Here is a 72,089-nt window from a genome sequence, read left to right on the forward strand (position 1 = left end):
AGGCAGTGGACAGGGCAGGTTCAGAGGGTCCTAAAAGAGCTTCCAGACAGCAGTCTCTGCTTTTCTGGACATGGCCTTGTCCTTGGGTTCTGAGCTCAGGAACTTGCCATCTGTTCTGTAAGCTCGTTTAACTAGGCACCTGATCCCATTTCTCCTGGATTTCCCATCAGGACTAGATCTGATCAACTGAGCGTCCATCCACAGCTCCAGTGGCCTTGAATAGCTGCCTGCTGCTGGGCACCCTCTGCCCCTAGATAAGTAAGTTAAGGTGTGATCCTTCCTTAGTCCTGACAGAACTTAAGCCACTACACCCTCTCACCTGACTATAAGTATCAGTTGTCAGGAGCTCATGGCATTGGCTTCACCCTGGGTTGGGTGAACAGTGTGTGTGTGTGTGTGTGTGTGTGTGTGTGTGTGTGTGTGTGTGTGTGTGTGTTGGGGTTGTGGGTGAGGAGGAGTTAAGGAGTGAACTTTTCTCCTGCACACGATTGCTTGTCTCTGCTTACTACCCTGCCATCAGGGAAACACATGATTGACAAAGATCTTTCCATTCTCCCAATTTCAGCCTACCCTCTGGCTAGGCTTGGGTATTTCACTCTATCGGGCTTTGTGACTGGCCTCCAGTGGGTTTAAACAACACTTTTCTTTGCCTGAGTCAAGCTATACAGTGAAAGGGTGGGTAAGAGAGAAGATAGAGATTCGGGGGGTGGGAGGCAACATGGCTCTCCATTTAAAACCAGGCTCAGGAGATAATGTCACCAGACTGAACCCCTAAACAATTGATGACCAGCTGTCTTGCCAGTGCACAGCTTTCAAAGATTAAACCCTGAACACTGAAAATCACAGCCTTTGGGTGCCAACTATTACATTAGTTCATTTCCTCAACTCTCCAGCTAAGGGAGGGCTGGGTGGTAATGTTCTAGACAAGTTCTATCTGGTCTAGATGCCATGCTGACAATTATAATGACCCACACTCCTTATGATTTCAATATAGCAATAAAAACACACCTGTCGGGGCCGAGAGAGACCTGAACATGTCCAAATTAGGGAGGGAAAGAGGAAGCACCCAGGTTCTCGGAAATCTGCCCTACTCCTATGATAAACTCGGATGCCACCGTGTGTGTCACACCCCTTATAACAGTCTGAGTAGCCATCCAGAGTGTACACCTGCTCTGGGACAGGGCAAGACTGCTGTGGTGTGTAAGCTGATCTGCGTTAGTCATTGGGCATCTTCTGAAATTTCCTGCTGGCTTCCAGACCAGGTTAGCCATTTGTAAGCTGTACCTGCGGATTCGGCTACGGATGGGGAAACTGCTGAGCTTTTGACAAAATTGCATAAAGCGAGGGCACGACTGCTCCAACCTACAGCCGGAGGGGAGGTTTCTATTGTAGATACGAGGGGCAGTATGGCCAGAGGTGTCTGGGAGAGCCTGGAGCAGGGAGAGAAAGCAGTAGACTACACACCAGTAAGCTGAACTGGGCCATGAGAGGAGCGAGGGGGAGAGGGAAGGGCGAGCAGGAGAGGAAGAGAGGGAGAAAGAGGAAGACAGGAGAGAGCAAAAGGAGAGGCTAAGAGGGGTTATGGCCGGAAATGCCAGGGTTATATGGGAATGAGAAGCTGGGGGAAGGGAATCCTATGAGAAGTTTAGGGTAGCAGCTCCCGTTGGAAGTTTAGGGTAACCACAGATACTGAGTGATCTTGGAGGCCAACTGGTGCTTTGGTATTGCTCATAGGCATCCCAGATAGACATTTGTTTGTTTTGAGCCTGACAAAAATAACATTTGGCTTAAAAACCAAGATCAAGAGTTTAGAAACATCAACCAGACTTTTTAAAAAATTACTTTTATCTATTTATTCATTTATTATTTATTTACAATCCAATCATTACCCACTCCCAGCAGTCCACCCTCCCGCAGTTCTACCTCTCATTCCTCCTCCCCCCGGGTGTCCCCCCATCTCCCCCTCCCAGGCCTCCCCACTCCCTGGGGCCTCAAGTCTCTCCATGGTTAGGCACATCTTCTCTCACTGAGGCCAGATTAGCCAGTCCTTTGCTGGATATGCGTCAGGGAGCAGGGGGGCTTTTAGTAGCTGCCTGGTTGGTGGCTCAGCCTCTGAGAGATGTCAGGGTCTGGGTTAGTCGAGACTGCTGGTCTTCCTATTGGGTCGCCCCCTTCCTCAGCTTCTTCTAGTCTTTCCCTAATTCAACCACAGGGGTCCCTGACTTGAGTTCATTGGTTGGGTGTAAGTATCCGCGTCTGTCTCGGATATCTGATTTTTGAACACTATCCTACCTCCTCAATAGGGGCTGGAAGTCATTTCGGATGAAACCATTAAGAATGTACTGGATCACTTATTCTCTATTTCCTCACAGAGAGACCTAGGAGCTTGGGAAGATCACTTCAACCCTGCACCTTGCTTCTCTCTACTGACGCCACAGACCAGTGGTTCTCCACTGTCCTAACACCGATACCCTTTAACACAGTTCCTCATGTGGTGGTGATCCCCAAGTGTAACATCGTTTTCATTGCTACATTTTGCTACTGTTATGAATCACAGCGTCAACATTCGATATGCAGGATATCTGATACTCGACCCCTGTGAAAGGGTCAGTCAACCCCCAAAGAGATCAAGGCCCACAGGTTAAGAGCTGCTGCTATAGATGCTGATAATACTACTTCTCTGAGAGCATGTGAGGCCTAGATTGTCCCATCTGTCCCTGGGCTTCCGGTGACAGTGACTATTGAAGTCATCATTTACCTACCGTTCTCTAAGCTCTCTGCTGAATCTTGCTTGAGTACTGAAAGAATAAGAAAGCTTCTCAAATTATAAAGTAATTGATTTTTAAGGGTCATTGCCAGCTGGTATGACACATATTTTGGGGCATGGTAGAATGACTAAAACAGAGGACAGACTTTGGGACTCAGTGGTGATGAGCTGGCTTGGGTTTGGATTCTCTACTATTGTAGCTTTTGATTCTCTGTGTCCAAACTCCCTTTCCAGGGTCACTGTCCAAGGCTGTCTGTAGTCTTTCTTGCAAGGCCCCATTTCTTTGTTCCCTGAGGCTGTTTTAATTGCCACGTGTTAGCTCTGCAAGTCCTCTTTTAATCTCCTGGGTCTCTCGTCATTTCCTACGTTCATTGTGTTTTGCCAGCTGAGTCCTCGATGTCTCTGGGGTGCAGTACATTTATGGGGCTCACCTTTGATTCATTTCCGTGAGTTCATTCTTCCAGATTTTCTGTGCTGCCGTTCTTGTTAAACAAGGACAGGTTACCTGGTTGGCTGTCTCTGTAGGTAAAATTTACGTTGACTTTTTGTTATTGCCTTCCAATTATGTGGGTCTTATCTGAATTCTTCTCGGAGTTTTAGTCGAGTCCTGAGTATCATAATCTGCTTCTTGTCCCGGGCTAGGAAAAAAGGGGACGAGGGAGGCATCAGGCTGTATGAATAACAATCAGGACTGGCAGGTTGCTTTTTCTGGAATTTTGCTAAAACTCGTTTTCAAGGCCACTCAGGCCAGGGAGGAATCAAATATATTTTTCTTAAAATGGTAAGAATTTTTTTTTTTTGGTTCTTTTTTTTGGAGCTGGGGACTGAACCCAGGGCCTTGCTCTTCCTAGGTAAGCGCTCTACCACTGAGCTAAATCCCCAGCCCCAAGAATTTTAATAAATATTTCAGGCATGTTGAAAAGCCTGACAAGAGAGTAGCAGACAAGCTCTGTGTGTGTGCGCTTGTGTGTGAGCATGCCTGTGTGTGAGCATGCCCGTGTGTGACAAAGTGTCACTTTGGTAGTGCCTGTTTGTCACTTATGAGGCGAGAATGTGACCAGGTGAGCTGGTCATATGGCATTACCCTTTAGGTCTCTTCGCACCTCTTGTGTTTTCTCACTGGATTCTTCCCCATCCTGCGTGTGGGTGTTCATAACCCTACATCTCTCACTTGCTGCCATTACGCTTTTGATGGTCACTGGGCTTGAGGCACAGTGATAACTTTGTGCATTCTCTTTGCTATTTCTGGATCTTTAGTTGTTTTACATTTTCATATAAAATGCCGTGGTAGGCATTCCTGGTCAGTCGTCTCTTGCACACCTGTGTAATTTTCTGTAGATTAAGGACCCATCTATATTAGCATAACTGACTTTGGGGACAAGTGCGTCTCCATTGGTCCTAGATCTCGAAGGATGCTACTTAGGATTGGTGGTGCTCTAAATCTCACTCTCAACAACCACATGGTTCAGTAACTCAGTGCCTGTTCCCCCTCAGCTTCAGCAACACGTAGGACGGTTAGACCTTTGCATCTGTACTAACAGAAAGATTAGGAACTCAGTCTCCTTGCGTTCAGAGCATTTAGCTGATTCTAGCACAGCTGGTCATGTTTTTCCACTTACATACAAGTGTCTTGTTTGTCTGTCAACCTCCTCTGTCGACTGATCTATCCATCTTCCATCTGTCCCTGTGTTTATCATCTATATTTTCTTGTATATCATCTACCCATCTACCGTCTATGATTGATCACTGGTCTGTCATCCATTCATCTATCATCTATGGATCTATCATCTATGATTGATCACCTGTCTATTTTCTATTCATAATATAGATCATGAATCTATCATTTACTGTCTATCTAGTATATCAATTATTTATCAATCAGTTTGGATAGCTATCACTTATTCATCTATCACCTATCATGCATCTGTCATCTATATATGTCATTATTCTATTATCTACTATTTACAATCTATATAACTTAACCTATCTTTTATTGTATATCTTTTTGTTATAGCTATTAATAATCTGTCATCATAATCATGATATAATTTCTCCATTACCTACCATTTACCTATTGATAATCTATCATCTATTATTTCTCATCTCTTGTCTATCTGTGTCTATCATCTATCAATCATCTATTTCTTATCTATTACTGTATCTATCATCTATTATCTATTTGTCACCTACATATCATCTATCACTCTCACCCACCTATCATTTATCTATCATCTATGTATCTATTTCCTATCACCTATCATCTGTTTATATATCTATCATCTACTTATCTAATATCTATCTACATCACCATCATCATTATCATTATCATCTATCTATCATCATTGATCTATCTATTAATCGATCATCTACCTACCTATGCTTCTTTTTTCATTATGACCAAATACCTAATAAGACAGAAGCAACTTGAGAGGAAGGATTGATCTGAGGTCACAGTCTAGAAGGTAGAATCCATCACAGCAGGGTAGGCATGGAGTCAGAACCAACTGATTTCTGTGGCAACAGGAACATGAGGTGAATAGTTAAATCACACCAGCCAGGAAGTGCAGAGCTTAGGCAAGAAGGAGGCCAGGCTACCATTCTTAAAGGCCTGCCCAACCTTCTCCAGCCGTGCGTGCACACCCAAGGGTCCATCGTCTCCCCCAAACAGGGTTAGAAGTTGATGAGTAAGCATTTATCCTCAAAATCCCACGGGGACGTATTTCATGTTGAAATTATGGAAGTCTGTCTGTCTGCCTACCGCTTGGGATTCCTCTGTGAGTGACCTGTTTGTATCTTTTGTTTATTTTTCTTTTTGAATGTCTTTTGTTATTGGTGGCAGAAGCTCATTAGAGCCTTCATTCATGCTGGGAGCATTTCTTTCTGGTCTGGGGCTTGTATGATCACATTTTATCTAACCACAGCTTTTATTTTTTAATAATTTGATCAAATTTGTCAAGTCTGTGTCCATGGTTTGTGTTCTGGCTTAAGAGCATCTTTCCACGCTATTTTTTTTTTTTGAAGACAATCACATTATTTTTCCTATAAAAGTTGTAAGGTTGTAAAAGTTTTGAAGTTTGGGTAACTTTCCCTACATGAGAAAACCATTTGGGTTTTAACGTGCCTGGAGTTTGGTTTGGATCGTTTGTGAGCTCAGAACTCAGGTGTGGCTATTGATGTGAATAGCCAGCACCCTCAGGTGTGACTGTTTTCCTAGTGATGGGCACCACTTCCTTATAAATGTGCAAATCTGTTTCTAACTTGTTTATTCTCTTTTTATTGATTACCTTGGTTATGTAAGCAGTAGAAACTTGTGGAGGCCAAGTAAGTCTTAGGTCAAAGTCCCAGGATAGCTGGCTTCTTGTGAAGTATCTCTCTCTTTCAGACTTCCACTTTCTATAACTGTAAGGGGTCTGATATTTCTTCTTCTAATAACTTAATTGAATTAGGGCCCCGTGCTGGGGTCTCGTCATCTAATCTCCAAAGGTTCTGCCATCTTGGGGTCAGAACTCCAATATGAATTTTGGGGAGGCACCACTTAGCTCTTAGTATTAGCCTCTTTGCCTGTACCTCAGCTATGTGCTGAGTTAATGAGTGGCTGAGAAGATTCGCAGGCACCAAGCTTCCCTCTGGTTTTCTTTGTAATGTGCTGACCTATTTTCGTCCACATGCATTTCAAGTAAACTTGTAAAGTTTGAGTTAAACAATTTTGTCGATTTTCAGGATTGTTGTTCTGTCATAATGTAATTTGTTGATTTCAGCAAATACAACGTTGATGGTGATGACGACGGTGATGATGTTGTTGTTGTCTTGCTACATAGTTGGGGCTGGCCTCAAACTTTAGATTCTTCTCTCCTAGTTTCCTTAGTGTTGGGATTATAGTCATGCACCACAACACTGGTTCAACATTAATATTCAGACCATTTACATTTTGCAGTGTTCTTGCTAATAACATTCTGACCTGGAATCACAGCCAGAACCCCATGTTGTTCTTGGTTAGCATGTCCCTTCCCATATTTGCTCTGTAAGTGTCTTAGTCTTTGTCCCTCTTGGGTTTAACATATTGGGAAAGGTGCTCAGTGGTTAAGAGCACTGACTGCTCTTCCAGAGGTCCCGAGTTCAATTCCCAGCAACCACATGGTGGCTCACAACCATCTGCAGTGGGATCTGATGCCCTCGTCTGGTGGTGTCTGAAGACAGCTGTAGTGTTCTCATATATATAAAATAAATAGATAAAATCTTTAAAAACAATATTGGGAAAGGCCAGGACAACGGTTTCCTAGAGTATCTTTCAATTGGAGTTTGCCTGGCATTTCTTATCATTAGGGTAAAGTTTTGAATGCTTATTAATAATACTGTAAAGGCTTAATAACCTAGCTGTATTCATGTTGGTATTAACGCTCATATGTAGCATGTCTTTAAATGTAAAAAAAAAATACATGTTTACTATTTTTTATTTCTCTGTGTGTCTTTGTGTGTGCGGTGTGTATACACAACTGTGGGGGCCAGAAGAGGGCATCAGATCCCTCAGAGAAGGAGTTAAAGGCAGTAGTGAGCTACTTGACATGGGAAGAAATGGGATCCAAACTTGAGTCCTCTGAAAGAGTAGAAAGTGTTCTCAACCACTGGGCCTCTCTCCAGCTCCTATCTTGACTGTTTGAATGCAGCCAGTTAAATATTAGCTGTTTTGGTTATAAATAAAAAGAGGAGGATACAGCATGGGGTTAGCATGGACACATGACTTTCCTGACCGATGAAAAGGGAAGTGAATTGATCTGTGCTAAGATATTTCACGTGGGCGTTTGATTTTCCCAGCTGTCCTTGTTCTGTTGGCATAATCACATGCAGATAGGAATATGCTGTAAAGTCACAATAGTACAAAGTGATAAACCAGCATATGAAAGTCAGTTGCTCTCAAGGGCAGCCTGGTCACCTCAGGGATAGGTCTCAAAGATTTGAGAATTGCTTCTGAGACAAGCTAGCCTAGTCAGTCTGAGGTCATAACCACATTGACTGAAAACAAACGCAGGCTCTCCTCTTTCACTTCTTTTATTCCTTATTCTTTTTTTTCTGTTCTTATTGCATTGGCTGTGGCCAGCCAGTAAGGTGTGTTTAATGGAGGCGGCCATGATGGGCATTCTTGTCTTGGTCCTGACCTTGACGGCAATGATTTTAAGTTTCACTCTGAAGTGTAGTGTCCACATTAAGTATCTTATGGTTACTTTTTGTCAAATGAAGAAGTTTCCTTTTTAAAATGATGGATTAGTGCTTAATCTTGACTCATTTCTGATGTATCCTTTCCAACAATATTGTGCTCCCCGGCCCCCAATATTGTGACATGGTGTACATGCTTCTTTTTCTGTGTCTGTTAATAACATACTTGGACAAAGCAGCTTAAGGGAGAAAGGGCCTAGTCTTGTTCACAGTTCATGGATGCAGCCCATCACCGTGGGGGAATCAGAGTAGTTGGTTACATTGTGTCTGTTGTCAAAAGAAGAAAGCAGTAAAAGCACTCTTGCTAATTCTCCATCTTTTTCTGTCCAGGGAATAGGGCCACCCATGGTAAGTGGGTCTTCCCACTTCAGTTAACATAACCAAGATAATCCCATCCCTAGGCCCATCTCTGGGTGACCCCAGATTCTGTCAGGCTAACCCACACTCACACATGGTGGTGTTTAGGGATGTTGCTTTTGTGGTTACAGTTTGCTTTTCTTTCCTTATCCTTGGCTGCAGTTGAGTTCTTGTTTAGTTTCCTTTTGTTTGTTTTTTAAAGACAGGGTTTCATGTAGCCCAGGCTGGCCCCCAAATAGAAAGGTTGATTTTGAACCTCTAATTGTCTTTCCTCTACCTCCTGAATATGGGATTATTGGTGTGTGCCACCATACCTAGCTATTCTGTTTCTTTGAATATATAACACTAATTATTATACAATATTTTATATTTATTATATATCAGAATATATTTCAATGCATGGTACATGATATAATAAATATAACATATATTATACATCAAACATTATATATGATATACTACACATTATATTGTATCATATGTATTTACTATATAAGTAATATATAATATTAATAAAATCAATAATGTATATTGTATATAATATATATCAGACAATATATTCTAAGGGATATTTTATATATATATGTATATATATATATAAAATGAAGGCAGGTTGACTTTTTATTACAGACTTATTGTCTAATTGCTTTTTGTTTATCCATGTTCTGTTTCTTGTAAAGCAAACTTTGCAGGTTTATGATTTGCTATAAATAATTTCAGATTCAGAATTTATTGACAGAATTAATAATAGTATTCTCATGGAAGCAATTTAAAAAATTTTCTCTACAGTTATAGATATTTTCCATAGACACTTTCCTGACCTTCCTTTATACCTCCCTTCTGAAGATATTACTTAAACTTATATATTGTTCATTTTCCCAAGTCTGATCATTTTATTTTAAATAGTCCTTTTAATTATATTTTTTAATAGTTATATATTTTTAATAGTCTTAAAATTTTTGACTTCATAGGGCTTTGCTGTTGTTGTTGTTATTTTTACTTTATGTGCACTGGTGTTTTGTCTCCATGTGTGTCTGTCTGAGGGTGTGGGATCTCCTGGAACTGGAGTTAAAGACAGTTTGAGTTGCCATGTGGGTGCTGGGAATTAAACCTGGGTCCTCTGGAAGAACATCCAGTGCTCTTAACCTCTGAGTCATTCCTTCATTCCCTTAAATAAATTATCTTAATTCATTTAATATACATTCTCTGAGGAATTGGAGAGAACAGATTATCATGCATTTCCTCTTTGTCACATTTTCTTTAGCTTCATTTTCCACTTTTTTTGTCTCCTGCTGGATATTTTCCACACTCTCTGCTTTTTCCTGCCTCTTCTGTTGTCTGATGGAGAAACAGTGTTTCCATCTGTTTGATGTTCGTCCTGGATTCCAAGCCTCTGTTTTAGCTACATATAACACAAGATTTGGTGTTCACTTTAATCCTTAAGAGACCCCCTTGCCTTATCTTTAATTGCCAAGCGTTTGGTAAATGTGAAAACGTAGTCATTTCAGTGGATATAAACTGAACGTAATCACATATTTGATCAAGTGCTATGCTTTTCTTTGGCATTTTAAGTGGAGGTTAGTTCTACTTGCTTAGTGTTAATTTGATGCTATCCTTCTGTCAGAGGACTAAGATTCTGCATCTGTGACTTCCGTCAGACACAATCAGCTGTTACATACACTGAGCAGAAGAAGTTATGGGATGGAGAGGTAGCATGACTGGTGGGAGAGAGGAATCAAAGAGTTGACTATGTGCCGCCTTTTGGTGGAAGCTTCAAGGCTGTTCTGCTTCCCAGGAAGGGCAGAGGTGTCTGAGATGAGGTGGAGCTGATCCCCAAACAGTGACCACCCGGAACTCTAGGTACAAAAGAGGCTGAGATACATTTTATAGCCAGCTCATTATGACAGACTCACCCCAAACAACCTTTAGCCATCTTTAGCCATTATCCAATTAAATGTAGACGTTAGTATAAAGTTCAATATAAGCCTCTAGGAAAAGGGAAAACAATAGCTGGTGAGCCCCTGTAGTGTGCTGGGAAGCTTTCTTAGAGGCATTGTTGTTTTTGATGTAATTTATGTTTTCTTTTCTTTCTTTTTTTTTTTTTTTCAGAGCTGGGGACCAAACCCAGGGCCTTGTGCTTGCTAGGCAAGCGCTCTACCACTGAGCTAAATCCCCAAACCCCTGGTTTTTTTTTTTTTTTTAATTGGTGACCTTGACAATCTGGCAAGGTCACAAAGGCCAGAAAAGCTCAAGGGTGTCTCGTCTGTGTTCTTTGCTGCTGCTGTTTTGCTTTTTTTTAAAGTCAGGGTCTCACTCTGTAGTCCAGACTGGCTTGGAAGTCATTACTGTGAATTCTCTGCTGGTCTCAGATCTGTGCTACCCGTTGTGCCTCAACCTCCTGAATGCTGCGCTTGCAGGTGGGAACCACCAGACCCTAGCTCCTGCCAGCGTCTTAAAGAGTCTGAAAGCTGGGCTAGTGAACTGGCTTGAAGAATTGAATGCACTTGCCAAAATACAAGCTCAGTGACCTGATTTCGATCTCTGGAATCCGAGTAAAGGTCATAGGGAAGTCCGCAAAAACGATCCTCCCACGTACGTCCACATCACACACATACACTAGTAATAATGGTAACTCGACATCCTTTTCTAGCCTCTGCAGGCCCCAGTCATGCTTGTGGTGCACAGATACACACACACACACACACACACACACACACACACACACACACACACAAGAGTAAAATGAAATTCAACAAACTAACAGCAGCAGAAACATCAAGAGGGGAGACCTCAAACACCTGAATTCTGAACCCAAATGTGGAAACTGTGGTTTCTGTCTCTTAGTGATACCAGGGACTTTCCAGAGTCAGTCAGGGAGGGGTATAGGGTTAGAGTTAAGAGGCTTTCAGTGTTTGCTTTAACCTTCCACAGCCCAGGGGGCATCTCTACCTTCTCTATCCATCCATGTCTGGAACCCACGGTGCTGAGGACCTTGACTACTGATTTGTAAAATGTGTGGTAGCCACATTCGTCTCTCGGTGCATCTAGTGAGTGTCAGACATTGCTTTGCCCAGCCTTCTGGCACAATTAGGGGACCCTAGAATTTCATAGCTGAGCACTATGCTGTGCAGAGCCAGACTTGAGCAGACTGTGTGTGTGTGTGGATAGGGGTTCTGATGTGGTGGTGTTACTATAGCCACTCTGTGGGCCCCTGAGCTGTTCTGTAGCCCCTTTCTGGTCATCTGTGGCAAATCTGTTAGATACTCATCATTGCTTTTGCTCTTTCTCTAGATCTTTCGCTCTCCCTCTCATTCTTTCTCTCACTTCTGCTATCGCTCTGGCTCTGGTTCTCCCTTTCACTCTCCCTCTTGTTCCTTTCCCTTCCTTCCTTCCTTCCTCCCTCTTCTTTCTTCCTCCCTCCCTTCTCCCTTCCTCCCTTTCTCCCCTCCCTCCCTCTTCTTCCCCTCTCTTCTTTCTTCCCTCCTTCCCTCCTCCCTCCCACTCTCCCTCCTTCTCCCTCCCTCTTCCCTCCCTCTTCTTCCTGCCTCCCCTTCCTCCTCCTTCCCTCCTCTTCCTCCTCCCTCCCCACTTTCCTCCCTCCCTCCTTCTACTGTCTAGTGATGCTGATTTCAAACTCAAGTTCTTCTTTTCCTGGTCTCCTAGTGCTGGGATTGTACTCCATTCCTAGGATCAATTTTATTTCTTTCTAAGTAGTTAGAAGTTTTGATCTTTATGAGGTTTTCTGTTAATTGCTACCTTGTGGGCAGGATGACAGTCTACCTCTTAAATTTGATGTGGTTTTGCTGACGTGTGGAGATATACACAAAAACAATGATGTTGGTTTAAGCTGAAGGCAGCTAGAATCTGGAAGTAGTGCTCAAAACGCACTAATTTTAGCATAAAATTAAGATTTTTATTTCCTCAATTGTTTTTTGCATGTGTGTGTTGTGTGTTTGTGTATATGTGTTGTGTTTTTGCATGTGTATGTGTGTCATGTGTGTGTTGTGTTTTTGCATGTGTATGTGTGTCATGTGTGTGTTGTGTTTTTGCATGTGTATGTGTGTTGTGTGTGTTACGCTTTTACATCCATATGTGTTGTGTGTGTTGTGTGTTCACATGTGGGTGGGTGCGTATGGAGAACAGAGGTTGATATTGGCTGTTTGCCTCAATTACTCTCTATTTTATTTTACTGGGGTGGGGTCTCTTGTTGATCTTGGAGCTCAAGAATTTGACCACTCTTTCAGAGGACCCAGGTTTAATTCCTTGATTCACAATCATTTATAACTTCAGTTCTAGGGGATCCACTGCCCTCTAGGTAGTTAAGGATCCCCAGTCTCCGCCTCTCTGGTGTTGGGATGACAGGTGAGCCACCATGCCCACCCAGCTTTTGTGAAGGTACTAGAGATCTGAATTCTGGTCATTAAACTTCTTCAGCAAGGTCTTCATCCATTGAACCACCCCCCCTACTTCCTCAATCAACTGGTTTGTAAACAAGTAGAATATATATTATCAGTAAAATCAGTAGACAAAATTACAACTTTGTATTTTCATGGGGGAAACAGTCTCAATTTGTTCTGTATCAGCCAGAACAGCAAGCCAGACACCTGTGGAGACACATGAGGCCTCTTTCTACCAAACGGGAGGAATTTCTAACAAACCTATCAATGTTTAACAATTTTAACAAGGTTGTAAAATGAGTTGCATGTTAGCTGTGAATCATTTCACAGTAAAATCTGTAGATTTCCTGGCAAAGTCATCTCCAGAGCAAGATGTGTGTTTGCAGCCAGACTTGGAGTGAGGTGGATGTGAGAAGCTAAAATCAGATTCAATAGAAATCCAGAAGCTGGAGGGGGCAGCCTCAGAGTCAGAGTTCTGTGTTAACCCTCTTTGACAAGTGTTCTGTGCCATCCAACTCTGAGGGCTAAGATAGACACCAACACAGCAGTGATCTTCCTGTGGGTAGAACTCCATCTCAGGCTGCTGTGGCTCATGTCACTAAGAAAGCATGAGAGAGTGTGCCCACAGAAACTCAGACTACAATGTATAAGCTGTGCTATCTTTCCCAAGCACAAAGATGGCCTCTGGAAAATGGCTACCATGCCTTTTTTTTTTTTTTGTGAAAAGGCCCAGGGATGGATTGCTAGGCTCAGGGGAATTGTTGTCTTGGTTTATCAGAGGGCGGATGTAGTAGAATGCTGTCCCATCCACTGGACTCCACAAGGATTTGCTTTGACCATGGTTCTTGTGCTTTGGTCCCATGGTAATGAGGACCTTGAAAGCAGAGATGATTCAACAGTGTTTGCCAACACTGTGATTAGGGAGTCCCAGGTTGAAGGGAAAGGTTGGTTTAAAAGGGTGACTGTGTTATGCCATGCCACTGATTTCCATGGCTTCTGTTGAAACCGGTTCATGCTAGTTAATAGGCTATTGCTATGGGGTACCTTGGTAAGTCTTGGACTGTGATTGTGACATGAATATTTGTGATCAACACAGAATCCATGTACAGCTATAATTTCAAAATATGTTTCTAGAATGGTCTATTATAGTTTACCTTCTTAAATGGCCTACAGAGACATGGCTAAGGCTTCCATTTTAACTTTTCAGCAATCCCCATCTTTTTATTCAATGCCTTGTGCATACTAGATAAATGCTTTACCACCAAGCCGTACCTGGTCATTGCATTCTCGTACATGAATTAGGAACCTTGTGGGGACCCTGTTCTGTTTTTGTTTTTCATGTTATGACACTAGACATGCTGTTTGCAGAGAATAAAGTGTATAATTCTGAAATTAAGCTTCAAAGCGTGCAGCGTCTTTGTTTTAAGGCAGTAGCTACTCATGTGTGCAAAGTTCATCTTAGTTTTAAAATCCCTTCCAATATGTTTGCTTTATTCAGTAAATGCATTCTTATAATCTGATATATAATCTTTCTTACTTTAATCTTGAAGACACACAGGCTCAAGGTTTTAAGAAACCTGATTAAAGTCACAGTAAGGACACTGTGGCTGGAGGAGCCTCAGATAAACTCTCTCCTAACATGATTAATAAGACAAAGGGCTGTCTTTGTTACTTTTCTATTGCCATGAAGAGGTACCATGACCAGAGCATTTAATTGAGGGCTTGCTTATAGTTTCAAAGGTGAGTTCATGACCATTATGGTGAGGGAGCATGAAAGTAGGCAGGCAGGCATGGTGCAGTAGCTGTGAGATTATATCTTATTCTCAAGTTGGAGGTAGAGAGAGATAGAAATAGAGATGGATGGATGGATGGATAGAAAGAGAGGGGGGGAGGGAGGGAGGAAGAGAGAGAGAGAGAGAGAGAGAGAGAGAGGGAGAGAGGGAGGAGAGAGAGAGAGAGAGAGAGAGAGAGAGAGAGAGAGAGAGAGAGATTGTTATGGGCTTTTGGAACCTCAAGGCCCACCTCATGTGACACAGTTCCTAATCCTTACTGAAACAGTTTCAACAGCTAGGGACCAAGCATTCGAACAATGAATGAATGATTGTATAGTGACCACAACTAACAACTCAGGCACAGCAATGTTGACAGAGCATATGGTGCCCCAGAGAGGTGGGAGAAGGCTTTGAACCTAACACCAAGTGGGAAATGCAGCTGTGCCGAGGGGCCATCTGATGGAGGAGCACCTCAGAGAGTAACCCTTTGGTCAGATGAAGCCGATAGGGACCTGGGGTCTGGTATCCTGACTCCTGGCCCTTGTATTTCTGCTGTTGCTCACCACTGGCCAGAACCAAAGGACATTGGCCAATCGAAAGCCTCCACAAGCCCAGCAAGCAGGGAGGGCCATCAGTGAACATGCAGGCAAATCTTGCATGTTATAAAACTCTGGTGTGTAATCTTGTCATAACCTTGCTGCCCTTTCTGAGTCCCCATTCTGAGAAGGAAGCCACCCTTTGATGCAGGTCTGGCTTTGCCTCTTTGTTCCCAGACTGATTTGTTGCTGTCCTCTGACCCATCTCCCGGGGGACTCACTGACTGCAGCTTTTCCTTCTTCCTGCAGTTTGTTAAGGCAAAGCCACACTTGGCAGGGGAACCCTTGTCAAAAGACTCAACAAGCTTCAGACTGAATTACCACAGGCAACTCCTTTTACATGATCTTTCCTCCAAGGAAATCATCACATGATGTTCTTTTCTTCCTAAAGGATTGGAAAATGCTAGCTGAATAATTTTTGTTTTTGAGTGAAAAGTGGGGACATGCCAGGCAGTGGGGGCCCATGCCTTTAAGCCCAGCACTTGTGAGGCAGAGGCAGGCAGATCTCTGAGTTTGAGGCCAGCCTGGTCTACAGAGCCAGTTTCAGGACAGCCAGGACTCCACAGAGAAACCCTGTCTTGAAAAAAAAGTGAGGACCTGAAGTTGTATGTAAGAGCGTGAGCTAGGTCTTCAGGGATGTATCACAGGAGGTTTAGACACTGGGCTATTGCAGAAAGAACACCCCTAGCCATTCTCAACAAAGCAGGCTTCAGAGGCTGACTTTTTGGTGTTCAATTGACATTTTTGGGCACAAAGTGTTATGGAAGGCTGTGAACTTTTTTCTGCTGTAAGCAGGGTGGCCAGTGTGCTAAGGAAATAGTCTTGTAGGTGAAGGAGAGGCAGTGAGGAATTGTGGGTGAATGATAGGAACTGAATTGAGAGACTGCCAGGGGTGCTGTCCAAATACCCTCACTCTTAGTGAGAAAGGAACAGAAACCCCAGATGAATCCTGACATCACAGAAGACATCCAGGACCAGAAATCAAACTGACTCTAACTTTAACCTGAACCATGTCCCTAGTTCTAGCCCTAACCTAAGAGGCAACCCTAACCATATCCAAATCTGAGACTAGGCCTAAGCCTAACCCCAACCCTAATCTTAAGTGTAACACTCACCTTATCCCAAATCCATCCTTAATTAAATCCCATTCAGAACCCCAAACCTAAACCTAATTCCATCCCTAATAGATCTCTATCCTTAAGCTCATCTCTCATCCTGACACTAGCCTAAGGGTAACCCAGCTAGGGTCCTGGCTCTAAGCTTAGTGCTGGAGAAGGGAGAGAGAAGGGAGAGGAGGGAAGAAAACTATAACTGAAAGTCTAATCTCAACTATAATTTTCATCCTAACTCTAACTTGACCTTAGTCCTAATACTAACCCTAAGCCTAGTTCTAGCCACTAGTCTTAGCCCTAGTAGGAGCTAGCCCAGGGTTATCCTACTGTCTTCCTTTAGGTCAACTGAGTACTAGAGTTATTAGAACAAGAGGGCCATGTTCCAGTTCTTGCAAGCAGCAGAATTTGTCAGCTTCAGTCTCTGGCATTAGAGTCCAGAATAGAAGGGACGACTGGGAAAATTGATGCTGGTTAGCTGGAGCTAAGAAATTAGTGGTGATTAAGAAGAAAGAGACCAACATCACTGAGGTGAAATCTTCTGGGAAGTGTTTTCTGAGAGTAAAAAGAAGCTGTGTTCCAGAAATAGCCAAGGTTGTACCTTGTGCTGCAGCTGTATGTGGTAGTGTTTAAGAGTCACCCAGGTGTCACTGACTTTGAAGGCATGAAGGGGTCATAGAGAGCAGCTGAGGGTTGGCACTGTAAGAGACCAGGGAAAGCCATTGGTGAAGGTGCAGTCTCAGTTGCAGTTGATGGCATAGGACTGAAGGGGTCATGCAAAGGAGTTGAGGCTTGGCAACATAAAAAGAGCCTGTGAATGAGAGGCTATTGGTGAAGTCTAGCTGCAGTGGAAGATCCCAGCATATTGGAGATGCCAGTACCATGGGATGACTACCAAGAATAGCAGCAGTAATGGAGTGGTTCAACCCGAACTTAGAGTGCTACAGAGGGTAGAGCTGGGAAGTGACAACAGTGCTTTGGAGGAGCCCAGAAGATCATGAGTGAAACAAGAAGCTGTAACATTGAAGGTGCCTTGGAGACCCCAAGATGTTGGAGATGCCAGAGCAGTGTGGTGTCTGCTGAGGAAAGCTGCTAACAGGGAGTGGAACAATTCCAGGAGAAAGAAGTTTGTTGCAGTCAACAAAGATGAAAAAAGAGTTGCAGATCTGAAGAGGAATTTGACATCAGACATGGAGATGCAGAGTTAGGAATGTGTCCAGCTTGTTTCCTGTCTTGCTTTGGGGATTGTAGTTGAGTGAATGAATCTCTAAAAAGACCTTGAACTTTGGACTTTTAACATTGTTGAGACTGCTATAGACTATGGGGATTTTGGAAGTTGGACCTAATGTACTTTTTTTTTTTTTTTGGTTCTTTTTTTCGGAGCTGGGGACGGAACCCAGGGTCTTGCGCTTCCTAGGTAAGCGCTCTACCACTGAGCTAAATCCCCACCCCCGTACTTTTTTTTTAATGCTATGACTAGGGTATGTCCCTCATAGACTCATATGTTTGAAAAAGCCTATCGGTGCCAGGGAGTGGAATGTGATGGTTTGCACATGCTTGGCCCAGGGAGTGGTACTATTTGGAGGTGTGGCCTTGTTTGGCACTGTGGGTGTGGGCTTTAATACCCTTGTCCTAGCTGCCTAGAAACAAGTTTTCTCTTAGAGGCCTGCAGATGAAGATGTAGAACTCTCAGCTTCTCCTGCACCATGCCTGCCAGGATGCCGCCATGTTCCCACCTTGACGATAAGGGACTGAATCTCTGCACCTGCAAGCCAGCCTCAGTTAAATGTTGACTTTGTAAGACTTGCTTTGGTCATGGTGCCTGCTCACACCAGTAAAATCCAAACCGAGACACTCTATCTTACATTTTTAAAAACTTATTTTATGGTACATGTATGAGTGCCTGCATGTGGCTATGGGCACCACATTTATGCAGAAGAGGATGGCATCTAGAAGACAATGTTGGATCTCCTGGAACAGGACAGTTGTGAGTCGCTATGTCTATTTGGAGAACCAAATCAAGATTCTCTGCAAACATAGCAAGTCTTTGCAATCACTGAACCATCTCTCCAGTCTCTCAGTCTCTCGTTTTTAAAAGATCTAATCTAAAGGCTGGTGAGGTAATTAAACAAGAAAATGCTCATGAAATAGAGTATGAGGTTAATAAACGCTAGCCCTCACTCATCTGTAGGAGCATGGCAGGAACACAAGGATTCCCCCATACTCTCTGGGAATGAAGCTCTCATTTTGTCTTGAAGGCGGCAGGACAATTCTGAGCCACAGAGACATTTCTGTATCACTTTAAATATCAAATTAGGCATTCCTACGAAGGTGGTTGTGCCTCAGAAGCATTCTCCACAAGGACAGCTTTAAGGAGAACAGTTCATGGCTCCCTTCTTTGTCGGATAATTGGCCCAAAGTATAGCTAGTCAGAAGATTCAGTGGCATCAAAGAGATCTAGGCTTGAGGTGACTGATGAGCATTGTACTCTGTAAGTGGTGGAGGAAGGCTCCTTTGAGATGGTCAAGCCTAACCTCTATCTGAGGAATCTATGCTGCACAGAGTGCAAGGTAATGCTCCTATTGTGTCTGGTGCTGTCTCTCAGGCTCCAGGGCACCCTTGCTCCTGTCAGATGCTGCTGCTCAGGCCCATTACAGTCAGTCGTCTTGACTGATATAGTTTGTTTTCTTTCCACACTTGGTAATCAGATCTTTGGTTCTTACACCGTGTATTTTATTGTGGAGCTTTCTGTAGACTTGCCTGAGGTATAAATAAGATAAGGAGACTTCTAATAAGTTTAAGGCTTAGGCCTTTTACTTGGGCAGTCTTCCGGCTAGCATTTAAATTTAATCCAACTATTCTAGCCTGCGACCCACCATGTGGCTAGCTTTATATCTCCTCCCAGCTTTGCTCCTGTCCCCGTGTGTTCCCTTCTGGGTCTGCTTCCGAATCTTCCAAATCTACTCTCCTTCCCTGTATCACTCTCCCTGCCTGGAAGTCCCGCCCTCATACTTCCTGCCCCAGCTATTGGCCATCCGGTCTTTATTACAACCCATCAGCAGTGAGACAACACCTGACGTATTAGGTTGCCTTTAGGCAGGTGAGGAAGGATGGACATTAACAAACTGGAAAAATGCAATGATGGGCCATAGAAATGACAATACCGAAATCCCGCCAGCACTTAGTTCAGGTACAGAATTAACAACTGAAGATACAGAGACATACCTCAAAACAATATAAGGAAGATCACCCCAACAGTACGCGGCCCTGTATTCATCCTGAGGCAGATCCTTCTTTGCTTCATGCTTTTCCTTCTAGATGCTTTCTCGGCAGCATGCCAGAGTACTTGAGTGTTGGGTTGCTTCCTTGACACACGCCAGGTGACTATCTCAGCCTTGCTTTGGTTTGTGTCTGATCTATATTGGGCGCTTGTAGAATCTTTGTATTTTCACACTGCACGGGGTGACCTCGTCGTGGCTGGAGGGGCTGTGAACAGTGATACGGAGACAAGGTCCTGTTCAGTGTCTCTATTGGCCAGGGGCCAGCTGGGGACTTTTGACTTCTGGATAAAGATAACTAGTGACTGATCCCAGCTGATCTAGCCAAATTTCTTCCTAGGCCACAGCCTTGGAGAAATGCCAGGAGCCAGGACCAGGCAATGGTTAAAGCGGGAGAAAAAAATAAGCATTCCCTGTTAGACCATAGGACTCGCACCTGGCATTGTTCAGTAAAGTCATCAAAAGGAAACACTCCCCTGAGGAGTTCAGGATTCAGTGCTGATCTGGCAGCCACATGAATGCCTTTACTCTCAATTCCTTCACTGCCAAGCACTTATGAAAAAAATCAGTCATTAGTGGTATGTGCTTTTTATCTTATGTTTTTAGATTTATTTATTTATTATATATGAGTACACTGTAGCTGTCTTCAGATACACGAGAAGAGGGCATCAGATCTCATTATGGGTGGTTGTGAGCCACCATGTAGTTGCTGGGATTTGAACTCAGGACCTCTGGAAGAGCAGTCAGTGCTATTAACTGCTGAGCCACCTCTCCAGCCCTTATTGTTTTTTTAAGTGATGCATTTTTTTATTTTTTTGTGCATTGACGTTTGCTTGCCTGTGTGTCTGTGAGACTGGAGGATCCCTTGGAACCGGAATTACAGACAGTTGTGAGCTGCCATGTGGGTGCTGGGAATTGAACCTGGGATCTCTGGGGGAGCAGCCAGTGCTCTCGACCACTGAGCTGCCCTTTCAGCCCTGGTTGGCACTTTTTAAAAAGTCCTGTTTCAACAGAAAGAAGAGGAAACGGGTAGCGTGGTAATCACTCTCTATTGCTTAGGGAAGCTAGAAGCTCTACAGAGACACTGGAGCGCCTGGGTGTCGAACCTGCCTCAGGAACACACTGGGCTTCTAATCACCCAGCAGCTCACCCTGCTGGCATCTCAGAAGCAGCAGGGAGTCAAACAGGACCACATCTCTGAAGTAAACCAGGCTCACCTCTCCGAAATCATTAAAGTCTCGTATGAAAGAAGGGTTTATAAAGCAAGTGTAGCCAAGTCAGTGAACATTTTGCCCAACAGTGAGAACCCACATAAACCTTGCATATGTTTTCAAGTGAGAAAAACGTATTTGAGCCAAGAAGTGTAATCCGGCATTTGGAGACAGAAATCTCTTCCCTTCTCATGGACTGGTTCCAAACTTTCCTTTGGGCTGCTGTGTGCTGAAATCATCTGTCCTGACAGAGTCTGCCACGGTGAAAGACACAGATAAATGATATCCTTAGCCTGTGGAGTTAGCAGTAATAGGAAGGTGGGTTGTACAAAGCATTAATGATATGCAATCCTGTAATTAGATCCATGCTGCGACACACTAGTGACATGAATAGCCTATGAAGGAAAAGCCTCGCTTAGGCGCTGGCAGTGAAAAACAGGCGCGTCAGTGGAGGCAGGGGTGAGCGAGCATGGGGGATGTAAGACCCACACAGTGTGGGAGTGACCAGGTCTCAAAAAATGGTGTGAAGGCTTGGAGTCAGGGAGAGTCACGGGGAGTAGATGAGCCAGCTTGAAGACTGTGGGAGCCACATCTTTAAGAATACTCACACCAGGAGAGCTAAGGTGGCTGCATGGCCAAGGCTCAGACAAGACAGGGCTCAGTCAACAAAGTGCTTGCCAGTTACTTTCATATTGCCACAGTAAGATTCAGGATCAGCATAACTCACATTGGAGGTGACTCGTAACTCTTGGAGGCGATTCCGGCTGTAGACCAGGCTACCGTCTAGTTCATAGGGAGAGCCCAAGCCTCCAGAGCACCGGCACAGGGAGTTGAGCATGTCTATCTGAGCTCAGCAGGGTGAAGTCCTGCTGAAGGAAACACTGTCCCCATAGGGGTAGGGAAGGTCAGCTTGGTGTGGTGGCACATGCCTTTAATCCCAGTGCTCGGGAGGCAGAGAGAGAGGCAAGTGGATCTCTGAGGCCAGCCTGGTCTACATAGTGAGTTCCAGGACAGCCAGGACTATGTAGAAAGAACCTGTCTCAAAACAAACAAAACAAAACAAAACAAAAAAGCATTAGAATTCTTCTCTGCTGTGTGAAAACAGGGTAAGGAGAAGGTCCTCCCCTAGCAGCTGATACCCTGCTTGGCAACTTCACCTTCAGAACTGTGGTGTGGTACAGCTACGATTTTAGCCACTTTGTGTTTCCCCACCACAGCTGAGCAATTGGAGAAACCTCCTACTCGACCTCCTTTGGTGTGTGGGTTCTGAGACTGGTCTTTACAAGGCCATGTGGAACTGCCTCTCTAGGTTCCCCCTCAGCTGCAGCTTTTCCCTCCACACACTGTACTGTTACCCACCAGGCCAGCATGGACGCCCCATCTCTACTGATTGGCTCCCTAGAGTAGCTTCCACTAAATATCCCCATGTGTCACTTCCCTGGCCTGGGCCCTGCCCGCTGGCTTTGGATGAAACTCCTTGCTCCAGCCATGGGAGGCCAGATGTGTGCTCACACTGCCTTTTAAGAGAGGGCCACAGCCCTCTGAGGGGCAGGTGTCCTCAGCTGTGTTCTTAGACCTCGAGATGAGGCTTCGAAATGTAACCAAGGAGTTTGGAGCAGGGATCTTGACTTCTGCACTTTCCAGTTAACCTATGGAGACCTCCACTTACAGACAGGAAGGCTAGTGCCCAGGCTGCCTATGAGAAGGTGAGACACAAGGAGCAAAACCAGGCTGGCATCTCTGGGCACCACATGTGGGTGCTACCGTAGTGTAGTGAGAAGAGTCACAGTGACCCTGTCCTCTGTGATGAGGGATTCAGGACCCAGGTGTGGAGGACTATACACCATTCTGGGATTGAGCTGCGATGGGAACAGCCTTCTTTTGTGTATGTGTGAGGGCCTATGTGTATGTGCGTGTATGTGGAGGTCAGAGGTCAAACCTGGGTCTCATTTCTCATGCCTGGAACTCACCAAATGGGTTAGATTGGTTAGCCAGAGAGCCCCAGGGACCTGCTGTCTGCACCTCCCCAGTGCTGGAATCAGAAGTGTCTGCCACTGTGACCAGATTTCTTCTGAAGAACTCTGAAGATTTCTCTTTCAGGAGAGTTCTTCTGAAAGAACTCGTGCCCTTGTGCTTACGCCAACTGAACCAGCCTGGTAAAGTGCCTTCTAATTCCACATTCCTGATTTATTCCATTCTGTTTGTGCCCTGGGACTCCCGTATCTCCATCTGCTGCCTCACAGCCCATTCATAATGGAAATTGGAATAGGCTTTGGCATGTAATCGACTGACTCATTAACTGATGAGATATTACGAGAGTCATTGTACAAACTCACCGTGATCAAGGGTTCTGCCAGCCTCCAGCCCTTTCCCTGCCGCTGATATGTGGTTTGGATGTTAACATCAAAGAACAAACCCCATCTTCTTTCTCAGGCCTGTTTTGTGACATGTGGGAACACGAACTGTGTTGTGTGTGTGTGTGGTGGTGGTGATGGGGGATTAAATCTGTGACCAACTGAACTCAGACAGTTCTGTAGAAGGTACCATGTTTTCAGAGAGTTCTAATTGTGATAAAAGTATCAGCATTCTGTGTTAGCTGCTTTTTGTGGCTACGATAAAATACAAGGCTAAAAGTGGAAGAAGGAGTTTATTTCAGCTTACCGTTCTAAACGGATAAGACTCGATCATGGGAGGAAGGGCAGCAAGGAGGAAAGCAGGGCAGGAAGCTTAGAAATCTCATCTTCAGACATGAAGCAGAGGGAGGGATGCAGGGAGGGAGATAGGGAGAGAGGGGAGAGGGAGGTAGGGGTTGAGGGAGGGAGGGAGAGAGGGGAGAGGGAGGTAGGGAGAGAGGGTGGGGGAGACAGACAGAGAGAGACAGAGAGAACAGGCTAGGAAATAAAGCCTGTCCCCAGTGATGTACTTTCTCCAGTAAGACTCCACCTCCCAAAGGTTTCATAACTTTCCCAAACAGCACCACTAACTGATGGCCAAGTGTAGTGTTCAAAACCAGGGGCCTATGGGGGGCATTTCTGGATCAAGCCACCATGCATGGTGTACTCTTATAACAAAAGGCACAGGTCTTAGCTGTCTGGTCCAATAAATCTTAACATAATTATATCCTTGTAGCCAGGATTCTGAGCAAGAATAGAATGTATTCAGCCCTCCAGAAGGTTCCTTGTGTCCCTCCCTGTCAACAATCCCTCACCAAAGATAATCACTGTTCTGACTTCCTCTACCATAAAAAGAGTTTTCCTTGTTCTGCTTTGGATAAATGGGTCCATTCATGCATGGGTGTTCTCTCTCTCTCTCTCTCTCTCTCTCTCTCCCTCTCCCTCTCCCTCTCCCTCTCTCTCTCTCTCTCCCTCTCCCTCTCCCTCTCCCTCTCTCCAGCACAGTGTCTGTTGTGTTACCATGTGGTGTTGTTTGTATTTTGTGGCTGTGTGGCATTTCACGTGTCTGTCTTTCTGTTGATGGATATTTCCTCACAGCAGTTGTGTTGGGTATTAATGTATTCCTGCTGGTCCCCAAATCCGCCCTTTCTCACAGACTGTGAGATCAGATATGGATCTTTCCAATATGGCTGCTCAGAGACCAGCTCTTTAAAGCTTGTCAGTGCCAGAGAAGCCTTAGAGGGGACAGAGCTTCCCTTGGAGGTCGGCACTGTTGGCATGACAGACTCCCAACAGTTATGGTGCCATCAGCACCCATTAGAAAGCAGCTTCCAAGGCCACCCCACCCCAGAGCAGCTGTGAAGGCACTTGCAAACAGCTTTCTCCTGTCAGCCCAGGCGCTCCAGCCCTCCCTCCCTCCGTGCTTCCCTCCCTCCTTCTGTGTGTGTGTGTGTGTATCTGTGTTTGTATGTTTTATGTGTGTAGACATATATTTATGTATGTGTCTATGTGCATATATGCGTGTATATATGTATGTGTGTGTATATGTGTCTATGTGTGAATGTGTGTACGTGTATGTATGTCTATGTATATGTGTGTGCCTGTATGTGTATATGTATGTATGTGTGTGTGTATATGTGTCTGCCTATGTGTGTGTGTATGTGTATGTATGTATGCATGTGTTTGTATATGTATATGTGTCTGTGTGTATATGTATGTATGCGTGTATGTATATGTATGTATATATGTGTCTATGTGTGTGTATGTATATATAAGTATGTGTGTGTGTGTGTTCAATCATGTTCTTATGATGTAGAACTACATGGCTCTGCCTTTACCCCAAGGTCCAGATCTGGGGCTGTGAGGCTTTTCCTTGGCTGTGCATCTACATCTGCCCCAAGGTAGCAAATTCTTTGTTCTAGGCTCTTTTTTTTTTTTTTTTAAAATTAAACTTTCTAGTGGTTTCCCTCTCATTTGGAATGCAGAGGTATTTCTGGCAGCTATGAGCCATGCTGCTATGAATGCTCCGGGGCCATGTCTCTCGGTGTCCGTAAGCACCGATTTCTGTTGACTAGGATCAGGAGATGCTTGCTGCGTCATGACATGTGTGTGCCCCTTGGGTGGACGCTGCCAAAGTAGGTGGGACTCTCTTAATGAAGCATTTCTTGCAATTTATACCCACTGGAGGGTTTGAGCATGCGATTCTTCTCATTCCTGGTCAGTGTGGATGCCACTGCACGTCCCAATCACGATTAGCGAGCGTTTCATTTTTCTCATGACTCATTGTCTTAGTCAATGTTCTTTTGCTGGGAAGAGACACTGTGACCATAGCAACTCTTACAAAAGAAAGCATTTGTTTTGGGGCTGACTTGTAGTTTCAGAGTTTTGGTCCATGATCCTCATGGCTGGTCATGATGGCACACAGGCAGATGTGGTAGCTAAGAGGTCTATATGCTATTCACAGGTGACAGGAAGAGAGACACTGGAGCCGGCTTGGGCTTTTGTGTGTGTGTGTGTGTGTGTGTGTGTGTGTGTAAGATTTATTTATTTATTTTATATATGAGTACACTGTAGTAGCTGTCCTCAGACACACCAGAAGAGGGCATCAGATCCCATTACAGATGGTTGTGAGCCACCATGTGGTGGCTGGGAATTGAACTCAGGACGTCTGGAAGAGCAGTCAGTGCTCTTAACCACTGAACCACCTCTCCTGCACCCCCTACCCCCTTGGGCTTTTGAAACCCTAAAGCCCACCCCTAGACACACTTCCTCCAACAAGGCCACACCTACTTCAACAAAGTCACATCTCCTAATCTCTCTCAAATAGTGCTACCTACTAGTGACCAAGCATTCAAATCTTTGAACCAAGGAGGGGCATTCTCATTTGAACCACCACAACCAGTGATGGTGGCATTTCATGGGCACTGAGGCTTCTGGGTATTCGTTCTCAATACATCCTTTTAAATAAATGCCTCAGTCAGGGTTCCTATTGCTGTGATGAGCCTTCATTCACTCACAGTTCCATTGGACAGTTCATCACGTGGAACTCAAGCCCGTCAGGAACCTGGAGGCGGGAGCTGGTGCAGAGACCACGGAGGGGTGCTGCTTACTGGCCTGCTCCCCCTGGCTTGCTCTGCCTGCTTTCCTATAGATCCCAGGACCACCAGCTCATGGGTTGGGCCCTCTTCCATTAATCACTAGTTAAGAAAATGGCCCCCAAACCAGATCTTATACAGGCATTTTCTCAGTTGAAGTTCCCGCCCTTCAGATAACTCTAGTTTGTGTCAATTTGACACTAAACTAGCCAGCACAATGGTGGCTATTCAATTTTTTTCAGTGTCTCTGATCTAACCTTTGTATGGGTCTGTTTCTTGCTTCTTGAGCCTGCACCAACCATGTTCTTGTGCCAGCTTTCTTGGATAAGATGTTTGTCAGCTTGTTCTTTCAGTAAAGGGCACTTAGTTATAGTCATTAGATGCCAGACCAGAAGCCATCATAGAGCTTTTTAAATGGGGTTTAGGGACCCAACTCAGGCTCTTGTGTTTGCTTAGCGGGTGCATTACCAGCTGAGCTACCGCCCCAGCATCTTGGGCAATATTCTTGATAGATTAGGTGAGAATAGACTATGGTTGCTCCTGTGGTCTTTTCTGACCTGGAGCAGGCTATTGTGACCTTTGGCAGGGTGATTTAGGTGAACAACGCAGGTGGACACAGGCTTTCAGTGGGTTGAGGATCAATTTCCTGGGGACCGATGGCTCTACCAAAGTTACCCCCTCTCGGCCATACAGGCGTGAACTCCTCTCAGATCCCCTTGCTGTGCTTTCCCCCACGGCACCAATGACCCTAATAACTAATAACAAATCACTCCTGTAAAAGGACGTTTGGCCTCCATGTTCCCCTTGGACCCTGAGACCCAATAAGATGTGGAGGGAGCCTCGGCTTCCGTATCATGATGGTTTGTATTTGCTTGGCCCAGGGAATGGCACTATTAGGAGGTGTGGTCTTGTTGGAATAGGTGGGGCCCTGTGAGTGTGGGCTTTAAGACCCTCTTCCTAGCTGCCTGGAAGTCTTTGTGAAGTGTCTAGAGAAAAGGCACCTCAGGGGTAAAGGTATCTGTCATCAAGCATAATGACATGAGACATGTATCCACATGGCAGGAGAGAACTGGGCTCCCAGCAAGTTCTTGTCTGACCTCCACACATGCCAGAAGAGGGTCCCTGGAGCTGGAGTTATAGGTAGTTGTGAGCTGCTGATGTGGGTACTAGGAACTGAAATCAGGTCCTCTGAGCCATTCCTATTCAAAATGCTATAGTCCACTCTCAGACCCCATAGGTTTGTAGCCACACCAATACTGAAAAAATGGATTTGGTTCAACTCAAGTCCCCATAGTCTTTGCCCGTTTATACTTACTGGCCAGCACATCTGTTGAAACCTAGTTCTTCAGGATTCCAGCTTACACAGAAAGGCCAGCTGAAACACCTAGTCTCGTGGATCTGAGAAACCACTAGGTTCTTGGATTTCCCACTCACAGTTACCCATTATTAGGTTAATTGGATTGCAGATTGTATGCCATTCCAATAAATTCCCTTAGCATATAGAGGCATTCCATAAATTCTGTGACTCTAGAGAATTGTGTCCAATACATCCATTTTCAAATTGGCTTATGTGGGTTGTTGGTGTCTGACTTCTTGAGTTCTTTACATTTTTTTGGATATTAGCCCTCTGTCAGATGTAGGTTGGTGAAGCTATTTTTCCAATCTGTAGACTGCAGTTTTGTCCTGTTGACGGTATCCTTTACCTTACAGACGCTTTGCAGTTTCATGAGATCCCATTTGTCAACTGTTGATCTTAGGGTCTGAACCTTTGGTATTCTGTTCAGGAAATTGTCTCATGTACCAATGAGTTCAAGGCTATTCCCCACTATCTGTTCTATTATATTAGGTGTATCTGGTTTTATGGTGAGGTCTTCGATACACTGACACTCAAGTTTTGTGCAGGGTGATAAATATGAATTTATTTGCATTTGTCTACAGGTAGACAAAGCACCATTTGTTGAAGATGCTTTTCCTCTTCCATTGTATGGTTTTGGCTTCTTTGTAAAAGAACACCTAGTGTCTATAGGTGTGTGGGTTTATTTTTGGGTCTCCCAGGAAGCAATCATACCAGATTATAGGTAGTGAGGATCTCCCCATACCCAGTCACAATGTATATGAGGAACACAGAAATGACAAACTTGGGAAGGCTCAGCAGCAGTAAGAGGCAATCAGGAGATGAAGCTACCAAGGCTATGCCTCTCAAGGTACGTCCATCACAGTAGTGCAAAATGGTGGACCATCTCCAGGAAGCTCAGTTGACTTTTGCAGTTCCTCCTGCATGGCGTCTGCCAGTGGGGCCTGATGACTGCCTTCCTTGCAAATCATGGAAAAGTCTTTTCCTGAGAAAGGGTGTCTCAGTCTTGCCTGGTAACACTGGGGTTGGATTCACTGGGGGAGCTGTAGTTCTTCTCTGGCTTCAAATGGTGATGACCCATTAATTCATTTCCCTTCTGTGTACTGGCCTCTCGTCCTTAGTCACTCCTCTCCACTCCACCCAGCAGAATGGATCTTTTTAGGTTGCAGAGCTTAAAGATTAAGTGGCCTGAGGTCAGCTACTCACTTCTGCCTTAGTGCCCACATTTGGTTGACACCACACATAGTGACATCCTGTTTCCGTCTACTAGAAGCTTGGAGTTGCAATCTATGGGTGCACTGCCCTTCCAGAAAAATGCTGTCCTAATCTATGTTCTTGATGGTTCTAGTATCTTTCAAACTCTAATTTCTGAGAGGGAGGTGCCTGGTTCTCACAATTCAAGGTACAAATATTTACTCTGCACATGGAATACTGAGGGTGTAACTTTGGATATAGCTTCTTCGTAATTCTATTGTAGATAGGAAAAACGCCTTATGGGAACAGGAAACCCAGGGAGTGTTAACACTAGGTGTGGCCTCTGCTTTGCCTATGGGCTGCCATTTGCTATCTATGTATGCAGTGAGTGAGTGGAGTGTTTGTCCCTAGAATTTCAGTCTTTGTGAAGTGTCTAGAGAAAAGGCACCTCAGGGGTAAAGGTACCTGTCATCAAGCATAATGACATGAGACATGTATCCACATGGCAGGAGAGAACTGGGCTCCCAGCAAGTTCTTGTCTGACCTCCACACATGCCAGAAGAGGGTGTCACATTCCCTGGAGCTGGAGTTACAGGTAGTTGTGAGCTGCTGATGTGGGTACTAGGAACGGAAATCAGGTCCTCTGAGCCATTCCTATTCAAAATGCTATAGTCCACTCTCAGACCCCATAGGTTTGTAGCCACACCAATACTGAAAAATGGATTTGGTTCAACTCAAGTCCCCATAGTCTTTCACAATCTTAATAGAGTTTAAAAGTCTAAAGTCTCCTTTGAGGTGAGGCAATCTCTTTACTAACACCACATATAAAATCTAATAAAAACCATATTAGGTACTTCCAACATGCAATGGCAAAGAATATATATCTCCATTCCAAAAGGGAGCAAAGGTCATAGTTAACAAGTATTGGATAGAAGGCAGGACTGAGACTAAGCACGGCCAAGTCTACATCCTGTGGTTCTGTATCCAATGTCATTGAGTTTGGCTGTCTCTTCCCTTCCAGCTCTGCTCCCTGCAACACACAGCTCTCTACGCTCTCTGTGTGTAGCTTCTCCTGCACCATGCCTGCCTGGATGCTGTCATGCTCACAGCAGTAAAACCCTAAGACAGAAGTTGGTACCAAGAGTGGGGTATTGCTGTGATAGGCCTGACCATGCTTTTGTTAGGAAGAATGTTGATTTGGGGACTTTGGATTTGGAAAGCCATGGAATGTTTTAAGTGGGGCTTAACAGACTATCCTAGTAGGAATATGGAAGATTTTGTTACTGAAAGTGATTTGAATTGTGTGGACCAGGCCCAAGAGGTTTCAGTGGAGAATTTCAGTATGTGGGCTAGAGACTGTTTTTGTGGTATTTTGGTGAAGAATGTGGCTACTCTTTGCCCTTGTCTGAAGAATATGCTTTGACACTAAGGTGAAGAGACTCAAATGGATTGCATTGACAAAGGAAGTCTCAGAAATGCCCATCATCCATAGACTGTGTTCTCTGGTTAAGTCTCATGAAGAACGTTTTGAACAGGCATAGAAAGCTGAGAAAACATATGGTTCAAGTATGAAAGGGGCACCAGGAAGTGAAATGGAACTGAATCCTGTGTTCAACGATATCAGATTGAGTTAAGACAGTAGTGACTTTGGAGCAAGATCCTACCTAGCTAAATTTAGATCCAGGCATGATAGTACAAGCTTTTAATTCCAGGAGGCAAAAACAAGCAGATCTCTGAGTTCAAGGCCAGCCTAGAACAGAGCAAGCTCTAGTTGAATAAAAACTTAAATCCAGGCTTGGTGGACCACATCTTTAATCCCAGTGTTTAGGAGACAGCCGTGCAGATCTCTGAGTTCAAGGTCAGTCTACAGAGCAAGTTCCAGGACAGCCAAGCTTAGGAGGGAGTAAGAAAACAAAGCTAGTAATAGAACAAGGGGGCCATGTTCCAGCTCCTGCAACTAGCAGAACTCAGCAGCTTCAGTCATGTGGCTCTGACTTTAGAGTCCAGAATAGAAGGGACTACTGGGACAATTGATGCTGGCTAGCTGGAGCTAAGAAATTAGTGGTGATTAGGAACTGAGGTCAAATCTTCTGGGAAGTGTTTTCTGAGAGCACAAAGAAGCTGTGTTCCAGAGATAGCCAAAGTTATACCTCATGCTACAGCTGTACTTGGTAAGGTTTTAAGAGTCACCCAAGTGGTACTGGTTTTTGAAGGCGTGAAGGGGTCATGAAGAGCAGCTGAGGCTTGGAACTGTGAGAGGCCATGGAAGGCCATTGGTGAAGGTACAGCCTCAGTTGTAGTTGATGGCTCAGGACTGAAGGAGTCATACAAAGACTTGACACCATGAGGAGAGCTTATGGGAGGCTATTGGAGAAGCCTAGCTGCAGAGGAAGACTCTAGTGTATTAGAGATGCCAGTACCATGTATGACCACCAAGAACAGCAGTGGCAGTGGAGTGGATCAACCTGAGCTTAGAGTGCTACAGAGGGCAGAGCTGGAGAAGTGACAACAGTGCTTTGGAGGAGCCCAGAAGATCATGAGTGAAACAAGAAGCTGTAAAATTGAAGGTGCCTTGGAGACCCCAAGATGTTGGAGATGTCAGAGCAGTGTGGTGTCTGCTGAGGAAAGCTGCTAACAGGGAGTGGAACAAGTCCAGGAGAAAGAAGTTTGTTGTAGTCAACAAAGATGAAAAGGGAGTTGCAGATCTGAAGAGGAATTTGACATCAGACATGGAGATGCAGAGTTAGGAATGTGTCCAGCTGTTTTCCTGTCTTGCTTTGGGGATTACAGTAAAGTGATTGGATGAATCTCTGAAGAGACTTTGAACTTTGGACTTTTAACATTGTTGAGACTGCTATAGACTATGGGGACTCTGGAAGTTGGACTAAATGTATTTGCATTATGGTATGTTTAGGTGTGGCCCCATAGACTTATGAGTCTATGGGGGTCAGGGAGTAGAATGTGATGGTTTGTATATCCTCAGCATAGGGAGTGGCCCTATTAGGAAGTGTGGCCTTGTTTGAATAGGTGCGTCACTGTGGCTAGGCTTAAGACCCTCACCCTAGCTGCCTGGATGTTGCTGTAAAATTATAAAAATTAATAACTGTCTTTTACCCCCACTAGATCCAGCACCGCAGTGCCCTAAAATATCTGATAGACATCTTCATCTCAGTCAGCAAAGCGTCTCACCCGCTTTGCTCCATCCCATATCACACTGCTGATGGCCTCTCTCTGAGCCTGGCAACAATCTCTCTACCCATCCAGTTACCAAGGAAGGCTGCCACCAGGCCAGAAATATACATCTCAATTCCACGGTGGCCCAATGTCTCTACCACCATAAACTCTCTTAAACTTAAATCGCCACATGAAAGAAGATACAACATAATAACCTCTGATCCAATTGATAAAATAAATTGTCCACCTAAACATACAAAGCCCTATACTACACACCAACCCCTTAAGAATATTCATAATAACCTATAAATACACAGAGTGGAATCTTAACGTCAGCCTCCATGTTCTCTCCATGGCTTCTCCTGACTTCCTGTTCCAGTCTCCTCTTCTTTCCTCAAACTTTTCTCCTGCCCATCCTTCTCATCCAATGACAGGCCTCATTCTATCTTGTACCTGCATAATGACATCATCTCACATCTGGAAATCAGTATTCTGCTAGCAGCCTTCAGATGACAGTCATGGTGTCTGTTCACAGCAGTAAAACCCTAACTAAGACACAAGCCTTGACTCCAACCTTAAATTCCCCGTGTTCTTTTTCTCCTCAGAGGTGCATTTTGCATTTGTGCATTTGCATAGGAGTAATTATAAATAACCATGTAGCAAAGTCAGTATTAGTATTAAGCTGTTTTAGAATCTCCTCTGCCAGTGAAATCAATCCCTTGATCTTCAACTTTAATTGGATAAAATCTGCCAGTCAGGCAGATTCTTATGACAAGGGCAGAAATCAGCCACATTCTTTGCCAAAACATTGCAAAAATGGTCTCTACCTGGGTTACTAATATTGTTCTCCTCTGAAACCTGTTGAGGTAGACCGCCATAGTCCACAGAACTGTCCTCCATACCCCTACAAGGATGGCCCATTAAGCTCAGCTTTCAGTGTTCAAAAACTTTCTCAGTCCAAAGTCCCATTGACTTCTACCTTCCTCCAGAACCCAGCAAGGTCAGGCTTGTCTAGCTTTATTGCACTCCTGGTACCAACTTCTGGGTTACCTTTCTCTTGCTGTGACAGAACACCGTGAGCAAAGGAACTCATACTCATTCACTGGAGCTTATTGTTTCCGAGGGTTCGAGTCAGCAGAGCAAAGACATGGTGGTTGCAACAGCTTAGAGTTCATGTCTAGATCCATTATTACGAGGCAGAAAGAGAGCACCCTGGGAAGAGCACAGGCCCTTAAAGCCATAAAGCTCAACCTCAGTGACACACCTCCTTCAACAAGGCCACACCCCCAATCCTTCCCAAACAGTTACATCAACTGACGACAAAATATTCAGAAATATAGGCTGATGGAAGCCATTCTCATTCAAACTGACACAGGTCCTGTCTTCACCTGTGAGGCTCAAGGGGAGATTCTCAGATATTCATTGTTGCAGGCAGGTTACTCACATAGTTGACTTTATGTTGTCTTGGTTGTACCCATTTTAGAAGAGACGAAACGGAGGCTAGGATTGCAGCTCAAACACTTGCTCAAGGTCACACCCAGAGGGGGAAGTGTCAAATTCTCTAGTAAAGAGTGAACAACTTGAACTCTTTTTTTTTTTCTTTAAGTTATTCCCAAGAGACACAACCATCATTTTTGGTAGACAAACTGAGTCCAAAAGGTTGTCTGAGAGGGTAGGGTGGAACCTCGCTCACCCTCCCCGGCTGCTCTTCAAAAGGAATTCATTTCCTCTTGGCTTCTACCCTGTGGCTTAGCCCTCTGGACAGACCTGAGCTCTTACCTGGCAAAGGTAAGTGCCTTTCTTTCTCAGTATTACTGCACTAACATAGCTGTTCCCAAACCTACTGAGAAAGGAGTGGGCAGATGATGAAAGAAAACCGGGTTGGAGGGTTTAAAGAGTAACCTTAAAACCTTCACAGGTTTCTAGAGTGTCAAGGCAATTATGCAAATCATAAACTTGGACGTGGCTCTGTGCTCACGACTTTTCTCATCGCCGTGATTGAGCACCAGATGAGAATCTGCGACAGAGGAAGGACTTATTTTGGATCGTGATTTGGAGTTATTCTCCATTGCGATAGGAAGACATACACATCATTGGGAGTAGCTTGTAGTTATGGAAGCAGGAGTGTGGGGTTGCTAGCTCACATCTTGTGGTCCAGAGGCAGAGAGAGGACACATAGTGGACGGTGCCATAAACGGAACGCCCATCCCCACAAACTCATTTCTTGTAGCTGGGCCCCCTCGTAAAGGGCTCTGCTCTCTTCTATAACTACACAGTCAGCTGTAGGAGCTCAAGCCCCTGAGCCTGGCGGGAAACCCAAATTCTTAAGATTTGCTTTTTGAGCACAGAGAAGTCTGTGTTAGTCCTGTGCTTACACCCAGAATGCACGGCCTCTAGACTGGTGGGCTGTCTAGCTACTTTGTGTCATTTTTTGTCATGGAGTCTGAATGTCCATCACTGAGGGACTGGCTGTCCCCAGAACTGGCCCGGTGTCTAGAATCCTGCATGTGGTGCTGTGAGCCAATGTATTAGGCGGACCTTTGTGTCTCACTATTGAGGCATGGCCTCCATTTCTGTTCTGAAAGATTCTGGAGTTTACTAAATTGTGCATCTCTTCCTGTATCTCAACTACCTGGCACATCAGCTCGGTATTTTTTTTTTAAATAGTTCATTTTTTAAATTGTGTATGTATAAGGTTTGATATAATTCTGCACCCATATATAACGTGTGATGTTTGCACCGACTCACAATTCTATTTCCTTAAACATTTATTTTTCCTTATTATTGGGAACTTTCTTGGTAAACTTTAAAATTTTTAGTCTACGTGTTCCAGTTCGTATTAGTCTACTCCGACACTCCTCAGGCCTGGCTGTTTGTCTTGGTTCTTTCAGATGGCCCACATGAAGACGAGGCTCCTTTATGCTTCCGTTCTCACGATGGGTGCGCTCTGCTTGTACTTCAGCATGGAGTCTTTCCAAGAACTCCCCTTTGTCTTCAAGAAAAGTCACGGGAAGTTCCTTCAGCTTCCGGAGATAGACTGCAAGCAGAAGCCGCCTTTCCTGGTGCTGCTGGTGACGTCATCCCACAAGCAGCTGGCGGCTCGCATGGCCATCCGCAAGACGTGGGGTAGAGAGACATCGGTGCAGGGCCAACCCGTGAGGACCTTCTTCCTTCTGGGGTCCTCAGACAGCACGGAGGACATGGACGCTACAGCCCTGGAGAGCGAGCAGCACCGTGACATCATCCAGAAGGATTTCAAGGACGCCTATTTCAACTTGACCCTGAAGACCATGATGGGTATGGAATGGGTCTACCACTTTTGCCCTCAGACCGCTTATGTGATGAAAACGGACTCAGACATGTTTGTGAATGTTGGCTATCTGACCGAACTGCTGCTAAAGAAAAACAAAACAACCAGGTTCTTCACAGGCTACATAAAGCCCCACGACTTTCCCATCAGGCAGAAGTTCAACAAGTGGTTTGTCAGTAAGTTCGAGTACCCCTGGGACAGGTACCCACCATTTTGCTCTGGTACTGGTTATGTCTTTTCCAGCGACGTGGCGATCCAAGTATACAATGTCTCAGAGAGCGTTCCATTCATCAAGCTGGAGGATGTGTTTGTTGGGCTCTGCCTGGCCAAGCTGAAGATCCGACCTGAGGAGCTCCACACCAAGCAGACCTTCTTCCCCGGTGGTTTACGCTTCTCTGTGTGCCGCTTTCAGAAAATTGTGGCGTGCCATTTTATGAAGCCCCAGGACCTGCTCACTTACTGGCAGGCACTGGAGACCTCGAAAGACGAGGACTGTCCTGCGGTCTGAGGGGAGCCTGGTGGCACCTAGGACAAACTTCTGATAACCTTTGGTGATGGTTTTGGGAAGACCTGGGATACTGGGTCTTGCTGGGAACTGTCTCGGGTAGAGAGAGGATGAGGAGTCCTCAGTGCCACAGGAGAAAGGATAAACACAAAAGCTGAGGAACGTCGTGGCACCCAGAGCAATAACAGATCTTGTTTTGTTCAGGCCTTTGCAGTATGCCCTCGATGCTTGAGACATGCCCTTAATCCACCCGTATCAGGGCTCGGCATACACAGGAAGAAGCCCTGGATATGATCATCCCCATTTTGTAGTTTAAAAACCAGCAGCCAGAGTCACTTACTCGTTCAAAACTCACAGCCTGCAGACAGAGCAGGAATGAGAATCAAGTGGTATCGGGATTCAGTTGGTGGTCGGTCCTCAACTGTGTGTCCCATGCCTTGGGAGAAGGTGGTGGTGGGGGGAGCTAAGTAGCATCCTTCAGTCTCCTGCCCCTCGCTTCCCAATCCCTTCTACTTTTTGAATGTTAAGACTGGGATGAACCAGCTTTCTCAGGCCTTGCCCGTCGCTCGAATGATGTAGCTGGGTTCTGAGTTAACACAGATTAACCACTTGGTACCCAAAGTGTCCTCAGTAGGATTTTAGGAGACACACATGCCTGCAGCCTCTGTGGCTCACATCCATGTTAGAAGGAAACTGGTTCATACGACCATAAAAGTCAGGCTGAGAAGCCACTGCTGAGTCTTGCTATAGAGACTGACCACACTGCTGACATCCCACGATGTCTCCACTGAGCCGACTCTGCTATGCATGTACTATAAGTGACCATTTGTAGCCCTGGGGTACTTCAGACCTCTAAGTTCAAACTCAAGGGCAGCCAGGTATAGGGATAGTCTGAATGAGTATCTGGGAGCTTTCCTGGGCTCTGGGCTGTGTCTAAGCTCCAGAGATACAGAGCATGGGAGTAGCCCCAGTCTAGGGTCTTTCCTAACTTTGGCTCTTTGCCCTGAATTTATCATGTAGTTAGTCATAGACATACTGAGTGTTGCCATTTGGAATTTATTCCTGTTTGGTGTCCCGACCCCTGAAGGTTTTCAGAGCTGGGTAAAAACAGGGCTTTTGACCATTCAGCCACAGTCACCAGACATGTAATCTTGCTCTGTATTGCAGGAATTATTGCTTTCCCACAGCTTTTTACTTTTCTAGATTTTACTATGAGCTTGGAGCAAAGGCTTCATGTGGCTATGTTGTTGTCAATGTTGGAATATGCTCTCACCTGAACTCAGGAAAACTTGACAGTTGCAGCAAACACTGTTAGGGTGGAGGAAGCTGGAAGCTGCCTAGAGGGCCTCATTTCCATACTTGTTCCTGTCTCTCCTACGAATCTCTTCCACAACTTCTAGAGGAAATTCTTCTGTCTGTGGCATTCTTCAAAATCATGCAGCATCATGTTCTGGACCCTTATTGAGAATATATGAAATTCTGAACCATGTAAAGAGAAAGGGTATTTGCTCCTGGGTGTGTACTGTGGATTACATACACCGTCAAAACCAAACCCAGCCACATCTTCTTTGACAGAGGGGGAAGCCAAAGTTTGTAATGTGGTGGTGTTGCTGTCTAAAGGGTGGGAGAGCTGGCACCAGCCTCCATGCACCGTCCTTTTACTCATTCATTAGCCATATTTCTCTTTGTACCCACACATCATGAACGAGGTTAAGGCTGGGTCTCCAGACAACAGACCCGAGTGAGCGGGAGTTCGAGCATCCAGTGCTGAGAAGATGGTTGGGTATAGGTTTTTTTAGTATATGCACAGCGCCCTGGAGCCTAAGCAGGTGTGGTCACCTGTGTCCGCACTTGCTGTTTCGTTGAAGACAACAGCATCCTTCACAAGTGGCCATTCTTCATTCTTACAACCAGATTGGTTTTCAGCAGAGGCAGCTGAGGTGACCTCATGACTCACCCAGTGGCTGAGACATGGCCCAGACACAGTACTTGGCCTTCCCCCTTGGTGCACCATCAACATCCTTTCCCATGTGCTTGCTTCTCTCAGAAGCTTGGGGCTGGTGCTACCCCAGGAGTTACCAGTATCTTACTTTGCCTGCATGCTGCCACCTCTGTCCTGGGTGTTGTCTTCAGTGTTGGTCTACATGGTTTCCTGTGACTTGGCCTTGGGGGGTATCCGTGCAGTTCTCACAACCCCCCCCCCATTTAGATTAGCCTTATCACGAGGTCATGCGCGGCTAAGTCTGGTATATTGAGTTCAGTCCTTGAGGTTTATATGGTAGAGGAGAGAATTGATCTTTACAAGCCCACGGTGGCACATATATGCCTGCACACGCGCATGCAAAAACATAATAAGTAAAATGTAAACAAAAATATTTGCCAAGGCTCCTTCAGACACTGACCTCTGAGGCTCTTTGCTTATTTTTATTTCTGCATTGCTTTCCATGATGCAAATCCTTGTGAGGGAACACTGGCACAGGTGTGTGAACACTAGGGCAGGTGTGTGAACACTAGGACAGGTGTGTGAACACTAGGACAGGTGTGTGAACACTAGGACAGGTGTGTGAACACTAGGACAGGTGTGTGAACACTGGCACAGGTATAGTAGGAAAAAAAACCTCTCAGGATTATTTGCAAAATGCTTTCATTTGGTTGGGAATTCAATAGAAATTTGTTGGGCTTGCCCCAGGTCTGTCTAGTTTCCCACCTGTTAACCTAACTCCCAGGATAACATCCTCAGAGATGGCCTTAGATTGTTCCTGGAGGTGAGGGGTGAAACCACCCAAGAAGGGCTGTGTGAGCCTGACACGAGCAAGTTACAGTGAAGCATATTAACACAAGGTTTTAAGTCCACTAAAAATAGTATTTTCTAATTACCAGGTGTAACACTTTTAAATAGAAATAGAAAATGGATTTTTGTGGCCAAATGTCATATACCTGCTTTTTCTGTGGTATTGTTTTGTGGTTTTTGGTGCTGGGGATGGAGCCCTAATGCTTATCAGGGCCCCCCCTACTGTGCTTCTCCAGCCCTGGTTGAGTTGTTTTGCATTTTACTACCTCCTGCAGGGGTCTAGGAGATCAGAGGCTGGTACATGCTGTTCAGATGCTATGCTATGGGTAGTTTTAACTGTTAACTCTGGAAGAGAATTTTAATGAGAAATTATTTCTTCATTATTAGTTGATGTAGGAAGACTCAGTCCACTGTGGGCGACACTATTCCCTAGGCAGGGTATACTAAATAGTATGAGAGGAGAAAGCCAGCCGAGGGCCAGCAAGGATCCGTGTTTACCTCTCTGTCTGTCAGGCCTGTGGTGTGCCCATCTACTTCATGTTCCTGCCTTGACCTCCCTGCAATAGCACACCACAACCTGGACTTGTGAGCCAAATAAACCCTCTCTCCCCCAAGTTGACTTTGTCATGGTAACAGAAATGAAGCTAAACCAGATGCTCAGGGTGATGCGCACACTGGATTGGACCCTTCTTACATTACCCTGCCCTGGATGTCATCCAGTACCACCCCTCTGTCCCACACAGAGGGGAGCCCAGAAGCTGCTTCAGGGAACTATCAGAGGAGGAGAGCTGATTCATTTCACATTAAAAAAAAATGCCTTCCATGACTGCAAACGACTCATCCGAAGCTGTTGGCACTGTGGTCAAATTTGATTTCCTAAAGGATAAAAAATTCAATGTCTATGTCACTGGAGTTTGGAATTGTCACTTGCCTGTATGTGGAGGAGGTTCTACAGGCGCTGATACTGTGTTTTGGGAGCAGGTGTACGCGTTTGTGATTTGTTAATGATATTTATCTTTAATAAAAATTAAGTTACAAGCAGCATAATGTATGTGGGCGGTCATGTATGGCCTAAGTTGTGCTATCTTTTCTTTTTTCCACTGATGTTTGTGTCTGGAAAAACAGAAAAACTTTTTTGTTTTTTGTTTTTTTTTTTTAATTTGGCTTTGATTTTTGTATGCCTAGAAAAGTATTGCTGAAGATCCTTATCTTTGAAAGATACGAGGACTTTTTGTTTCTATCATGGGGGAGGGTCAAAGCCATAAAACTACAGTTTGGAGGGCTTCGGAGCAGTCAGTGTCTGAGGAGTGGCGGTGGTGGGGTGCTATTGGTCATTATAAATCCAGACATTAGTAGTCAATTATCCTGTGGAATTTTTCTCTCTCTGGCATACTTTTCTTTTGTTTAAGCTTAAGAAATTAATACCGTGAATTGACTGTGTCTTTGAGGATTATTTGTTTCAGAGGCACAGTTTGGATCCTGGATCTCTGGTGTGTCTAAGGTGGATGAATCAGAAAGGTCTCCCTCTGGTGCTAGCATGACTCTCATGTCTCATGCTGCAGCTCTTGAATCTGCACCCGTGCTCCCTGCTGCCTCCCCCACCCCCCCAGTCTCAGAAACCAAACAAAAGTTGGAAGCAGCAGGGAGACCACAGGGCTGGGTATGGAAGTGCAGGATGCCTGGAGCCTGGCAGCTTCCAAAGGCTTTGCTCACCCCTCACCCTCCAGCTACACCTTGCCTCTCCAAGAAGGCTAGCCTGTCCTGCCTGTGTGCTTGTCTTGCTGCTTCTCCCACGAGGTTCCCACCGTTTCTTCTCATCTCCATCTGCAGCCCCTGTGCTCCCTCCCTCCCTTTTAGAATAGTCCCTCAGTACACAGAGTGCTCACTCTGTTTACACAGACACTTCTCCAGACCTCCTCCTCTCCAGTTCTGTCTCTCTTTTTCTCTTAGTGCAAAAACCATCCAAAGGACAGTCTTCCCTGTGCTATCTGTTCTCAGCTTGTTTCTCTCACCAGGTACATTCTGGTCCATCCTGGTGGAGGAACAGCACCCTCCCTGTGGTAACTACTTCCAGCCGTTGGGAGGGGCGGGCATCCAGCCTGCTTCTCCACCATCTCCCAAGGCATCTCATCCTGTCTGCCTCTGCTTCATGACAGACTCTGTGGTCTGCACTGGATTATTAAGAAGCCGGAAGGGGCTGGGGATTTAGCTCAGTGGTAGAGCGCTTACCTAGGAAGCGCAAGGCCCTGGGTTCGGTCCCCAGCTCCGAAAAAAAGAACCAAAAAAAAAAAAAAAAAAAAAAAAAGAACCAAAAAAAAGAAGCCGGAAGAGGTGCCAGGGTCATGGCTCAATTGATAAAGTGCTTGCCACACAAGCAAGAGGAATACCTGGTTTGGATCCCCAGAACCTAGTAAAGCTGGGTAGAGAAGTATGTGTCTGTTATCCTAGCCTCTCTACTGTGAGACAGGAGGTGGAGACTGCTGGGCAGGTGGCCTAGTAGACAAAATGGCAAATGCCTCAAACAAGGTAGAAGGCAGGGGTTGACCCTGGAGGTTGTCCTCTGAGCACCACACATCTACTGTGACACCTATGTGCCTCAGGTGAAAGCTAAGAACAGCAGACAGGAGGAGCCTTGGACAGGAGCAGCCTAGTTTCTTTTAATTCAGGTGGTGAAGTTGAGTTGCAGTGATCTGTCTGCCAGGCACAACACCAGAACCAAGCAGGACTTTGTACTCATTTCTTTCTGTCTCCAGGTTTCAAATGTTATATTAAACCATGGTGCCAGGGGTGAGCTGTTAACAGCTAATGCTTCTTTTGTGATTTGTTGATCCTAGAATGTGGAAGAGGAGACCCTGTACATGAGAAGCACCCGATTCAGAGTCTTGGAGAGCGGAAACAGTTTGTCAAGGGAATCACAAGTTCTCTCTGAGGTTCACCTCTAAGCCTTATGCCTGGAATTCAGATTAGGGTTGAAGGTGTGTGTCTTAAAAGAGGCCTGGCAGGGTTAGATCAAATCAACTCAGCAAACTTGCTTATCATTCATTTTATAGCCGCCTAGAGCTCCCTTCCTCTCTCCTCTACTTCCTCTATTCCTCCCTCCCTTCTTCCCTCTATCCCTCCTTCTCTCCCTCCCTCCCTCTCTCCCTTCCTCCTTCCTTCTTCCCCTCCCTCCTTCTTCCTTCCCTTCCTCTATTCCTCCTTCTCTCCCTCCCTCTCTCTCCTCTGTCCCTGGTGTTGGTGTTGGTGATGGGCCTAGAGGGGGCCAAGGCTGCATCTGATGCTGGCAGCTGAGTTTGGTTGTGTGTAAGAGTCTCCCACATGGAGCTGGCTTTAGCAGCATGAGACCTGCAGAATTGAGGGGATCATGGAAAGCAGCTGAGGCTTAGCACAGAAAGAGTCCAGGAGAGGTCGCTGATGAAGGAGCAGTCGCGGTAACAGTGAAAACCCCAGGACTGCAGGTGTCAAGGAGATCAGTTGAGGCTTGGGCTGTGTGGCAAATTGGGAGTCCCTGAAAAGAGCCCAGGAAGCCACTTATGAGAGTGCAGCCTGTGGAGACCCCACACTGGAGATGTCAGGACCATGGGATGCCCATCAAGAAGGTGTGGAGTGGAATTGGCCTGACCTTAGAAGGAAGCCAGCCCTATGTGCAGACGGCAGAGTTAGACAGAGAAGAACTCAGAAGATCATGAATGAGCCTCAAGTACCAGAAGACACTAAGGTATTTATGCTGCTCCGTTTGATTTTGCTGTGGTCCTTCCTTTTTGAAATAAGAAACATGTGACGTGTTTTGTGTGTGTGTGTATGTGTGTGTGTGTTTGTGTGTGTGTGTGTGTGTGTGTGTGTGTGTGTGTGTGTGCGCAGTTGCCCTCTGAGATCAGAAGACAATGCTAAGCTGGAATTATAGAAAGTGGCGAAGCTACCTGATATGGATGCTGGGAACTAAACTCAGGTCCTCTAGAAGAGTGGCAAGTCCTCTTAACTACTGAGACATTTCTCCGCCCACCCCTTTGAGATTTATTTTATTTTATGCTTGTCTACATACACATATGTGCACCATACATATACACTGTCTGCAGAGGCTAAGAGTCCCTGGATCTCCTAGAACTGGAGTTGCAGAGAATGTTTGAGAGCTGCCAAGTGCATGCTGGGACCCAAACCTGGCTCCTCTTGCAAGAGCAGTCAGTGCTCCTAATCAGTGAGCTATTTCTCTCTTTTCTCTAGCCCTGTTTAACTGATTTTTTATTTTACAGGAGCCTGTGATGAGGGACTTCAGACTTTTAAAAACCTTTTAAACAGAGAACTCGGATTTGAACAGTGTTGAAAGTTTAACCCCCGCGAGAGTTTTAAAGTCATACTATGTTTTTTATTGTGTTATTTACATAAGACCTTGGGGATAATTAAAAAAAGAAAGGTTATGAGTGATGCATTTGTGCCTTGATTTGGCAAGGGGTCAAATGTGTTGGGTTTGTTGTGTTTTTTTGTCGACTTGTCACATGTTAGGATCATCTAAGGAGAGAGAACTTCGACTGGGGAATTAACTCCATCAGATCGGCCTTTTCTTCATTAATGACTGATGTGCTCAGGTCCAGCTCACTATGGGCAGAGCAAACCCTGGGCTGGTGGTTGGATAAAAAAGCAAACTGAATGAGCCCGAAGAATGAGGGTAAGTCAGTGGGCAGCATCCCCCATGGCCGCTGCTTCAGACCCTTGTGCCCAGTTTCCTGTCCTGTCCCCCCTCGGGGATGGAGTATGGCCCGAGAGTTGTAAGCTGAAACAAACTTTCTCCTCTCCAAGTTGCTTCTGGTTGTGTTTATTGCAGCAATGAAAAGGATCTGAAGAATACAAGCAGAGGAAGTGTTTAAGAATGAGAATTAGGGCGGGCAGTGCGGTACAGTGGGGAAAGGTCTTGCCACCTAAGCCTGACATCTTGAGTGTGATTCTTGGGACCCATAAAATAGAAGGAGAGGTGAATAACAGAAGTCACCCTTTGAATTCCCAATGTGTGCTGAGGCATATACGTGTGTCTTCACACTCAAATTCTCTCTCCCTCTTCCTCTCCTGTCCTCCTTCCTCCTCTCCTTCTTCTTCTCCTTCCTCCTCTCCCTCCTTCTCTCCTCCTTCTCTCTCTCCCCCTCCCACTCTTTCTCTCTCTCACACACACTATACATATACATACATACATATATACATACATACACCTCACACCACACATACATACTACAAACACCATATACATACATACACACTCACACCACACCACACATACATCACACACACACTTATACCACACCACACATACATTACACACACACATACATACATTCACACACCACACCACACATACATACACACCACACACATACTACAAACACCATATACATACATATACACACCACACCACACACACTGCACACACACATACCATATACATACATACACATACTCACACCACACCACACATACATTACACACACACACATACATACACACATCACACCATACACACCGCACACACACATACCATATACATACATACACATACTCACACCACACCACACATCACACATACATTACACACACATACATTACACACACATACATACCACACACACACACACACACACACAGAATGTATGCTGTGGCACATACATGTGCCCCCACAGTCTCATACATTACATACACAATATTACTAAATAAAACAGCTAGAGAACATCGAAAGAACTTAGTAATCAAGAATATAACAGCAGAATTTTTTTTATGATCTATTCCAACAAGAAAGATAAATTGGTCAAGAGGATAGCCTGCTCCTCTCTCTAGGGACCAGACCGGTAAACTGAACACAATTCCTTTCCTCATTGGCCAGACCTTTGCCACATAGTTCATCTAGCCGCAAGCATTTCTGGGAGATGTGTCTAGTTCTCCTGCATTGCTGTAACAGAATACCTGAGGCCGAGACATTTATAAAGAAGAGACTGTATTCTCATAAATGCTGAGAAGCCCCAGGTCAGGGATCTGTCACCTCTCAGGCCTCCCTTACTTTGTTCTCTGAAGGCCTTGATTTGTTCCTGGTCAACCGGTGACCTTGAGCCCAAGATGATGGGCTCCACAGGGTAGCAGTTGGGTCTGGGGTTATCTCTGACTTCTGGAGCAGAAGCATCTTCTGGTGCTTTTTCTGGTATGTTCTGGAATGTTCCTTGCTCTCTGGATTCTACTGACTCTAGCCCACTTGCTGGACTTTTCATTGATTCCCTGTTTTACCTGGTACCACTCTGCCGCTGTGGTTCTGTTGTGAGTCTAGAGGGACTTGGTTTCTGATGACTTCAACTGTAAACCTTAATTAATGCATACAGAAAGCCTATAGCAAAAATCCAACTTCATGGCAAAAGGCCAGAATCCCATCTTTTCTTTAATTGGATATTTTCTTTATTTATATTTCAAACGTTATCCCCTTTCCTGGTTTCCTCTTCAGACCTCCCCCCCACCATCCCATCCCATTCCCCCACTCTCTGCCTCCATGAGGGTGCTTACCCACCCACTCACTCCTTCCTGACTCCCCGCCCTGGCATTCCCCTACACTGGGGCATCGAGCCTTCCCAGGACCAAGGGCCTCCCCTCCCATTGATGGCAGACAAGGCCATCCTCTGCTACATATGTATCTGGAGTCATGGATCCCTCCGTGTGTACTCTTTGGTTGGTGGTTTAGTCCCTGGGAGCTCTGGGGCGTCTGGTTGGTTGATATTGTTCTTCCTATGGGGTTGCAAACCTCCTCACAGAATCCCATCTTTAAAAGGGCCTTATTTTGGGATTCTGTTCAGCAGGGAACCACTAGATAAATTCCTCACTAAAGCGAGTGGTTCAAGAGCCAGGAGTAGACGACTCACCTGCCCGTAGAGAGAGTAGCTGAGATCTCTGATATAACCATAGGAACCAGGATGTATGTGTTAGCCAGAACTACAGGAAGCAGTGGTTGCCAGAGCTTCCCTTTCAGACTGCCAAGATGACTTAGGCAAGGTAAGTGGTTGTCATAAAACAGGGGTAGATAGGGCACAGATGAGTTCTAATTTGTGGGGACAGATGTTTGTGGAAGCTCGGAGGTACGGCAGTTAGAGCTGACAGATGCTGAGGGAGGGGTGGTGAGACCAGTGGCTCCAGTTCTCCATCTGTTGTGTATATTAAAAAAAAGCCGGGTGGGGATTATGACACAGTTATATCTTATTTCCCTTCCTTCTTAATTAAGAATATATTATATAATCAGTAATATGCTATTCCTAAAAACATAAATACAACCTGCTCAACCCATGTGATAGGACTTGCACATCTGTTTCTGTCTGGTTTTGGAGAATCAGTCTGAGATTGAGGCCTTCTGGGTTTTATTGCCCACAATATTAGATATTAGTTAATCATGACTGTGTTTTATTTGGGCACGTTAATAACACAACCCAAAGTGTCCATAGATGCCTGGTCTGCACCTTCAGAAATGAATGTGTTTGATCCAAGCTAAAAAAGAAAAGGAAAAGCAAAAACCAAACCAATTTACTTCCCACCCCTAATCTAAATCATGCACATAGCTGGCCACAGCTTTCCAGTGTAGACAGACAAGACAGCCCTGCCTACTCTGTGAGTTATCTCTCATGGCACCTCTCGCTTAGTAACCAGTGGGCAAGCTCTGATCAGTACTTGAGAAATGAGGCGTGTAGGTCAGCACTGTCAGAGGTCAGGGTCTGATAGGTTTTCCTACTCCCAAGCCTAAATGAACCACCCTGACCTCCTTCTAAGAGTGGAGGTCATTTCTCACAATGCACCTCTTTTCTAGGGTGAGACAGACCCATGGATGGAGGCGAAGGAACTCACTGGAGGGATAGACTTCTGCCGGCATGCAGGAGCTAGCCAGAGAAGGCCGAGCTAATGGATCAGAGGTGATGGGCAGCCACTAGGCTGAGAAGCCATGTGGTCCAGCAGCAAGGGGAGCTAGGGCCTCTGTGCAGGTGCAGTTTCATTGTGGCTATGGAGCTGTGTGTATGGCTGAGGCAGTGAGGAGGAAGCTGGGGCTGGAACCCACTGCCAGGTCTCTCTATGGCTGCTGATGCTGGTGGTGACCATGGCAACCTGCAGTAAGGGCCACAATGCCAACTCCACTTGTTCTTCCAATTTTGTGTGAATTCAAGGTTTGCCAACTGTACTTTGGAATCACACAGAGAAAGGGATCGTTGGGAAAATGGATCTAATTTGATCAAGTTGTCGTCATGGAAGCCACTCTAAGCGTACACTCTGAAGATGTGGAGGGCCTTAGCAATAGCCAGCCAGTCTTGTAGGCCCATTATCCCCCGAGCTAATGACCCCTGTGCTGAGACTGTGTCCCTAGCACCAATGAAGTGACATGTAAGGATTGCTTACGGGAACATGCTTAGCATGCCTTAGCAAAGGATTGAAAATGATGCTCACATTCGAGGAGGAAAAAAATAATAAGCCACAGAAAATTGTGCATGGGTGCAGAACAGCAGTTTTCAAGATGTTTTGCTAAGTGAAGGTCGGCCGTGCTTAAATCTCAGTTTCACCAGGACTCTTGTTCCTCCTTTGTAGCCTATGAATGTATTCCAGCTTCTAGATAACGCATAAACATTAACTTTAAAAGTTTCTAAAAACTGAAGGGAAAAAATATCCCCAAATCGACTGTGTTGTGTACTGATTTTGAAGTAGCGTGAGATACCCCTCTACAGGAATCCCAGCACAGTAATAATTACACCCTCTGTCAGTAACTTTAAGCCTGTCATAGGGGTCCCCTCCAGCTGTGGCAGGTATGGAATGAGGCAAACCACTTGAGCAGTGGGGTCTAGAACCAGAGGATTGGGTGCTGCTGAGAGGAGATGCAGACACAGGGTCTGTTGGTCGGCCGGAAGATCTGTTCAGAACCGGACTGGGTGATATTAGACTTGGCACATGGCGTGCTCTCTCTTTGAGACGCTCCCTGGCTGTCATCTAGGCTATAAGTCTAGACACGGTGGGTGATCCTTCATCACGCAGACCCTCGATGCCTACCCCTTGATCACTCAAACAAGAAGGGCTAAAGATCCCTGCAGAGGGGCCTCCTTTCAGACTTCAGGCTAGCTGTGGAGAAAGTGACTGAAGCAGGCAGGCTAAAGAACACTTCCAGAACTGTGGCCGGACTCAAGCCCACGGCGAGGAGCTGTTCTGGAGATGGGTCCAGTGCCTAGCCAGGACTCTCAGGCGGTGTTAGCACCTAGCAGAAGCTGGATGGCCATGGATTGCAACCCCTGAAGCTGGAAACCCAAAAATAAAGCCTCTCAATGGTTGGAACTGGAAAACATCATCCTGAGTGAGCTAACCCAATCACAGAAAGACATACATGGTATGCACTCATTGATAAGTGGCTATTAGCCCAAATGCTTGAATTACCCTAGATGCCTAGAGCAAATGAAACTCAAGACGGATGATCAAAATGTGAATGCTTCACTCCTTCTTTAAAAGGGGAACAAGAATACCCTTGGCAGGGAAGAGAGAGGCAAAGATTAAAACAGAGACTGAAGGAACACCCATTCAGAGTCTGCCCCACATGTGGCCCATACATATATAGCCACCCAATTAGACAAGATGGATGAAGCAAAGAAGTGCAGACCGACAGGAGCCGGATGTAGATCGCTCCTAAGAGACACAGCCAGAATACAGCAAATACAGAGGCGAATGCCAGCAGCAAACCACTGAACTGAGAATAGGACCCCCGTTGAAGGAATCAGAGAAAGAACTGGAAGAGCTTGAAGGGGCTCGAGACTCCATATGTACAACAATGCCAAGCAACCAGAGCTTCCAGGGACTAAGCCACTACCTAAAGACTATACATGGACTGACCCTGGACTCTGACCTCATAGGTAGCAATGCATATCCTAGTAAGAGCACCAGTGGAAGGGGAAGCCCTGGGTCCTGCTAAGACTGAACCCCCAGTGAACTAGACTGGTGGGGGGAGGGCGGCAATGGGGGGAGGGTTGGGAGGGGAACACCCATAAGGAAGGGGAGGGGGGAGGGGGATGTTTGCCCGGATACCGGGAAAGGGAATAACACTTGAAATGTATATAAGAAATACTCAAGTTAATAAAAAAAATATAGAAATAAAAAAAAAATAAAGCCTCTCTTCTAGTGAGGGTGGAGTGCTTAGGGACACTTTTAAATCCCACGCCTTTGCAACCGCGGCGTGGAAAGGAATCTGCACGTATATATCACCAAGGGCATCGTGCGTGGCTGATGGCGTATTTGTTTTCAATGAGCTCAACGGCCCAGGCGGTAATGGGGCGGGGGCACACACGATCAATGCGGGTAGATATTAACTAGAATCAGGGTTCCAGGACCTGCCTGAGCTAGGCTTCCAAAAACAGGGAAGAGAAGCATAGTCTCAGAAATGTGGCTGTGATCGTCTGAGCAGATGGGCAAGACTGGGCCCCAGAAGGACTGACTGCCCTTGTCCCTGCCCTGTCAGATATGGGTGTGTGGAGATCGGACGCCAAGGCAGGGCTTTCCTATGGGGTTAACCTGCAGTCTTCTCAGACAATGTTATAAGTGCCTGTGGTGAAGGTGGCAGGTCAGCTCCATCTCGCTTGGTGCTGTGTCATATGATGGGAAGAGCAAAGCCCATGGTGGATGGGCTCACAGAAGCCTCTTGTGGTGAGACTCAGAGCTGTGGTCTGCTTTAAGGTTTCCAAGTTAATTGGCATAAGGGGGAAACGATGCCTAGCTCCACTGAGTCTACTGAGCCTTTGCAAGCTGCAGGGAAAAGAGAAATTGGGCTTAGAAGACTGACTGAACGATGGGTAGGGTCCACAGGAAGCATCCTATGGGTAATGCAAACTGTCTGCTATACGGCCGTGCTTGGGGATTAGTTAGGGAGGCTCTTCTTAGTGAGCATCCACATCTACACATGAGCTCTGAATGCTTTTTATACCCTCGGTGGTGATGTCTGAGGCCCCTCACTGATATGTCACAGCCTCCAGTTGGACATGGCTCAGGTCTCAGAGAACTATGGGATTGCAGCTCATCAGCCTCTGCACCAAAAGTCAGCCATGCATTTCCTCCTCGGGGTCCCCGACAATCACGGCAGCATGGGTGTGCCTTCAGTGTGGTGTTTCCTGGAGTTTGGAACCAGTGTGTCTTACGATCTTATTACGGGCGTTTATCACGATTAAATACAAATGTCTTCAGAGACGGAAATGAATAAGAATGAAGCCCTGTCCTACAGCTCTGGAGAATTATAAAGATGGGAAAGTTATAAAAAGGTAACCTGGAAAAGATGAGAGGATGTGGGGGATCAGAGGCGTCCGATGGCAATTAGCCTAAGGGATACTGGGATCCTTTCTATACTGAGGATCATGACAGGTTGTCTGTGGGCAGCGACCTTCTGACGATGGCCACGCAGTTTACAGCCTCAGGTTAATACCTTTGAAAACAAATTGAGTGATAAGGAAAACTGGTCTAGGCAGTAAGGCAATCAGTCTACTGACAATAAGAGGGTTTACACAGGGTGGATTTAGCATGGAGCACACACCTCTTCCTCCATATTCTATACCATAATGCATTTGCACAGCATCAATGATTAACAGCATGTTTTCCCCTTTGTGCCTCATGGCCACACAGAGGAAGATCCCTATGTTCTCAGTACTGGGTTTGATTTCCCACAAGCCCTTTCTTCCTTTCCTCAGATTTTCCTCATCGATGCCTGTTGACCAGCCACGAGCTGTGTTGTGGCAGAACGGTTGCTGGCTGTCTGGCTAATGTTCCCCAGCTCCCGTGGATTAGTCCGGTAGTAAATCCTTACCTATGACTCGAGACAGAAGGCAACCAAGAGCTCGTGTCTGTATTTTTCTCTACCGAGGGAGGTGACATTGGGGGACCATGGATCCCCAACTGAGGCACAGTTACCGTTAGAGTTACATAGTGAAAGCCCAGCTGTGTCAGGCTACCGCAATGCTATGCCTCATTTTCAGTGCTCTCAAAAAAAAGCCCCAGCTTGAGTATAATGTTACTTGTTTCCCAGGGCTTAAAAATGCATCCTAAAGAGTCATCTGCCAAGGTTTCTGGAGATGGTTAAGTACTGAAATCGGGCTGTGAAACACTCTCAAAGGCTCAGAGCATGTGTAATTTTTTGATGCATACAGATGGGTTCTTAGATTTACAAGCTTGTATGAGTGTTCTTATATAAGTAAAATTTAAAGAGTAATTATTGTAACCCAAATGTTACCCATGCACGGAGCCTCTGTGCTGTGAGACTCACAGGCATTGCCAACAGTCGTCTGTTCCTCTCTTTCCCTGTCGCAGCTGGGACCCTGCCTGCTGCTGCTGGTGTTTACATGCTGGGTGCACTCACCTCACCCGACCAGGAGTTTGTTCTGAGAAGTGTGTTGCCAGGAGACCTTGCCCGGATGTGGTGGTCAGCTTCTTCACATGACCTCTTCTTCCAGATGGGAAACGTGGCTGACACTGGATGCGTTACATGTTACAGCATGATAAGGCATCACATGTTACAGAATTATAAGGTATTACATGTTATGTCATGATAAAGCATAACTCTTTTTAAAAATGATTTTTATTCGCTCACTTTACTCCTGCTCACTGTCCGCCTCCCAGGCTCCCCCTCCCATAATCCTTCCCCCCTCTTCTCCTCTGAGAGGATGGAGCCCTCCTCCCCCATCTCCTCACCCTGACACATCAAGTCTCTGCAGAGCTAGGCAAATTCTCTCCCACTGAGGCCAGATAGGGCAGCCAATCTAGAAGAACATATCCCACAGACAGGCAACTGCCTTTGGGATAGCTCCCATTCCAGCTGTTCAAGACCTACATATAGACCAAGCCGCATATCTGCTACATATATGTGGGGAGGCCTAGGTCTAGCCTGTGTATGCTCTTTGGCTAGTGGTTTAGACTCTGAGAGCCCCAAGGATCCAGGTTAGTTGACTCTATTCCTGTGGAGTTCCTAGTCCCTTTGGGGGCCGTACAATCCTTCCCCCAACTCTTCCATAAGTTTCTGAAAGCCCCATCCACTCTTTGGCTGTGGGTGTCTGCATCTGTCTGAATCAGCTGCTGCGTGGAACCTAGTTGTTCCGGCATGGTTGCTTAAGGGGTATCATGCCACTGTCCCTGCTCCTAGAGCATCACAGGGCTGTTGATCCCCACAGGTGCCGATGGTTGCTGTTGCCCTGAAGTGGATGTGCTGTCTCTTCTCTTGTTTTACTTTCAACCTCTCTTTCTGGGGAATAACGTTTCCCCATCAATCAGAGCTAATCACGCCATAATAAAGGAAGCAGATGCGGTTCTCAGGAATGAGGAATGGAGGAACAGACCTTCTGCTTGGCTTTTGGGGGCCATTGGTTCAGGCTCTCTGCCGAGAGGGAGGAGAAAGAATGAGAAGAAAGAAGAAGGAAGAATGAAGAGAATCCTCAGGTAAAGAGAGAGCACTTGAGCCGACAGCTCACATTCACCTCTGAATCAGTGCTGCTCTCGGATGACAGCCATGCTAGACTCCTGACTGCAAGCATAACTGAGTATCATTAATAGTGTCACAGATTGGTGCTTGCTCATGGCATGGGTCTCAGCCGGTTATTGGTTGGCTCTGTTCCATCCCCCATCCCCGCATTTTGTGTAGACAGGACAAATTTTGGGTTGAAAGTTTTGTAGATGGAGTGGCATTCCTATTGCTCCGCTGGGGTTCCAAGGCCTAGCTTTTGATGGTAGTCATCTTCTATAAATAAGGCATAGGCTTTAAGATGAGGAAAGTGTAGTCAGGAAATTCATGAACGCACCCCTTCCTTGGTTATTGATATTGGGCACCATGAGCTATTCACAGAGGCATGTCATGTACTTTTAAAAATTACATTTTAGGGGTTGGGGATTTAGCTCAGTGGTAGAGCGCTTGCCTAGGAAGCGCAAGGCCCTGGGTTTGGTCCCCAGCTCTGAAAAAAAGAACCAAAAAAAATTACATTTTAATCATCATTTTGTGTGAGTTTGTGTGTGTGACAGGATTCATGTGTTAGTCAAAGGCCAACTTGTGGGAACTGGTTCTCTCTTTCTACCATGTGAGTCCCAGGGATCAAACTTAGGATGTCAGGCAAAGCCACTGAACCCTCTCGCCACTGTGTTTTTTATACAGTGGGCAGAATGCTAGGTTCGTGGGCTTTGTGGTGCATCTCGAAGCTGTTATGGCATCTCTGGGCAATAACATTCGTTAGTCTTCCTGGGGTACACTTGTATGCAGTCTGTCCTTGACTGAAATGCCATTTCATGTTATATAGGTGGTGTTTCTGAATAAGATGCTTTAATTATTATACCAGCACCTTAGCCATTTTCCCTTGGCATTCCACTTCTGGGAAGTCTGAGATTTAGTTACGGTGTTCATTATTTTTGCATCTGGTAAAAGACCCAGAATGAACAGCTCAAGGGAGGGAAAATACAGTTTAGTTTATTCCTCTCCTTTATGAGGGCTGAATACTATTCCGTTGTCCGGAATTTTTTTTTTATTCATTGACGTATTGAGGGGACATCTAGTCATTTTTACAGTAGATAGAGTTGTCATAAATGCATGTGCCTTTGTGTCATATGAGTTTAAATCCTTTGGGTCGATGCTGACCCATGGCACATGGATGAACTGTAAGGGAAGGATGCACAAACTGTGAGTAGCCTGCAGGTTGCCTTCCAAAGCGGCCAGGCTGTTCACCTTCCCACCAGCCACAGAGGAGCAGCTGTGTTGCCCCAAAAGTCACTAGTACTTGTTGTTGTTGCCAGTATTCTGGTTTATGCCACTCTAACTACTCCTTTACTGATATCCGTTAGATTCTATTTCTACTGACAATATGAACATGTGCTAAATTATCCTCAAACTGACATTTGCTGCATGCTTTTTTTGTCTATTCTTATACACAAGAGAAGTGAAACATACAGGAAACTTGAAGTGTGTGTAGTGTGTTGATGATTATGACTCAGGATACACAACTGATGATTAGCGCCTCCCCTTGCTTTTGAGTTATATGCCTTAGGATGGTGCTTACAAGCAGGATGGCTGAGTTTGTCTGGTGTTCTGATTAGCTTAGTAGCCACAGTTAGCCCTCTCCATTGCAGAGGGACAGAGCAGCAGTTTGTGTCTGTGTGCTGTGAACATTCCTTGCTGTGTTTTGTGTGACTCATCTCTTTCAAAAAAATTGCTAAATTTTTTTCATGCAATATATTCTGATCAGATTATTTTTTCTCCTCTGATGTCTCCCAGATCCTCCTCACCTCCTTACCTCCCCAGTGTTATCCTCTCTCCTCTCTCTTTCATTCATTCTCTTTCTATCTCTCTCTCTCATTCTCCTTCTTTCTCAAACACACACAGACACAGACACACACACATACACACACACACACACACACACACACACCCACACACACACACACACACCAAACAACAAGCAGAAAATCCAGTAAGTCCAACCAACCAAAACATCATGGAGTCCATTTTGTTTTGGTCAACTATTCCTGGGTATTGGGCCTGCCCTGTTGTGTGGTTGATATACCCAGTGATGCTCCATTGGTTTCTTTTGTCTTGTTTGAACATGTGTAGGTCTGGAGCGTGATGTCAGTCTCTTGACGTTGTAAGTGCATGAGCCCTAATGTGTCTGGAAGACACTGTTTCCTTAGTGCAACTCGTGTCTTTGCATGTTTATTCCTCCTAGTACAGAGATGCTGAGAGAAACACGTTTCCAATACTAATACAACATCTCAGCTTGATTTCCAGAGGTGCTATACTGATTCAGGCCCAAAAGAGAGGTTGCGATGTCTCGCTATTTAAAAAACTAACTTCACTTGGTATCACCAAGGCATTCAGGATCTATCAGCAGGGCAGATGTCTAGTAATGCTCAGGAGACGAGAGATTCTGAAATAGGGCTGGTAGTATACTGGCTTGAGAATTTAGGTCTTTGGACGTAATGGCAATTTTATATGTAGAGGGAACATGTGGAGGCTGAGCTACCACAGGTTGAAAACAAACTCCGCAAAGTTATCCACAGTCACCCACAGCAGCCACTGGTCCATCCGGACAGTGGAGATAAGAGAAAGCTTTTCTAGATCTGTGTAGACACGGTCATCTTTGATGAGCGCTTTGGGCTTGTGCTCGGAATACTGTTCTGAGACTTTCTCTTTCTGTCTCTGTATAACATATTTTTTATTCTTTTTCTGTTGCTAAATAAATGCTACAGGGTATGAAAATATCCAAATGTGTTAATTTGTCTTCCGTGGTGTGGACATTCAAATCCTTTCTAGTTTAAGCTGTTGTAAATAAAAACCACTGCAACTCATTCAGGTCCATGTCCTGTGTGGGTGGATTTAAGTATTTCTGTTTCAGAAAACGGAACACACACAGGGGCAGGTTCTCCACTCTAGGTTGGCCTTAGGTTGGAATCATGTGCAAAGATTATGGACCTTAAGACTAAATGAGTGTATAACCCTTATATACACATTATATATGGTATAATTGGTGTCTTTGTAAATACTTTTAAGGTGCCCACAAAGCTCTCATTCATATGACTCAGAACAGCACTACCTTAGCCTGAAATGTATTGTGGTGTAAGAGGAGACCAACTTTCTGATTTCTAGGTCTGTAAGAGGGCGACTTGTTTGTCTAAGGTGTTTCTGGGTATAAGTCCAGTGGCATTTGTTTGAGCGGTTCATTACACATTGTTATAATTTGCCACAGGCTCTAATCTTTTAAGCATCCTCCCTCAGATCTTGGTCAACCACTAAATTGATTAAGAGGCTCCCCCTCCCACACCGCTGAGTGTCACAGAAGGTGTGAGCTAAACGGGGAGACACAACACATTCCTAGCTAATGAGGCCAATGACTGAAGTTGTAACCTTCTGTGAGTAGAATTCAGAGTCTGGTAGCTAAGTCCATGAGGACCAGCAAGTCCCTAAGATGCTATGCAAGCTGATGGGACCTGGAAGGATGGGGACCAGAGACTGATGTTCAGCACCACCAAAAGTTCCTCCTAGCACCTCTGAGTGACAGGCTCCTTCTGATCACATGGTCTCTGGGAGGAGCCTTTTAAAGATGAGCTTGACAAAGGGTGCTAGGAATGAATCTCAGGGGAAGGAGAATTGTTAAATCTGCCCTCCCAGATAAATATAGTAAAACTTGCATGCTTTATGACCTGCACCAAAGAAAGAGAACAGGAAGACTGTAGAGTTCCTGTCAGGACTTTGAGGGAGTTCAGAGGTGAAGAGACAGTCCAATGTTCCCTGCTGGACCTCCCTGCAGTAAAAGTGTCTGGTCTTCAAAAGCCCTTTATCTCAAGAAGCTAAGTGGCAAGATCTCCCTGAAGACTGATTTTTAGCAAGAGTTCTGTCTGCATTTTTTTGGGGGGGCAGTCATTGAGCCCAATGGGTGTGCTGTGGCTAGCTTTCAGGACTCTGCAAACCAACTATTCGCATCTCTGTGGGTCCTGAAATCAACAAAAGGGGGCCTGATATTCAAGTCAGGTCCCTTCACTCCTAAGTGACAACAGGCAGCTCTCTTGATTTTCTGGATCTTGAGCGTCTTATCTGTAGTAAAAACTCTGCTATGTTCTAAAGCCACCAAGAGAAGCCAATAGGTGCAATATGCATGAAATTCTAGGGGTCAGTAGAAACTCCACTAGTGTTGGTCAGCATGGTGTTGGGGTGGCAAGAAGAAAGGGTGTCAGTGTGAGCTGAAGTGTCAGTTTTAAATTATAAGATCATAGTAATTGTGCCATTGGCCACCTATTACCATATCTGTGACTGTGGTACAGTATCCTGACCAAAAGGGACTTAGGGAAGTGTCTTAGTTAGGGTTTTATTGCTGTGAAGAGGCATCACAACCATGGCAACTCTTATAAAAGAAAACTTTTCATTGAGGCTGGCTTACAGGTTTAGAGGTTTAGCCCATTATCATGGTGGGAAGTATGGCAGCATCCAGGCAGATATGGTGCTGGAGAGGGAGCTGAGAGGTCTACATCTTGATCTGTAGAGGCAGCAGAAGGAGACTGTGTGTCACACTGGGCATAGCTTGCGTATAGGAGACCTCAAGTCCACCCCAACAGTGACACACTTCCTTCAACAAGGCCACACCTCTCAATAGTGCAATGCCTTTTGACCATGCATTCAAACACAGGAGTCTATGGGGGGGGGGAAATCTATTCAAACCACCACAGAAGGAAAGGGTTTATTCAACCTTTTATAACTCTAAGTTACAGCCCATTGTTGTGGGGAATTCAGGTCAGGGACTTCAAATATCACATTCGAAGTCAAAAGTCAAGAGAACAAATATATAGATCTTTCCTTGTTTGCTCTTGTAGACTCAACTCGATTTCTGAGCTCTTGAAATGTTCAGGACCCTCTGCCTAGTGCCACCCACAGTGGTCTGGGTCAATTGACAGTCAAGATTCTAACCCACTGACATTTGTAATTAAGACTCTTTTCTCAGGCGATTCTAGGTTGTGTGTAGCTGACGGTTAAAATTATACAACACACTAATATATACATATATATACATATATGTGTGTGTGTAATAATAATCTTTAAAAGGAGCCAGACAGTAGTGGAGTAAATCTCTTGGCAAGCAAGCATAAGGCCCTAAGATTGGATCTCCAAACCTACATGAAGCTGGGCATATTAGCTGTCTGCTACAGTGGTAGGTCTTCTACAGTGAGATTGGAGCAGAGGCAAGAGGATCCTCAGAAGCTTGTGGGCCAGCCAGCCTGTAAATGCAGTGCCATTCAGCAAGAGACCCTCCTCAAACTAGACAGAGATTACACACTGAATGCTGTCCGTTGTCCTCCATACATGTTAATCCCAGCACTTGGTAGGCAGAGTAGGCAGCTCTCTTGAGGTTTAAGACCAGCTTAGTCTACAAAGCTAGATCCAGGACAGCAAGGCTACACAAAGAAGCCTTGTCTGGAAAAACAAAACAAAACAGAAAGCACACACACACACACCACACACACACACACACACACACACACACACACACACACACACACACAAAGGAAATATCCTTGGGGCTGGAGTGATAAATCATGGTTAAGAGCACTGCCTAATCTTCCAGAGGTCCTGAGTTTAATTTCTAATACCCACATGGTGCCTCAAAACCATCTATAATTGTGATTTCCATAGAATCCAGTGCTCTCTTCTGGCGTGCAAATGTACACTCAGCACCCATATATGTAAAGGTACATAAATAAACCTTTTAAAAGATAACATTTAATAAAAATGGCAGACAAAATATCAGAGGTAGAAACGCAGAAGTTTGTCAGGGAATTAAGGCTGAAGAAGGAAAGTTTCTTTTTTTTAATCTTTTTTTTCCCCTTCCATTTTTATTAAACTGGGTATTTCTTGTTTACATTTCAAATGTTATTCCCTTTTCCAGTTTCCTGTCCATCAGCCCCCTAATCCCTCCCCCCTCCCCTTCTATATGGGTGTTCCCCTCCCCATCTACCGCTATTTCTGCCCTCCCAACAATCTCCTACACCGGGGGTCTAACCTTGGCAGGACCAAGGGCTTCCCCTTCCATTGGTGCCCCAACAAGGCTATTCACTGCTACATATGAAGTTGGAGCCCAGGGTCTGTCCATGTATAGTCTTTGGGTAGTGGCTTAGTCCCTGGAAGCTCTGGTTGGTTGATATTGTTGTTCTTATGGGGTCGCATGCCCCTTCAGCTCAGAAGGAAAGTTTCTTTTCTTTTCTTTCTTTCTTTCTTTTTTTTTTTTTCTGAGCTGGGGACCGAACCCAGGGCCTTGCGCTTGCTAGGCAAGCGCTCTACCACTGAGCTAAATCCCCAACCCAGAAGGGAAGTTTCTTATGGAAGAGACATGAATGGGGTTTTGTTGACGGGCTGTTTGCATGCATTTTGGGTTCTTGATACTCATTGCTGTGTGGCTGTGACAAAGCAGCCTTCAGAATTTGTGGGACCTTCAGACACTGCCAGCACTGCTGGGAGAGCCAGGAGCAAAGGTTGACCTTCGAGACCCGAGTGTTTCTGACTCGAGAGAGGTTTATTGATCAAATGCAAATGCAATAGAAGCCACTGATTACTTAACAGGGTTAGGAAGATTGCCTTTCGGAAGGAGCGTGGCTGTGACATCAGAGGACGTCCGGTAGTCACTGAATGAATAGATGGCTGGTTCTGTGTGGAGGATGTAAATATTTCACGGAGAAGTACAGTGTCGGAATAGAAATGTGGCTCACTAAACAGAGCTGTGGGGTCAGTCTCTATCACGTTCTCCTGAAATTTCAGTCAAGGACGCTAGGCAGCAGCTGTGGCTTTCTTAGGTAATGGTGGAATGTGTGACACTTTAACGCGTATTCCCAAATAGCTTGTCCGGCCATCATTGCTGCATGTTTATAACTGTGAGGTACTCCTAGATGAGGTGATAGACACCTATAAACTCAGCATATGGGAGGCTGAGCCAGGAGATCACAAGTTCAAGGCTAGCTGGATAAAGACCTTCTAAAAAATTAAGGGCAAAGGAGATGACTCAGTGGGTAAATCGCTTAGCAAGCAAGCATAGGGCCCTAAGATTGGATCTCCAAACCTACATGAAGCTGGGCATATTAGCAGTCTGCTACAGTGGTAGGTCTTCTACAGTGAGATTGGAGCAGAGGCAAGAGGATCCTCAGAAGCTTGTGGGCCAGCCAGCCTGTAAATGCAGTGCCATTCAGCAAGAGACCCTCCTCAAACAAGACAGAGATTACACACTGAATGCTGTCCTTTGTCCTCCATACGTGTACTGTGGCATGTTTACATCTGCATGTACACATGAATATGCAAAGATAAACATTAAAATAAAAAAAATTGTAGGGTGTTGACGTCTGAGTTCTAACACAGTAAATGTCCACTCCCCACGATCCCTTCGAGGACCCTGTGGAGATTAAGAGTCTTCGAAATGGGATCTGAGACAAATACTTATCTGCATCTCTGAATAAATGATGTCACTATAACAAGAGAGTGCACAGGACAACGGGTTCCTAGGGCCAGAAGCTGAGGATGTAGTAACAGCAGACATTTTTTATTGAGCCTAGCACTCCTCCATGCTGGCTGCTATCCTTGTGGGCTCTTCCACCCACCCATCGAGAAAGGACCCACCCAGTGAGAAAGCAAGTAAAAGGATGTTAAAGGTTATGGCCATGGCTGAGCACATAACTCAGCTGGTAGCTTCCTTGTCATTGACCTGCAGCATCCACGTAAAAATAATCTAGGTGTGGTACACACGTGTAACATCTGTGTTGTGCTGGCAGAGGCGGGTAGACATGTCAAGCTGACAGCAGCCAGCCTAACCTAATCAGTGAGCCCCAAGTCCCAGGGAGAGACTCAAAGAACAGGTAGACATCTCTGAGACTGACTTTTACACACTTCCACATAAGTGTGCACATGTGTGCACATACACTGGAGCCCACACACATGCAAGCTACACTCACATGAACACTTACTTCCTTATAATATGATTAAAAAACCCTCACTGATCAGCTTAAAATAACAGCTTCTTTTAAAAAAATATTGTTTTGTATATGTGTATGTGTAGGATGATGTCATTACGCAGGTGAAGGCAGGTACAGGATAGAATGAGGCCTGTCATTGCATGAGAAGGAAGGATGGGTGGGAGAAAAGTTTTAGAGAGGGAGGAGGAAACTGGAGCGGTGGAGAGAGGCAGCCGAGAGAACATGGAGACAGATGTTAAGGTTCCTCCCTGCACATTTACAGGTTGTTATGAATGTTATTAAGGGATGGATGTGTACCTGGCTTTTTATGTCTAGATGGGGCAATTATATCCTATCATTTGGATCAGAGGTTATTGTGTTGCGTGCTCTTTCATATGTCGATTTAATTGAATTCAAGAGAGTGTGTGGTGGCCGGAGACACTGGGCTGCCACGGAACTGGGATGTGTTTGTCTGGCCTGGTGGCAACCTGCCTTGGGAACTAGATGGGTAGAAAGATTGTTGCCAGGCTCAGAAAGAAGCCATGGGCAGTGTGATATGGGATGGAGCAGAGCAGGTGAGAGGCTTTGCTGACTGAGATGAAGATACTTATCAGATATCTTGGGGCACTACGGTGCTGGATCTAGTGTGGGGTAAAAGACAATTTTTTAAAAATAATTTACAGCAACATGTATGTGGTGTGTAAGTGAAGGTGCGCACACACGCACGGCAAATGCATCACTGTAGGCTCTGGAAATCAAACAAGTCATAAGGCTTTGCTTTAATTTTTCTTATTTTATAGGTTATCAGTTGGCATTTTGCCTGCACACATTTTCTGTGCACCACATGCATGCTGTGCCCACAGAGGCCAGAAGGTGAGAAGCCCTCTGGAATGACTGTTACAGAGGGCTATGAGCTGCTGGGAATCGATCTGGAATCCTCTGGAAGAGCAGCTTGTGTTCTCAACCATTGAGCTATCTCTCTAGCTCTGTGGCAAAGAGCTTTACCCACTAAGCCATTTCAATGGCCCTGAAGCCCAGTTTCTCTACCAATGAATCTACACTTGGAGTGTCAGAGAGCAGAGGGATATGGATACCTGAGGGTGATGCTGGCCGAGAGTCAGGGAGCGTCGTGTATCCAGGCAGGTGCCAGCCCTTGAACACAGACTCTGTGTCACGCAGAGATGCTATTTGAGACACGTGGCCATTGGATGCCACCTGAAGCCTGAGAAGGCAACTTTGTTGATTGAGTTTACCCAGGGGCCACAGAGTTTACTTTAAATTATTATTGTTAAATATTCTGTTAGGAGGCGGTTGAGGAGCCCTTCAGACAGAGATTAAAATATCTAGATGTTTTTATTTTGTTTCTGTACTGTGAAAAAAAATACCCCCAACAAAAGCACTTGTAAGGGACAAAGGGTTTATTTGGCTTAAAGTCCCAGGTTATAGTTTGTCATTGTGGGGAAGTCAAGGCAGGAAGATTGGGGTGGTTGGTCACATCCATGATTGAGAGCAAAGAAAATGGACACACGCACAATTAAAGTCAGTTAGTTTTCTCCATTTTTAGATAATTCAGAATTTCGTGCTTAGGGAATGGTTCCCCCAACAGTGGGAAAGGCTTCTCATGTCAATGAGCAAGCATGACAGCTGTGCCCCAGGGACACGCCCACTGGCAAACCTGACCTAGACAACGGCTTGCTGGGACTCTGTTCCTAGGTGATTCTGGGCCATGCACATAAACAATTCAGTCTAACCATCAGCCAGGTATGACAGTACACATCTTTAATCCCAGTACTTAGAGGCAGGGGCAGGCAGATCTCTGTGAGTTCAAGGCCAACTTGGTCTACATGATGAATTCTAGGGCTATGTAGGGAGAGACTTGCCTCCAAGCCAATAAAAAACCCAAATGAACAAACAAGTAAACAATCTCAACAACGACAACAACAAAAACTTCAAACCCAACCAACTAGTCTCCCTTCCCCACAAAAACTCAACCAACCAACTAACCAACCCTCCAAAACCAAACACAAGCCAATGGATAAGCTTCACAGATGTTGTGCCTGTTGTAACTGACTTTTGTAAATGGAGACACTGATAGTTCTATGCCAGACACTGTGCTCAGTAACTTTACCCATTAGACTCTTGGTTGAGCTATTTCTCTAGCCTCTGGGATTCTAATGTGCATTTTCTTTCCGAATACTGACTGAAAAACAGAAAAACGATCAAAACACTTGGATCCAACCCCGGTGTCACTAGCTAGGTGTGAGGGTTTAGTCTTCATTGTAGGCTTGGCTGGATTTAGCCTCATTCAGGAGACACAGCCCTTGGAGTGCCTGTGAGGCCACTCCCAGAGAGTTTAGCTTAGGGAAGAATCACCCTTCCCTCAGGCGGCACTGTCCCATAGGCCTGAATAAAAACTGAAAACAGAGACAAGGAGCTGTGCTCCACATTCGTCTCTTTGTTTCCTGACTGGGGACACTATGTAACTCTCCTTACACTGATACACTGTATCCCTCAAAACATGAGCTGGAACGAACCCTTTTGCTGTTAAGATGGTTTTGCTACAGTAACCGGGAAAAGTACTTTAAAACTGATTGCATGTAGAGGGCTGGTCTGAGCTTGATCTTTAGCTCCTTTGCGGTTCCATTCACCTCCCCTCGGAAGTCCAGTGTTGGCCTTTGGTCTAGGCTCCACCCACAGATACCTGGCAACAGCCTGGTGTGCCTGACTCACTATAGAAGGGACTGCTTGTCCCACACCTCACCCTCTTGCTCCTGTTCCCACTCCCTACCCTCTCTTTCCCCATTCCCCTCTCCCCTCTCTCCATGTGCTCAGGGCAGGCCTCTATTACTACCGCCCCTCCCGCGCCTTTCATCGTGTGTCTGGTTCTTTGGCTGGGGAGAGGGATACCTCAGCTTGGACCCGCAGAGGCACCCCCCAACCTTACCGCACCTCCACCAAACATATCCCTGTTTTCTCGTTCTTTTTATAAATCACAACATCCGGGATCTGCTCTAGGTCAAGGTCCCTTAGGAATGTAGTCTGGGATGGTGACTTGCCTATATCGGGTGACTGGGGCCACCCTACTAGAGGTATGGCAGGAAAACTTGACATGAGAAACAAAACCATTTGATGTGACAGTTCTCAGGGCACAGCTCACAGTTGGCAGCGGAGCTTGGAAAGTTGCGATGTCCTGGATGAAATCTAAGAGTGATGGCTGTGGACCTCTATGTTATGCCTTACTCCTTAAGGTGGGAGTGGGGCTGTGGGCCTTAGGCTGAGGGTGGTTGCCGATGTAACTTACTTTAAAGCCAGAAATTTGAAGAGGACACAGTGTGGCTCATAGCAAGAACATTTTCCAAACTACCGACTATGGTCATTCCTGCCCACAGGTAAATCTGTGGATCTAACGTTTCTGAATAGTATTCTTTTACCTAGTCCAGTGTGTCCCCACTGCAATGGCTTCCTCTGTCGATCTGGGCCTTTGTATCCTCTTTTGATGTGTGCAGCCTCAGGGTACAGACCTCGGATGGTATGGGACAGCTTGTAGGAGGTAGGTTTTCTCAATAGAGACAGAGCCAGACTTCAGGTGACTATTATGGCTAAGTCATCTTTCCTCACAAAGTTCACAGCCATCGCTGCCTGGTATTAACGCTTGAACTTTTGCAGACAACATGTAGGGTTCATGCCTGGCTTTCACTCATTCATCCATTTCCATTAAACGTGCATTTATCATGCTAGGAATGGTCAGTATATTAACCAGTGTGCCACCAGAGTGAAGCCCCTGATAAGGTTTCCTTATGATTCTGGGGTTCAAATCCAAGGTCAGATGGCCTCATTTGTTTAGTCCTCCAGTGAAGTTTGCATGTAGCATGCACTACGGCAGGCGGAGAAGGATGTGGGGAGAGCAGGGTTTCACAGTTCCTTCAGAGAACATATTACCAACGGCTGTAGAATTTTCTTACAGCACCTGCTGGTACCAACCCTGGGGCCCTGGCCCGTTTCTGATGGACCTCAGGAGACAACACATTTAACCAGGGGCTGAGGTGCCCCCCACAATAACCTAAGCAACCACCTGCTCTCAAAGCTAATCTTAGACTGAATTATGAAAACAGAAACACGTGTCTTTAAATTAAAGGATAGAGCTAGGTGGGTAGTAGTCATTCATGATTTTTCTATAGGAGTAGAATCTACAGCCTGTGCTTTTAGGGTGAACATTCAGAACATCTGACTCACCCATTCACAGAGTAAAACAGAATGTGGTGCATGTGTCGTGGGCAGGAAGGGAAACAGCTTCCAATGTTAGTAAACTAAAATGTTAGGACTGAGGCAGTGACTCCATCAGTAAAGTGCTTTCCTTGCAAACGTGAAGACTCGAGTGTGACCCCTCCCTTTCATCCCCAGAAGCCACATGAAGATGCCAGGGGTGTTAACATGCTAGTATTCCCAGCTCTGGGGAGGCAGAAATAAGATTTCGAGGGTTTGCTGTTTGGTCAGCTCAGTTTAACGGTAAGTTCCGGGTCAATGAAAGAGCCTGTCTCAAAGGAGGATTGCACCATCACCAAGGAATCCACACAAACTTGTCCTCTGGCCTCTGAGAGCACACACACGCATGCATACATTTAAAAATAAACAAGCTCCTGGGGCTGGGGATTTAGCTCAGTGGTAGAGCGCTTACCTAGGAAGCACAAGGCCCTGGATTCGGTCCCCAGCTCCGAAAAAAAGAACCAAAAAAAAAAAAAAAAAAAAAACAAAACAAAAAACAAAACAAAAAAAAAACAAGCCACTAAGTGTAATTTTCATTTATTTTCTCACCCTGCAGTGCCCTCTGGTGGCAAAATTAAAGTACTATGCCCCAAACCCCAATTGTTTCTGCTTGTCTGGGACAGCCACATAATTTATCACGCAAACGATTTGAAGAGTTTTGATTGTAAAATGGGAAACGATTAATAATTCCCTAGAGTGCCAAGCATGAATGAATCTCTTTAATAAGAAAGACATCCTAGAGGGAAAAGTGACCCTGATACTGAATCAGTGAGATCTTGGCTCATTTCAGATGTTGGAAGGCTTGATTCTTAGCTTTCCCTCACTAATTACCACATGGTGGCCGTGGGACTACCAGGTAAACTGTAGGGCGGCTAATTACAGATCACAAGTAATACATGTAAGAGATCAGCAGACACCTAAGGGTATCCCAGGTATTCAGACGAGCAGCTAATAACGCCCAGAAGTTGTTGCATGGGACATACTTAACCTAAAAAGTATTTACCCCTTACCTGAAACTGAGATGTTCCTGAGGGGTCTGTTTATCTTTCTCCCAAATGTAGGAACTGAGATAGGAGCAGTCCAGTCACTTGCTCTCTGGGCAGGGTCCTGCCTTGTCATCTCAGGAACTTGTATAGCAGGACAAACGGACTACCTACCGTGGTACACAGCGCTCAGTGACTCGAGGATTGGAAGTACTCCCATGCTCATGTGCCAAGACAGTCTTGGGGAGGCACACTGCAGCCTGAGGCGGGGATATCTTCTCTGACAGTAGTCTGGGCTCTGGGTATGAGTGCTGGGTTTGGGCAGGGACCACCAGCTTCTAGAATTTCCATCCTAGGGACTTTGTGGTGTCACACTTTTCTCTGACACTGTCCTTCCCACAAAGGGGTCTCTGAAATTCGTTTTTGAAACTGTAGCTTATCCTCATGGCCACAACAGCAGCCAGTTGTAGGGACAGCCAACTAAGGTCAAACAGGTGAGAGTCCACATTCCAGGGCTGTCACAATTGGGATCTAAGATGCTAGTCACCAGTGGGAAAGAAGTTCTAGGATCTGGAATAACCTTGCCACCAGGGAGGTGGGAGGAAGATAGAAGGGGGAAGAAGAGGGCATGAGGAGAAGAGAAGTAGAGAGAGGAGGAGGGGGAAGAGGGAAGGAGGAAGGGGAGGGGAAGGGAGAGGAGCCAGAGAGAATCATGTGTGGGAGAGCTTAAGGGAGTGGCAAAGAGAAGCAAAGACCCCTCCCACCAAGGCCTCAGACATATGAGAAGCTATGTAGCCCACAGTCCCACGGCCCCATGGCCCCACAGCCCCAACAGTTGTGCCACATGGTCCAGAAGTATTGTCTTAGTCACTGTTCTGTTGCTGTGAAGAGACACCATGATCAAGGCAACTCTTACAAAATGAAGCATTTACTGAAACTTACGGTTTCAGAGGTTTAGTCCATTATCATGGCGGAACATGGTGCCATGCAGGCAGGTCCTGGAGCAGTTGCTGAGAACCACTTCCCGAATGGTAGAGAGAATAGATCTGGCATGGGCTTCTTGAAAAGTCTACCCCTATTTCACACTTCCTCTAATAAGGCTATATCTCATAATTCTTCTATTCTTATCAAAGAGTTACCCGGCCTGGTGGCTAAGCATTCAAATACGAGGCTATGGGGGGTGTTCTTATTCAAACCATGATGAGCTCCGCAGCCCCATAGCTAGCATGGTCCCAGCATGACCATCCTGGGAACGTTTGACACGGCTGGAATGCATAGACCCCCAGTGCAGCTTCCTCTCATTCACTATGACGGCATCAGTCACCCATGTGGTGGAATGTTATCTTACAGAAACAGTCACTGTTGCTGTCTTCACAGAGTGGCTGTGAGCACCAGGAGGGTCCCTCGAGATGGCCCCAGAGAGCTTGCCACCGTGCCCTGCTCTTCCCAGCCAACTGTGTGCAGTTCTGCCCACACTGCATGTGATGACGTGCTCTCAGGGGATGGGATGTGGAAGGTGAAGGAAAGACTCTTATCTATACAGTTGTGAGGAACATCATGTTGGAGTGACATGTTTCCAAAGTATGGCAGTTGGCATTCAGTCTAGGCTCCACCCCACAGTTACCTGGCAACAGTCAGGTGTGCCTGACTCACTATAAAAGGGGCTGCTTGCCCCCTCCTCTCTTGCTCTTGCTCTGTCTGCTGGTTCCTGCTCCCTCTCTCACCACTTGTTCATGGCCGGCCTCTATTCCTCTCCTCTCCTCTCCCCTCCCTTCCCCTTTCCTCCCCTCCCTGCCTTGCCCCCCCATGCCCCCCTCTTCCCCATCTCAACTCACCTCCCCATGTCCCTAAATAAACTCAATTCTGTATTGTACCATCCTGTGTTGTGTGGCTGGTCCCTCGGGGGAAGGGATGCCTCAGCATGGGTCTGCAGAGGCACCCCCTTTCCCCCATACCACACCTCACCTCCACCAAACACATCTCTGGTCTCTTCTCTTTTTATAAAACAACAATGGCTGCTTTGGTGTTCCCCATGTCCTGTAAGCACTCCCTAGCCAATGCTGTCTAAGTGCAATAAACTTAAGGGGCCCCAAGTTGGACTTCAGTGGAATGGCGCGTTTGTGGTAGAAATTGTTTAATCCCAACCCAGAGTTTCTACCCCGCCTTTGACCCTTTAGTTCTCTGATAAAAGACACACACAGCCTTTATGTTTACAATAGAGCAGCACAAGAGCTGGCAGCTACCTATCCTATGTGCTATTAGAACCCACTTTCCTATCGAGAACCCCGAGTTATTACTTACTACTTACTGTGTTTCATCCGGGCTGCTCTCAGCTCCAATTGACTGACCCTCAGGGACATGATTTTATGGCTCACCTAACCCATGGTGGCTTCCACCTTCCTTCACCTTCTTTCCCCATTATGGTCATTTTCTAACCTTAAGCCCATGAAACCTAAACCCCGCTTATGTCTCTTCTGCCAGGCTATTGGCTGTTGGCATCTTTATTTAGTAATCAGAAATAACTTGGGGCAGGGTCACATAGCATCTACATGCAGACTCTCTGTCTCCAGGGCAACCAGTCCTGGAGACTCAATATTAGCATTAAAATATAAGCAGCATCAGGCCAACCTACTCCAGGCTTTGTATCTTCCAGGAAGAACTGCAGACAACACCCCTAAATATGTTTCCTGAAGGCTTCTTCCCAAGCACTAGTCTCCCTGCACCAGTTGTCTTTTAACCCTGTGGCAACACCCATCTGTAGCTTCCTTCCGTGCACACACCAGCTGTCTTGGGTGTCTGTGTCTGGGAACTCTGGCTGGTATCTTAGAGCTCTGGTTAATGAGGTTTGTCGCCACCTAGTGGCCATCTAGGGTGAAAGGCGAACTCCATCCAGAAGAGCGGTGGATAGTGGCATTTTCTTGGCAGAAATCAGCATCACTCATAAAAGCACTAGGAGGCTCAGAAGAACCCTGATACAAGTGGGATTTGAAGCAGCATGAGGAAGAAGGTGAGGTTCATATTTGCAGGCTGACAAGCAATCGGCCATGAAAATGCCCACCAAGCCATAGTGGTCTCTGTTTTCCCCTCGGTTTCTTTCCCTGGCCATGGGAAACTGCCCAGGAGCTGTTCCACCTGTGCCTTTTGTGTGTGACTGCCTGTCCTCTCAGCCTCCTGGCCAGACCACTGCGGTTGGCCCATAGGTGGGCCTTCACACTTAGCTGGAAGCATTAGAGCTCCCCTTGGAGTTCTAGACACAGGACTTGAAGAATAAAACCAGGGGCATAGGGAGATGACATTCTGCACAATCGTGAAGGTCTGAGTTTGGATCCCCAATAACTGTATGAAAGTCAGATACAGCAGCCTGCTCCTGTAACCCTAGCACTGAGGACAGATGTGGGGTCCCTAGGGTTTACTGTCAGCCAAGTTAGACAGTGAGCACAACATTCAGTGAGAGACCCTAACTCAGAAAGCAAGGTGGAACGTGATGGAGGAAGATCGTTGATGTCAGTATTTGTCCCCTATATGCACACACACACACACACACATATAACATATACACAAGGCACATACACACATAAACATGTACTAACATATACACAAGGCACATACACACACAAACATGTACTAACATATACACAAGGCACATACACACACAAACATGTACCAACATATACACAAGGCACATACACACACACATGCACACACTCACATACACACAAACACATATAACATATACACAAGGCACATACACACACAAACACGTACTAACATATATACAAGGCACATACACACACAAACACGTACTAACATATATACAAGGCACATACACACAAACATGTACTAACATATACACAAGGCACATATACACACACAAACACACAAACATGCACACACATATACACAAACATGCACATATACACACAAACATGCACACACAAACATACCCATAAACATGTACACATATATGTACATGTTGTGACCTGGTCCAGGACTGCTGACCCTCTTTGTGGAAGAGACTAATGCTTGATGTGCTGAAGTCTGTCATCTGAAGATTCTCACTTTAAAAATACCTTTTAGTAATTTAAAAGTCACTTTTAGTATTTCATTTTTATCATTTTGTGTTTATGAAGGTGGATCTCTGTGTAGGTGTGTGCACTGGGTGAAGGTGCACAGGGAGGCCAGGAGAGAGTGCCAAATTCTCTGGAGTTGGAGTTAAGGTGAGGGTGAGCCTCTGGGAGGGATTCCTAAAACACAGCTACTGTAGGAAATTGTAACTGTTTATAAACACCACTTAGTGTTAAGGACTTCAGATGTCACTAGCCCTATTTAAGAAAAGCCAAAATAGTTTTTGTTGTTGTTGTTGTGTTCTGGGAGGATAAGAATGGTTTGTTTTTTAACATCACAGGAGTCTCACAGTGGGGTTTCGGCATTTGAAAGCAGAAGGGACACATCTTTCTTTGATGCAGTCAAGATGAAAGGCTTGCTGACAGCTTCAAATGGACAGGAAGAATCCATGTGTTTATGCTGGGTCTTCCAGATCTGGAAGTGAGTAGGATCCCTCCTCAGCGGGTAGACCAGGATTCCATCTCTAGGACCTGACTAGACATAGGGTCACTGGTTTCCCAAGTGACCCATACGTCACCCTCTGGAACACAGACATATGACTTCAGTCTTGGTCACTAGGAGCCTGTCTAACCGTGTGAAGGAAAGCCACAGCTGGTACACTCCATTCATAACTTCACAAATCATAATGTAAGCAAGTGCGCAGTGAGACCACCAACTGGATCACTCCTTGGCTGCAAAGACAGGTTTATTTGGGGGAACTGGAAGATGTCATGACTACCTGTCGAAGGAAGAGAGAATAGCAGAAGGTGGGGAGCCTTTCTGGTTTTAAAGAAACAGGAGGCAGCCTGTAAGTTGGAAGTTAGGATAGCAATGGGAGAGAAGACTCCAGGAGCTCGTGTCTCTTCTTGGGTGGAAGGGCATCCTGAGATATGGGAACCCAGGAACCACAGCTTTTTTTTTTTTTTTTTCCGGAGCTGGGGACCGAACCCAGGGCCTTGCGCTCGCTAGGCAAGCGCTCTACCACTGAGCTAAATCCCCAACCCCGGAACCACAGCTTTGAGAGGATGTCTCCTCAGCAGAGGCATTGCAGCTCCAGGGGATGGTGTCCCCCGCTGAGCTGAGGACCTCAGGAGCCTCAGCTCCACTCCTCTTGTTTCTTTTCTTCTTGGTTTCTGATAGGAGAGTCATACCAAGGAGGGAATCACATGAAAGATTTATTGGAGGGTCCAGGGTGTGGAGGGATGAACCAGGGATTCTGCCTCTGGAGTTGGGCAGCAGGGAATTGGACAAAGGGGCAGCACTTATATAGTATTTCTTAGGGAGTAGGACTTTTCAAGGCAGAGATTTCCTGATCGAGGATTGGTGGGATTTCAAATCTTGAGCTTGGGGAGTTCAGGGGTTGGTGGGTTTTGCTGTTCAGAGATTAGGTTTTTTGTTCAGAAATTGTGTGTGTGTGTGTGTGTGTGTGTGTGTGTGTGTGTGTGTGTGTGAAGTTGTGAAGTTCAGGAATTGTTGGGTTTTCCTGCTTAGGAATTGGTGGCTTTTTTTTTTTTCTCACTCTCTTTTTCCTGCATTGGGACCATGGGTTAGGGTGGGAAGTCCTTCCGGGATACAGCAAGCTTTTGCTGAGGGTCCATCTCTGTGGGGCTGCTGGGGGTCAGGGTGGAGAGGAGGCGCTGCCACTGTGGACAGCTCCCAAGGGACAGCTCCTGCTGTGGTGTTTCACCAAGGCTTTAGGCTGAGGCAGGAAAGGTGTTGCCACCGTGGACAGCTCCTGCAGCTACTGTGAAGGCTGCAGACTGAGGAGTCTATGGCGTGGCCATTTTGACAGGAGCCGCCATTTTGACAGGAACCATCATTTTGATATGAGCCGCCATTTTTACAGCTCCTGCCAGCGCATCTTAACACAGCCGTGGGTTGGGGTGGGAATTGAGGGGTTGACCACTACCTTGAAGGCTTTTGTAGCCCACTGTTTAGGGACTACAGCTTGGGGGCTTTGATGTGTGTTTATAACTCCATGCTAATAGGGGACTAGATGTCCCATTGATAGAGTATTGGCTCTTCCTGACAGATAAACCCGGCCACAGGTTTCTGAGCAAAACTGAGCTTAAACTTTTGCTTACTTGCTAACAGTCCTGTTTACCTGTCAGGGTGCAGCCTGAGTTGAGCCCAGACTGAAATATACAACATTGTCAGTGGCACTGCCATTTTGGGAGTTGGGGGGGCACTTTGGACCTAATACTTCCCATTTAACATGAGGCTGAGGTGGGTAACTGTGTTTTGAATGGGAAATCAAGTTAATAAAAAAAATAAGTGAATACCAGTCATCAGGGGATGAGAGAAAACACAAGTGGATAGAAGACTGGACTGTAAGTGCGACCTGGCTCCCATCCTCAGTCCCAACTGCTCATGCAAAGCTAGAGAAGGAATGGCTGCCCTGGCAGGGGTAGGTGAGGGTTCTATGCCATTCCTCATCATGGCTGCTATATCTCCTGCATCTACTGGGTGTGTGTCAGGCTCCTCGTGTTGCAAGCCTTGGGGAACCAGCAACTACTTCACTGAAGGCTGATGATTTGAAAACCCTTCCCTAGCAAGGGAAATAGTTTCCCCCTGCTGGAACCAACTCTATTTCCTGACTTTCATATGGTATGAGTGCCTACAAATGAATGATTTGCAGAACAGAAGCCCATGTGTGGTGGTTAAATCGTGGCTGTCAACTTGACAGGACCCAGAGTCACCTGTGTGACAAACCTTTAGGCATATCCGTGAGGTATTTTCTAGATTTGGGTGATACCATGGGCTGGG

General features: G+C 45.6%; 1 protein-coding gene across 1 annotated transcript; it reads left to right on the plus strand.

The window, feature by feature from the left end:
- Positions 1-33,514: 33,514 nt before the first annotated feature.
- B3galt5 (Beta-1,3-galactosyltransferase 5) lies at positions 33,515-39,561 on the plus strand. The gene is given in 2 exon segments (NM_001105887.3): positions 33,515-33,696; positions 34,800-39,561. A coding segment is annotated over 1 exon segment (927 nt). The 5' UTR covers positions 33,515-33,696; the 3' UTR covers positions 35,727-39,561.
- Positions 39,562-72,089: the final 32,528 nt, after the last annotated feature.

This window comes from Rattus norvegicus, chromosome 11, assembly GCF_021556685.1.
Source record: "Rattus norvegicus strain SHRSP/BbbUtx chromosome 11, alternate assembly SHRSP_T2T, whole genome shotgun sequence".
Lineage (NCBI taxonomy): Eukaryota > Metazoa > Chordata > Mammalia > Rodentia > Muridae > Rattus > Rattus norvegicus.